This window comes from Miscanthus floridulus, chromosome 10, assembly GCF_019320115.1.
Source record: "Miscanthus floridulus cultivar M001 chromosome 10, ASM1932011v1, whole genome shotgun sequence".
Lineage (NCBI taxonomy): Eukaryota > Viridiplantae > Streptophyta > Magnoliopsida > Poales > Poaceae > Miscanthus > Miscanthus floridulus.
In genome coordinates, this window is record NC_089589.1 from 122,882,082 (window position 1) to 122,954,170 (window position 72,089).

General features: G+C 43.0%; 4 protein-coding genes and 1 long non-coding RNA gene across 7 annotated transcripts in view; 2 read left to right on the forward strand and 3 right to left on the reverse strand.

Moving 5' to 3' along the window:
* Nucleotides 1-5,658: 5,658 nt before the first annotated feature.
* On the forward strand, nucleotides 5,659-10,524 carry LOC136485563 (uncharacterized). Its single transcript, XR_010766478.1, has 5 exons — nucleotides 5,659-6,240; nucleotides 6,369-6,531; nucleotides 7,480-7,583; nucleotides 7,910-9,768; nucleotides 10,243-10,524. It is a non-coding gene; the product is annotated as an uncharacterized lncRNA (long non-coding RNA).
* Nucleotides 10,525-15,235: 4,711 nt separating this feature from the next.
* On the reverse strand, nucleotides 15,236-16,684 carry LOC136489486 (disease resistance protein RGA2-like). The gene has a single exon (XM_066486106.1). The coding sequence runs from the start codon at nucleotides 16,682-16,684 to the stop codon at nucleotides 15,236-15,238; it is 1,449 nt and encodes a 482-aa protein (XP_066342203.1).
* Nucleotides 16,685-50,352: 33,668 nt separating this feature from the next.
* On the reverse strand, nucleotides 50,353-55,431 carry LOC136485564 (uncharacterized). 3 transcript variants are annotated; one of them, XM_066482417.1, is made up of 4 exons: nucleotides 54,861-55,431; nucleotides 54,666-54,773; nucleotides 53,942-53,971; nucleotides 50,353-51,637 (listed from the first exon to the last, which is right to left on the reverse strand). In XM_066482417.1, exons 1-3 carry the CDS (start codon nucleotides 55,069-55,071, stop codon nucleotides 53,946-53,948), a joined length of 345 nt encoding a protein of 114 aa, XP_066338514.1. In that variant the 5' UTR covers nucleotides 55,072-55,431; the 3' UTR covers nucleotides 50,353-51,637; nucleotides 53,942-53,945. The 3 variants fall into 3 exon arrangements, with proteins under 3 accessions (XP_066338514.1, XP_066338513.1, XP_066338512.1); XM_066482416.1 differs by lacking the exon at nucleotides 50,353-51,637 and adding an exon at nucleotides 53,401-53,712; XM_066482415.1 differs by lacking the exon at nucleotides 50,353-51,637 and having other exon boundaries at nucleotides 53,401-53,971.
* A 6,707-nt stretch (nucleotides 55,432-62,138) lies between these two features.
* Nucleotides 62,139-63,531, reverse strand: LOC136489487 (uncharacterized). The gene is made up of 2 exons (XM_066486107.1): nucleotides 63,463-63,531; nucleotides 62,139-62,486 (listed from the first exon to the last, which is right to left on the reverse strand). The coding sequence occupies exons 1-2, from the start codon at nucleotides 63,529-63,531 to the stop codon at nucleotides 62,139-62,141; spliced, it is 417 nt and encodes a 138-aa protein (XP_066342204.1).
* Nucleotides 63,532-72,054: 8,523 nt separating this feature from the next.
* The window catches only part of LOC136485566 (DNA damage-repair/toleration protein DRT100-like), a 1,755-nt gene continuing 1,720 nt past the window's right edge, over nucleotides 72,055-72,089 (forward strand). The window contains exon 1 of the mRNA XM_066482418.1: nucleotides 72,055-72,089. This exon is cut by the window's right edge and continues 1,720 nt beyond it. The gene's annotated coding sequence lies outside the window, so the exon portion shown is untranslated.

Consider the following 72,089-nt stretch of genomic DNA (forward strand, 5'->3'; position numbering starts at 1 on the left):
CAGACTGAATCCACACTTCCTCCGTAATCATGGCGATGGCATCGTCGGAGCCGGTGGTCCAGGTGATCTGGCCGACGATGAACGTGAGGCCGTTCGGCGTAGCCATGGAGCCGGAGATGACGACCATCTTGTTTGCTTGGAGAGCAATCCGCACACCCCCTACCTGGCACGCCACTGTCGACGAAATATGGTCGGCAGTCTACCTAGGGGTATGCCCAAGGTAGTAGATTGTCGGCAGACAGATGCGCAAGCCACAAATAAGACGGTAACGCAAGACAGGCATGAGGTTTTATCCAGGTTCGGCCGCCAAGAAGGCGTAATACCTATGTCCTGTGTTTGATTAGTATTGCTGTATGTCAATGAGCGATGTTTTTTAGAGGGGTCCCCTGCCCGCCTTATACAGTCCGAGGGGCAGGGTTACAGATCTAGAAACTAATCCTAGCCAGTTACAATTGCCATATGTGGCTGGATAAGGATTCCTATTCTAACCGACCAGGATCCTGCTTGATCGCCAAATCCGCCTTGACTCCTTGCGCGGGACTCCAACCAGGTTGGCTGGGCCGCACGTCGTCTTTCGGATGGACCGGACCCATCGATCTGAGCCGGCCTAAGCTTAGCCGTAAGGGTATAGGGGTTAATACCCCCACAGTACCCTATACGCATGATATTACAATTAACTACTTTCTCGAGACACAAATTGTTAACTTTTGAGCACTTTTCATGATTTTATGTAGGTGTATAGCAAAATTTTGCGTTCTAAAAAGCAAATGGGATTATATAGGCTTCTTAGACCCCATGCGAGTCAATGAGAGAACATGTCTAGGCCTCTATGTATGTGACGTGGAAGACCGGAAATAGAGATTGATTGCTTTTTTCGATGAATTCACGATGAAGAAGAAAACCCACATACTTCTAGCCTATAACTGCGAGTATGTGTTCTCGGCTTTTAATTTTATGCTTCTTTTTTTGTTAAGATTATTCGATAATTAGGATTCTGTGATTGCAGCAACCATTTCGTCTTTATTTATGTTAATCTTGCTAAAAATCTGCTCGACGTGTGGGACTCAAAGAAAAAAACCATTTCATTATCTCAATGCACTGGTGGCAGTGCTGAATTAGTAAGCGATCCTAATAACTATTATTTTCTAATCACACATACCGCTTTCTAATGTTTCTCCTTTTAATGTTGCTCAGTGTCCGAAGAAGACAGATCGGTAGGACGCCGGTCCCATTCAAGGTTGTCGAAATGGAGGGGAAGTACCTATCACAGCTGACGGAAAACAATGAATGCGGGTTTTATGTAATGTGGGCAATGATTCGCTACATCGGTGAGAAATCAGAAGAAGCCGATAAGTTGGTGTGTATAATCCCTATTTCATTTATGTCTGTTAATAATTCAACAAAATGATTTATTGTTCCTCTAGACATGGAGATCGTCGCACTACAATCGAAGCTGGCAAAATTCATCTTAGCTGAGGTATTGTAAAAAGATGGAGTATTTTCCATTACGCAATCCGTGAAGTACAAGGACCAGTATAGCCCAGAGTGGCTCGCCAGATTATTGTAGGAAGTCCGAGAAGCATGTGTGAAGTCGAAGAACATTTCTTTTTTATTTTGAGGGATCGAGATGTGGATAAGAACATTTGAATTGTAATCGTAACATTTGTAATATTTAATATTGATGGACCTGTCGTCTACGTAGCGTATATAAAGCTAAATCTGATTTCACGAAAAAATATAAATTAAAATAAATTATAAAATAATAAAATACGAACGGGCCATCACCGCCGATTAGCAACAAATTGACAGTGTTGTCGTAACCATCACTGCCGGTTAGAAGCAAACCGACAGTGTTGTCTTGCTCAACACTGTCGGCTTGAACCATGAACCGACACTGATAGTTATAAGAACACTGTCGGTTTGATCCATGAACCGACATTGATATTTATTACAACACTGCCGATTTGATCCATGAACCGATAGTGTAGACTTGCTCAATACTGTTGGCTTGAGCCAAGAAACGACACACTTAAAGCAACCGTCACTGCCGGTTGGCACTACAAACCGGCAGTGTTGTTCAACTGGACACTGCTGGGTGGAGCCAGAAACTGACACTGTTTCCTGTAGATCAGTGTCAGTTTTTAAGGACCGGTAGTGTTGTCAACCCCCCATCACTGCCGGTATGCCACTGTCGGTTCAAAATCCGGTAGTGAAATGGGGTTTTGAACCGGCAGTGATGTCCAGATCTGGGGTAGTGATACCCTCCTTGCTTAGTGTGATGCTATCTTTTTCCATCTCTATTTCTTCACGTAGAAAATTTTGTGTAGAAGTATCAAGTATGTAGGTAAATATGGTTAACTTTCATCATAAGATGTAAGTCAAGGACTCAGTATGTCACCACGTACATGCTCAAATACTTAGGTTTATGCCTGACTGGCCACAGTAAATATCTGGGCACTGTGTATGTCACCACTGTGGGCACTGAAGGGTAATCCTTTTTTTTTCTATTTATATTTATTTTACCAGTTAAATGCTGGGCCACGCTAACTCTGGACCATCTCGAGAGAACGGATGCTGGGCCACGTCAAATCTGGGCCACCTCGAGTGAATGGACGCTGGGCCACGCCACGGACGCTCGACCAAATGGCAACGCCGTGGGCAGCAGTAATAAAAAAAAGTACGTCGGCTATACAATTATGTGTTTTATGTAATTTCAACATATGAATTTTCTTGCATCATAAGATTAAGATCCAACAGCATCCACCCTTCTTCTACCTTCAGCCTTCTTCTACCTTCAGACAATCACAAGATCATAGATCACAGATCACAAAAAACATTTTTTTTCTATGGAAGAACAAATCACAAATCCACCGCCGCCGCCGCAGGTCGTGGTCGCTGCAGGTAGCCGCTGCCGGCACCCAGGCTACTCGCCTCCGCCTTTGCCTCGCTCGACGCTCCTCCCAGGCTGCCAGCCGTCCGCTCGCCGGAGCCGCGTCCGCTCGTCGGAGCCGCATCCGCTTGCCCGCCACGTCCGCTTGTCGGAGCCGCGCCATGCTCGCCCGCCGCGTCCGCTCGCCCACGCTGCGCGTTCGCATGCCGGTATGCGCTCACCCAACGGCCGCCGCGCTCGCTCGCTCGCGTGCTGGTGCTAGTTCTCCGCTGCCGTGTGCGCGCCAGGCGCGGGCGCGGGCGCCGGGGCGAGCTCGCCGGTCACTGGCGCCGGTGCCGGTGGTCACCGGTGAGAAAGAGAGAGGGAGAGATAAAAAAATCTATTTATTTTTTTGTGCTAAAACACATATATGTTGTATAGCATTTCTGTAAAAGTATTACATTTAGTAATATAGAAGTAGCTCAACGGTAAAGCATGTTGCTAGTTTGTTGTTATAGGTGCTGTGTTCAATTCCCATGTGCTGTGGTTTTTTCCCATCCGTACCATATATATGCAGAATATTTTTAGTTTTGCCATATGCACTGTATACACGCAACAAAATAATAAAATTACTTAGTTCAAATAATTTACCAAATCGTCTTTTGGATTTGATTCTTTTTTAATCACATTTTTATTTTCTTTGCACTAAATATATGCTAGCAGGCCAATTGTTTTGGGCTAACTAGAGTATGACGAATTTAAAATCATAGACTGTGACAATCCGGATAAAACCGTCATGAGTTAACGGGTCGGGAATATCCAATGGTGCGCATCCATGACGGAAAATAAATTATCGTCATGGATTAGATCTGTCAGCGACGGTTCGTAAATCTGTCACCGAGAATCCGTCATGGATTAACAAGTTTCTTGTAGTGTTGTTTTTTCTTATACTAGCAAAACATGTAGGTGCGTTGTAACAAAACTATAGTTTATTATGCAACCGGCAGCGCAACAGAGCCGTGCCAGGCACAGTGGTTATGACGAGATGGCTTGAACCGACGATACGGCGGCCAAGGTAGCACGACTAGGCAGTCTAGGCTAATTGCGCGGCGACCACCATATGGACCTGACCAGCAATGTGAGGCAACACGGTGGGGTGGCACGGTGCCCTGTGCAAGCGCAGCTTTTGTGGTGGCTGATCGAGCATGACTCCTATGGTGATGTGGACATGGCCCAGCAGCCGCAGTTGAGCAAGTGAGCAACTTTGATGGTGCCCTTAGCGATCGAAAATAGTGGTGCGCATGCTGAAGGCCTGGTTGCGCTATCGGTGCACAAGGTCAGCGGTGGCCAGGAATAGCCAAAACTCGTTCTTGTTCTCGATTCTTATAAATACACCGATATATTTATTAGTTAAGGATAGAGGCATAAAAAATTGTAACAGAAAGTACTCCAAACCGATAGAATCTTAAAAAACAAAAAAAAAGAAAGTCAAAATGGAGGGCATCTGGAAGAAAAAACAACAAAAGAACCATATAAAGAAAGACACAAACGGAAGCTGGAAAAAACACACGTCCAATATTTTAGGTGCCTGAATTTTAAGATGATTTTAGGCAACGCTCTTGTACTACCAACATATCATATTTTTGTACTTGTCTAACTATAAAAATAATTATAAATTATTACACGGTCTTTGTGCTAATACATATCAGTTTTTATAAGGTTTGTGGTTTGTCTAGTGGGTTTTTTTATTCTCGAATCAAAAGGTATGTGGTTTGTCTAGCGAGTTTTTTTATTCTCGGAACAAAAAAATTATAGATTGTGTCTATAGAAATTGCAACGAACTAAAACTAAAATTTTAGTATAAAATATATGCAATAATCGTTAACTAAGCAAATCCCAGAAAAAACAAACGGAGTGGTTATCCGTGCATGACTCCTGTGGTGATGTGGACATAGTCCGACAGCTACAGTGAGCAACGTTAACGGTGCCCTTAGCGATCGAAAAGAGTGGTGCATATTTGATTGTCCACTGTTTTGGAGTTGATCGTTGGATTTGGCATATGGACTACACTCTGGCTTCGGTGTTCGACAATGCTTTATTCATCCAGAGCAACGACTGCATCGAGAAAAGCCACTACGAAAGAAAACAATGGAGGAATCTGGATAGAATATTGTACCTTGTTTATTTTAGATTTTTTCTTATATAATTTTGGGATGTACTATGTTGAGTTTTAATATAATTCCCTCTTACCTTAAAAAATGATGCGAGATGCAAATAAAATAGATCGTGCTTGATTTTTTAGCGTCTACTTAGAAATTTACAATATCTTTTGAGGTCTTTAGATATTTTGTTGTGGGTAGGTTGAATGAAATATTAAATCTAAATAGTAAAGAAATATGATCAACAAAACAGATTCTAACAAGGACGTGGCCTGCAAGTTGTGGGTGCAGTCGGTCTCCCAATGCCCAATAGACCCATCGGCTGGCCAACAGCCGATTGCAGTTAAGCCAGGACACAAGTTTTGCAATTTTACGAAAATAACACCTAGATCTATAATTATGTATTCTATCCTCCCTAATCTCCTACAACTAAAAAGAATAAAGCGTGGTCACTTATTGGTGCGACAATCCAACGTGGGTCCATCGTCCTGCCTGCTACGATCACGCGCCCCTCTGCTCCTACGCCTGTCTCTTGCGATCCCCTGCCCGTCCTATCCCTTTTCCTCTCCCTCTGATTTTCTTTCCATAACAAAACCACCCCACACCGACACCACAATCATCGCGAGACGCCAACGCCTTCTCCCCACCCCACTAGGACGCCATGATCGCTCAAGCCTTGCGGCGGGTGGTGTGAGGCCAAGGGCGGCACAGTTGGAGGGGCATCGCTGTGAAGGATCGGGTGGCGGCGACGATCCAGCGCCAAATGGGCGGCGGATGAGGTGCCAGGTGGCACCCGAGGTGATCCAGCCTCAAATGGCCGTGATCCCCCATGGCGGTGGCACCAGCAGTCGCGGTTGCGACGACGGCGGAGGACGAGGCTCGCTTGCTGCACCTGGAGGAGCAGGCGGAGCACGACGGCGAGGGCACGGAGTACCTCTACCGCTTGCGATCAACCAACGCCCCCTCCTGTCCATCGTATCCTTTTCGTCCTATTTTTCTTTCCGAAACAAACCACCCCACCTCGGTGCCACAATCATCGCCAGACGCCGTCGTGCTCGCTGGATCCCACGGGCCGCCGCCGCGTGCGCCGCTCCCCATCCCCGCACCCCGCAGCGGGATCCATGGCCCTCAGGCCATCTCTTCGAGAAGTAGGTCGTGCTCAAGCTACCGCTGACGGAGGGTTGCGGCAACAACAACTTCTACGGCGACGAGGTCAGTTTTGTGTGCCATGGCCTCAAATCCGTTGGTTTCCAGCGGTGAGGTCTCATTCCATCTCCTCAAAGTTCAGGGGCTGTAGTTCGATTTGTTCTGATTTTTCTCTTTGGATATCAATGGTCCAGAGACACGGTCAAGAACGAAGTCCGGTCCTGACTTCTTTGGTTGGCTAAATGATCTGGTGATCTACGAGGAGGCACAACTTCTCAAGTAAATACAATCTTCTATTAAGAGCACGACATGATGGCTCGGTGCTCCATACAATTACATTGGCAGACATCACTTTAGGTAAAGAGCTAGCTGTTCTCCCGTACATCCATATATCAAAGTCAATCTCTTATTATTGTATTGCAATATTCCCTCGAGAGGCACTTCGTCGGTGTCCCTTAATGTGTAGACCATTAGTAAAAAAAAAAATTGTCATTCTTAATTTCCTAGAGATGGTGGATATATACCCTTCCATGCAGTGTTCGCTCCAGAGGCACTTGATCGGCTTTAGCCAGGGTAGCATCTGTTTGAAAAGTTACAATGACAAGCTTCTGTGTTATCCGGCTTTCAGGGTTAGGTGTACACTTGATGTCTGTTTATGCTAGATTATCTTTCCAGTTGAACCCACAGTTCTGCACTTCTACTTTAAAAAAACATAATTTAATTCATACCATTTTAGCTTCATGGAATCGATATAGTTATTGCTGGTTATACCAAAAGAAAAGGTGATGCATGATCCCTGAAGACTAATGTAGTGGTACTACTCTGGTAGCATTCTACATGTCTGAGGGATATTGCGACTTCTACATTCATGTGATGTTTGTGATTTTTTGTGCACAGTTCTGAAAGAGAAGGAATGACTACTTGTCTCTAGGACAAAGAATATGAAATTGCAGATCAAGCAATGGTTTTTTTTTCTCAACATGTGAAATACTTGCATGTTAGCATCAGGGCTTGGGTTGGGAAATAACAGTTTGGTTTGGAAAATTAACTGGTTACAAATCAGGTTAGTACATTTTGTGGTGCCACTCTTTCCACTTGATAAAAGAAAGAACACGGCTGAGTTCCAAGCTGTAAGCCTCTAATAGTACTTTCCCCTAAAAAGCTTCGATATTTCATTTCCTTTCAGTATTTTGGTGCCATTTATGCGTTATTTTGTGTATATTTTAATTACATGCTGTAGGAATCATGAGTCAATCTATATCTATACTGTATTGCATTAATGATTCCGGACATTTGTTGCATCAGGTGTCAGCAGCTAAGTTCGTATATGGCTGTGCTATCGATGCCGCGATGTGGAATCCCAATTGCCTCTTCGATTCTCTTCAAGCCGGCGTCATGCTGCCAGAAAAGTAAGGAAAGCTCCTAGCATCACTACATGTCGTTAGAAGCCTCTGTGCACATAAAAAGAATGCCTACCCCTTTGAAAAATAATGTTTTCATATTGTCTGCATCTTTGTTCATGAACATTTATTGTTCAATACTTTTCTTGGAGTAATCAATGCAAAATTACCACTTATCATATTATGGTTGTGGCGTTTCCATCATTTTGTAGTTCTGTGTAGTACCTCAAACTCAGGCTTACATGCTTCATTTTCTTTTCTTTTAATTTCAAGTTAAGATATTCCAAGTACATGAGTTTTGTCCAATTGTTTGGAATTTTTATTTGGTTTTGCAGGAGCAGGTAAGCAGCTCTTTGTCGCAGCTCTGTCTGTAGGCAACAGGAACTTAATTAAGGCATAGCAACAGCAGTTCAGTCCAGTTTTTCTGTTTGAGGTTATGGCAGCATTGTATGACTGGTTTTAAGCATTCAAGCACGGATTTAGTATATTCACTTGTCTTTTTTGTGTTAGCGTAAACTACTTGATAAGCATCATATCTATTTCAGATACAAGATGGATGTCTGTGATTTAGTATAAATTTTATACTATCGCTTAAGTGGGTGTATGTGATTATAAGTCTTGTATATGTGACATTATCAATTTTGAAATATAATGTAACAGTTGGGACTCATTCATGGATGTGTTGCAATGAGATTTGGCTTTGTATGAGGACCGAACGGGGACTCGGTTGTCTAGCTCTGACTGGGGTTGATATGTCTTAACATTTTGTATAACTAGAGCAAAATTGCTTATGTAGAAAAAAAAATCTTAAGTAAATATTTGGATCTCAGCTGAATATTAAAGGGATTATTTGCCAAGAGACCTTTGGCCTTTGCAACAAATGGCTAGAGTACTATCTAATGTTCTGTGCAAAACTACTCTTAGATGATATATATTATGCTTTTGCTTAATACTGGCCATCCTTTTGCAAAACTACTGAATATGAAAGGGCCAGCATTTTCAAGAAACATATTGTCCTTTTGCTTAATCTGGATCGACGCTGATTTACATCATATTATTATGGGTGGCTTACGAGTCCTCTCTGGGGTCCAATTACTGCTTAAGTGCTAATAGTATCAGTTTCCTGAAAGAAAAGGAAAGGGCTATTAATTTCAAGCTCTTCTCATCCTGTTCTGTCATTCTCTTATGCCATTGTGAACATCACCTTTTTCATGTCCTAGCTGTGTAATGTTCTTGTGGTGAAATTATAAGTAGCATTATGTGCAAAATGTGTGTGCCTGATCCTATTTTGCAGGAATTATTCGGAAGACAAGGACAATCATGGAGTGTTTGCACCGGATTTGTGGGGATTGTATAGATAAATGGTTCCATATGTTATTTGTCTAATATGCCTTGCGCCAGTGTCATTTCTTAAAAAATGGAGTCCTAACCTGGTTGTATTAGCAAAACAATGAACTTTCAGTGCTCAGTTCAGTGTTATGAAAACAATGAACTTCCAGGTGGTCTGCTGCGTGCGCAATGCTCCAGACGCGTGGCGGTCCGCCCCCGCCCCCCTGTGCTCCAGTGACAGTAATGTGCTGTGCCCGCTCTCGACTCTCAAGCACTCATTGCCCTGTGTCTGTACTTTTCTTTCATAAAAAAGAACTTGGTGTGGATGTGTCAGTGCTTTGGATTGAGAGGTAAGCACCCGGGAAAGTATGGTAATTTGCATCTTTGATGTTTTATTTAATCCGTTACAATGGTCGTATCTTTGATCGCTAGATATTGCCCTTGAGTGAAGTGTTTTTATGCTCCTCTACTGTAATTGTAGTAGAACATCTCAAGGCACCTGCTCAAATGTTTTTTAGAACTTTTATAAGTTAAATGGTTTAGGGTTGGTTGGCATATATAAATTAATTGGTGATATGCACTGACTACGCCTAAAAAAATTGTTGTTTCTGTAGTTTCGGTACTCTCCTGTACTTAGGCTGCTACTTTTTTTTTTACAATTTCATTATTTTCATTCTGCTTATAACAACTAGATGTAGAATTGCCTTTTAATTGGAGTGCTGTGTTTTTCATGTTTCATTCGGCAAACAACTACACACTTGCTTCTGAGGAGAGACTTGGGCAGCTCATTCAGAAGTTGAAAAAGGAAGGTGTTAATCCTAATTAGTGGAGACTTGGAAATTTTCAGCTCATGTTATGCCCACAGGTATGGAGCATCTGTTCTTTACAACCTTGTTCTGCTGCTTCCAGTTTAGTGTCTTTTTCATGAATTATATCTATCTTTACAACCAAGCAGCCTAATTAATTTAAGACATGAATGATAAGAAATTGCTCCTAAGAAGTGACGCATCCTTAAATCATCCAATCAAATTGACTTGATTTAAGATAACATTGCAAGTTACTGTTGTATCATTTCTTTTTAGTGATCCATTGCATTTCGGATCGTTGAGCTATCTAGCGACAATAACGAACTATAACTTACACCGGCCCTCACGGTAGGTTGCTTGTTGTTGCTTCTCACACTGGACAAGAATAGCAGCTAGGTGGGAGTTCATTGGGGGAGCCTGATTCGACACATCGTGGAGACATTCGGCCAGGGGAGGATAGAGATTTAGATTTTATTTGTTTCGTAAGCTTTTCTGAAATAGATCTACATGTCCTCTGCTTGGTGGGGTTGTAGGTGAGGACGCACGCGATCCGGAAGGCGCACTAGAACATCGACGGTACCATCAAGGCCACCGACAGCATCCTTCCCAATGGCTAGCTGAACTTGTTGCATTGAGAATATAGTAATCTTCCAAGTTCTGCTGGCGATGAGGGAAAACTGACAAAGAATGTGTGTGTTGTGTGTGCTCGATATTTTCAGCTCCTCACTCGAATGCTCGCTCTGGTCGAGAATCATGAAGCCAAGGGTTACCAAACAGGCACTAATGTTATGTGTGATTATATTTTAAGGAATAAAAAAATGTGGAATTTGTTTTTATCTCTTGATTATAGCCAGATGCTTTCCCTCGTGTCTATCAGGTTCTAGCACATTGTTACGCTGGGAGAATTGGTGGCCTTGTATATTGTTTTGTTGTCAGTGTTTTTGTCATTTTGTTACGAATTTCTGAAATATGAATCGCTACCCTTATATATAAGTGGAGGAAGATTTATGCCATGGAAATCCAAAACAGCTATATAGAAGAAATTTTAAACAAAAGTGAATTTTATGAGATAACCAAAATGAAAATTTTATGAGTATAAAGCAAAAAAATCTTTCCTATGGATAGGAAAACACGTCGCTAATACGTATGTTACTCAGGTATTATTTTTTCCTCTTGCAACACGCGGGAATTTGAAATTATAGCGGTCAGAGCTTAAATTTCCTATAGGATAGGAAAACACGTCGCTTCCTTTACGTTTTCAAATCTTTGTCGGCAGTATTATCTATGTGACAGGCACTAATATTTACATATATATATATACTCGAACCTGTGTATAGGATGATATGAAGATACGGTGGAACTTATTCATGGATTTATTGATGCACGAAAGAAATGGATATCGAAGATTTCTTCTTGCCGATGTAAAACATTATATTAGCCGCATCACGAAAATGTCTATACAGTGGAGTTTGTGAGCCTACAACACCGCACTCTTCATGACTGTTAATTTCACAAACTTTGCTTTTTAGATTAATATCACTCTAACGTCGGTATTTAATTTCATAGTATTGTTATCTTATCGTGCGATCCGTACGTTTTTAGTATAAAAGTTTAGCTGTCCCATAGCGACGCTCGGGCATGCTACCTATACTATATGTTTTCATGACTTATGTACGCTGACTGTTTTTTTTTAGAAACATGTGTGATGACTGATGAGTCCCTGTCCGTGAGACCGAGATTTAACCCAAAAAGCAAAGAGACCAGCCGCACAAGATATCTCGTTCAGCGTTGGCGGCGAGAGTGGGCCCTGATCGAAGGTCTGTTGATTCTTCGGATGCCACCGTGCGGCCGAAAGCAACCCCTTGACCCCCTCCTTCCATCAATTACCCCCATCGTGTATTATGTGATTGTGAGATAATGCTCCCAGCCAACGAGGCGCGCGACTCCATCGCAACTTCGCAGGCAAGCAGACAAAAAGTCAACGGCGTTGCCGCGTGGCTGGCTGGCTCTCTCTCCCTCTCGCCTGCCTGCCCTCCACAGGAAGCAACAAAACATGACGTGCCTCTCTGATTTTGTTTGATTACCCGTTCTCGTGCCCTTGAACCTGGTTTCATCCGCTTGTTTTTTTATCCGGAACAATATTTTTCTCTCACGACATTTCATCTGGAACCGTGTTTTTCATCCACTTTCCTCCAAAATCATTCTCAAGCAGGCTGCTACACCCAGACCGACGGTTAGCTAATGGATGGGATTAGAGAATGAGATGCGGGTGACGGGTGTCCGCGCAGCTTCTGCTATGTGTTCTGTGCGGCGTTATCCAGACCGAAGCTTTGCCGCGGGTTAGAGCTTCAATTGCTGAACGTGACACTATTTAGGTTATTGGCTTAATAGCAGAGATAGAGTCAGATTCCAAACAACATGCTGTAACTAAACTTGTTTGGGGACCCCATATGGTATATGGGCCAAGCCACCTCCCAAAAGACGCCCAACTAGTGCTAGTTTAGTGGCATGTAATGGCCATCCCCAATAAGAAGGCCACTTGTTAGTATCCACTGCCTATATATAGGCCATGTTCGTTTGTCTGAATCTTAGCTGAAACTAGTTGAAAAACACTGTTCTGGCTGAATTGTTGTGAGAGTAAAACACTGTTCAGGTTGAAAAAATAAGCCGAATATGGGGTAAGCCAAATGGGGGCCATAGTGTCCAAGGGTATGAGGACAAGTGACTCTCACACCCACTCATTTGCTTGTCTCAAAACCCTATTGTGTCCCCTCTCCACCGCTGAGCTCTTTCTCCCTCTTGCCTGTTCACAGCCAAAGTTCCACGGAGCCTTCTCGGGAGAGCCTTCGCATGAAGCCTTTGCATGGGGGCCTCCACACGGAGCCTTCGCAGGCGAACCTCCGCACAGAACCTTCACCAAGGGACCTACACACAGAACCTCCGCTAGGGGACCTCCACATGGTGCCTTCGCCGAGGGATCCCTGATCCATAGGGAACCTTCACTGGGGGACCTCCGCACAGTAATTTCACTGAGGCACCTCCGCATGGTGCCTTCAACAAGGGACCTGCATTCATTGACAGACCTTCTCCAGCTAGCCATCACTGAGGAGCCTTCTCCTCTCTAACTTGTTTGTCACCATTCACTACCGGAAACATCAAATTTGCCGAGTGTTTTTGTGTTTGCCGAGTGTATTCTCTCGGGCACTCGGCAAACAAGTTCTTTGCCGAGTGCTACCATAAAAACACTCGGTAAAGAGGTGGTTTGCCGAATGTCAAAAAAAAACACTCGGCAAAGATGCAGTTTGCCGAATGTTTTTTTTACACTCGGCGAAGGAAAAAATATTTTTTCTAGGAAAGAAAGAGAAGAAAAAAATGAAAAAAAAATCTTTCCCGAGTGCCCAGATCTAGGACACTCGGCAAAGTAAAAAAATATTTTTTTCTAGGAAAGAAAGAGAAGAAAAAAAATGAAAAAAAAATTATTTGTCGAGTGCCCAAATCTAGGACATCGGCAAAGGAAAAAAATTCTGGGAAAGAAGGAGAAAAAAATGGAAAAAAGAACTTTGCCGAGTGTCCAGATCTGGGACACTCGGCAAATGACAAAAATCTTTTTTTAACCCCAGCGGCCGCGTCCGCACGCTCCCCTTCTCCCCACACCGCCTCCGCACGCCCCCTCACCTTCTCCGCGCATGGGCACGCGCCGCCCCCTCCCCGCGCACGCGCACGCGCCGCCCCCTCCTCCCTCTCGGCCCCGACGCGGCCCCGCCCTCCCCTCCTCCCTCGCCGGCGCGGCCCGCCCTCCCCTCCACCCTCACCGGCGCAGTCCGCCCTCTCCTCCTCCCTCGCCGGCGCACCTCCCTCCCTCCTCCACCGCCTCCACCAGATCTGGCCCCCGCGCGGGCAGATCTGGCGACGGTGGCGCACTGGGAGGCCAAATCCGGCCCCGACGCGGTCGCCCCCTCCTCTCCCTCTCTTCCCACCGCCAGGCACCCCTGCCCCTCCTCTCCCTCCTCTCTCTTCCCCTGACGACGGATCCGGCGTGGCCGCCCCCTCCTCTCTCTTCCCTGGCGGCGGATCCGGCGCGGCCGCCCCCTCCTCTCCCTCTCTTCCCACCGCCGGCGCCCCTCCCCCTCCTCTCCCTCCTCTCTCTTCCCCGGCGGCGGATCCAGCGTGGCCGTCCCCTCCTCTCTCTTCCCCGGCGGCGGATCCGGCGCGGCCGCCCCCACCTCTCCCTCTCTTCCCACCGCCGGCGCCCCTCCCCCTCCTCTCTCTTCCCCGGCGGCGGATCCGGCGCGGCCGCCCCCTCCTCTCCCTCTCTTCCCACCGCCGGCGCCCCTCCCCCTCCTCTCTCTTCCCCGGCGGCGGATCCAGCTCGGCCGCCCCTCCTCTCCCTCTCTTCCCCAGATGCGGCGGCCACGCCCTCCTCTCCCTCTCTTCCCCGGCGTGGCGGGCGGTGGCATGGTGGTGGTGGCCGGTGGTGGTGTGGTGGTGGTGGGCGGCGGTGGCGTGGTGGTGGTGGCCGGTGGTGGTTCGTGGCGGCGGCCATGAAGCCGGGGTGCGGAGGCGAGACGCAGGGGAAGGGCACCGCCGAGGAGACCGACGGCGGCAGGCGGAGACCGGCCGGTGGTGGCTTTTTGTATTTTTTGAAAAAAAATGTTTGTGGTGGCTTTTTTCGAAAAAAATGTTTGCCGAGTGTATTTTGGGCACTCGGCGAAGTCTTTGCCGAGTGTCCGATAAAAAACACTCGGCAAAGTCTGTTTGCCGATAAAAATTCACCGAGTGTCGTTTGCCGAGTGTTTTTTAGGCTTTGCCGAGTGCCAGGGGAACTCGGCAAATCTCCTGATTCCGTAGTGATTGTCCCAACAGATCTACTTCTTTCAAATCTACCATGCCCACTTCATTGGCCATCAGAACTAAAGATCCATTGTATGGTATGCCATTGAACTTTTTATTGCACAGAAACTGTTTTACAGGAGATGCCATCCACTAAGGCCTTGGTTGTTGAGCCAACATACCCAAAACATATCATGAGTATCCCCGATTCGGTTGCCAAGAGCCGAATGAATGATCAACATAATTGTCTACCTGTGCACACTTTTTGACTTTTTTTGGAGGTAGACATAGACACTTTTTTGACTTATGGCCCAACAGTACCACCAAAGGGTACAATAATTCTACTTGGTCCAACTTCTAGTCAAATTTACAACCGATAAATCAGATATGCCTGTTTATAATGCCGGCTTGATGTAAGGTTTACCACAATTGGATAGCACAGTTTTAGAAACTGGCTTAGGGGCGGTTTGCCTCAGTACCGTGTTTGACAAGAGACAATTGTGTTGGAAAAGAAATCTCCAATCAGCAATTTCTCTTGATTCTACATTTGTATATATAGTCTTATAAAGCACTATATATAGTTACTTGAAAAAAAATCAAGACATGTATTGTTTATATATATGTAACAAATAGATTCCCACTATGACATATATAGTATTTTGTTACTAGTCCGTCTGCATAACAAAATGCAACACACTAACTCAGTTCCTTCCTCTTCTTAGAGCACCTTTTCCCCTTCTGCACACACTTTGAATCAAGAATCTCACAGCTGGCTATGTAGCTGTAATATGGCGGTAAGTGTGATGTCCACCAGAGAACCTCAAATTTCCCTTTTGGTGCAATTCTTCCATACATTACTTCATCAATAGTTATTTTTGGAACCTCTTCATGGCCAGACCTGACTACGTGGTGTCTGGCAACTTGGACATACTGATAGATATTTGATATTCTACAGAGATTGTAGTGTCTATTTTCCACTCTTGTATTATTTGGACCATTACTGCTTGGAACTAAGTTTTCCTCCCAATTTCGTCTAACACAAGCAAGAATCGTGCGCCAGTGCTGTGTGCTAACATTAGATCTTAGAAGGGCAGCGATATTTTTTGAATTTGCAAGAGACCCTGTGAAGTCCCCAAATAAAGCATCTTGGCAATAGTACTCCTCAAATATTTCCAAAGCTAACGATGCAAGCTTGGGTTGGTCTTCAGCATATGAGCTTCCAAACAAAAGCACCTTGAAGAAGTACCAACATGCTTCTCGACACAAAAAATCCAACCTTATAGGTTCCGTCGTTCCAAAGTTTGTTACTTTCTCTGATCTACTTGTTACTATAATTTTACTGCCACTGGGAAGGCAACTTTGAGAGGCGGATAACAGCCTTCTCCAAGCTCCCTCTTCAACATCCCCATCTAGCTCGATTATAACCAGCAGTTTTCCATCATTCTGGCTGCTATTTTTGTATTTGATTATTCCTCCATCCATATCGTTCAGGGTGTGTTGTTTTTCTTCGATGAACTTGTTTCCACTGAAAAAGACAATCTGAGAAAAGTGATTTCGCACCCTTATGTCATAGCAAACATGCTCAACTAGTGTGCTCTTTCCAACTCTTCCTTGCCCAATGATTGGCAAGACACCCACTCTAAATGATTCACCAAGAGGCTCCTTCTGCAGTAAAAAATAGATGGTTCGTTCCATTTCTGCCTGGCGGCCAAACATGCGTTTCTCAAGTAACAGATGCATGCTATATGGTTGGCGGAACATTGGTGGGTAGTTGTTCAGAAAAGCTACAAACTCATACATATCAGTCACCATGTTCTGCACACTATCAAGTGTCAGTTTTAACTCCTTTTTGCCTTGTATACTATTAACATCAGAGGGAGGAAAACGCCGCTTGCCTGTATTGGATATAGAACATGCCAAGGAAAAGTTTTGATGAGCGTTCACCTTTGCTTCTTGGTCGTCAAGGTACTTGAAATTGTCAAGCACGTAGTAGCCTTTGTACATCTCTTTCCGCAGCATTTTGAGTTGTTGAAGCATTCCGTTGTTTGTGATGAACCTCCCCTCGGCTTCCTCAACGGTGATCGCAACCCGGAGCAGCGCCTTCTCTAGTTTCTGCAGTCTCTCCTCCTTGGACACCCTGGACATGGTCGGGTATTTGTTGATCAAGAACGATAGGCATCTGCTGAAGACCTCACCTACAGCAGCAGAAAATAGCGCCTCCATTTTTGGAGCCCTCCTAGCTAACAGGATATATAGGGTTGCAGCTGAACTGGGAAGGGAGATGCACAATGCTTTAGTGTTTTATCAAAGAATACTATTACCATTCTTGTGTGCCACACTGCTAGCTTTATAGCCATGGAGAGGTGTAGTCAAATATACAAGGACATGGCCCTACAATTATTATTATTATTATTATTATTATTATTATTATTATTATTATTATTATTATTATTATACGAAAGAAAGCAATGTAAACCAAACGAATAGTGTGGATATGTACAATGAATGTGGCAACTGTACGTGCGGTTGTGACATGTGAAAACAGTGACAGAAGCGTCAATGCCATAGAGATGGCTGCTAGGACCGAAAATGCAGAGTCAAAGGAGGCTCCTGTACGTGCGGTTGTGACATGTGAAAACAGTGACAGAAGCGTCAATGCCATAGAGATGACTGCTAGGACCGAAAATGTGTGACATGTGAAAACAGTGACAGAAGCGTCACAATGCCATAGAGATGGCTGCTAGGACCGAAAATAATGTGTGACATGTGAAAACAGTGACAGAAGCGTCAATGCCATAGAGATCGCTGCTAGGACCGAAAATGCAGAGTCAAAGGAGGCTCCGTTAATAGCCTGGCCGGTTCCATTGACTGAGGCCTTGTTTAGATTCATGACCTAAAGTTTTAGGGACGTCATATGGGATATCGTATAGGGTGTTCGGATACTAATAAAAAAATAAATTACAGAATTCCTCTGGTAAACCGTGAGACGAATTTATTAAGCCTAATTAATCCGTCATTAGCACATGTGTTACTGTAGTACTTTATTATCAAATCATGGACTAATTAGGCTTAAAAGATTGGGGTAATTCCCTGTGTGCCATTAAAAAAGATCGCTAATGCTATATGTGTCCATGGAAAAAGTTCAGCGGTCTTCAGCACCACTACTCCAACTTTTTTGTGTCCTCCATGTCACTTCCGTCAGTTTGGGCTCTAACACCGTCAAACTGCAGGTGTGAAAAAACGAAAATACCCTTAAGTTTAAATATGTTATTATTTTTTTGAGCATCTTAACGACTTCAAATGAAAAAACTCAAAACTAGAAAGTTGTAGATCTCGTCGAGATCTATAATTTTCATATAAAAATTATTTTCATTTAATTCCGCAAAAAAATATGATTTGATATGATTAATATATCTTAGAAAAATCTATATTTAATACTATATGCATGTGTCCAAACATTTGATGTGATAGGGTGTAAAGTTTTAGGCGGAGGATCTAAACAAGGTCTAAAGGAGTTGCTGACGCTTAGCATTATTGACAGGGTGAAAGCTCTAGTTTGGTTTTGGTTAATTGATAAAACCCTAAGTGCTAACCTAGTTTATCAAAGTGATTGTGAGATAGGTAGCACTACTCTAAGTGGTGAAACAAATGAAGACCATGACATGATGATGATGGTGATGGCATGGTGATGATCAAGTGCTTGGACTTGAAAATAAGAAAGAGAAAAACAAAACGCTCAAGGCAAAGGTATAAATAGTAGGAGTCATTTTATTTCAGTAATCAAGACACTTAGCGAGTGTGATCACATTTAGGTTAGATAGCCGTACTATTAAGAGGGGTGAAACTCGTATTGAAATACGGTTATCAAAGTGCCACTAGATGCTCTAACACATTGCATATGCATTTAGGATCTAGTGGAGTGCTAACACCCTTGAAAATGTTTATGAAAATATGCTAACACATGCGCACAAGGTGATATACTTGGTGGTTGGCACATTTGAGCAAGGGTTATGAACTTCACCGGCGGAGTGTCCGCCCGTAGAGTGCGGACAGTCCAAACGGTGCCATCGGCGCCCTATACAGAAAAGACAGGGGTTTACAGAGTGACCGGACGCTGGTGGTGCAGTTGATCGGACGCTTCATGGTCCTGAGTCCGGTCAGTGCTGACGCTACGCTGACGGAGGCCGCCACAGAGGAAACGTTGAGTGACCGGACGCTAGGTGTGTCCGGTCGAGCATGACCGGACATGTCCCGGTCGTGAAAATTGCAGTTGGAACCTTACGGAAACGACCGCGACGCTTCAGACAGGGTCCGATCAATTTCTAACTGGGCGTACGGTCATACACTTGACCGTTGAACATCGCGACGACTCGGCTTTGGAAGACTGATGCACAGTGGCGCACAGTCGCACGACAAGACGCTGAGGTGAGGTCGGTGAAGCTGAATCTGACACGGCATGACATCGCAAAGGGTTGCAAGCCACCTATCCAACAATTCTAGTTGCAATGAATACTTAAGCACACAAACTTGCTATGTAATTACTCACTAAGAGCTCTCAATCTTGCTACTCTAAAGAGCTCAACTAGATGAATGTAAATAATAAAGCAAGCTCTCAATTCTAATTACACTAAAGAGCTTGTATCAACTAGTTTGCAAGAATGTAAATGAGTGAGTAGAGTGATTATACCAACGTATAGGGGATGAACCAATCACAAGATAAATATATAGCCAATCACCGGGAGAATGCCAAAGAAGAGAGACAATCGATTTTCTCCCGAGGTTCACGTGCTTGCCAACACGCTACGTCCCCGTTGTGTCGACCAACACTTGGTGGTTCGGCGGCTAAGAGGTGTTTCACATACCTCGTCTACACGATTGGACACCGCAAGAACCGACCCACAAGTGAGGTAACTCAATGACACGAGCAATTTACTAGAGTTACCTTTCGGCGCACCGCCGGGGAAGGTACAACTTCCCTCACAATCACTGGAGACGGCCACGAACAATCACCAACTCATGCCGATCCTCCACCGCTGCTCCAACCGTCTAGGTGGTGGCAACCACCAAGAGTAACAAGCGAAACCCACAGCGCAACACGAATACCAAGTGCCTCTAGATGCAATCACTCAAGCAATGCACTTGGATTCTCTCCCAATCTCACAAAGATGATGAATCAATGATGGAGATGAGTGGGAGGACTTTGGCTAAGCTCACAAGGTTGCTATGTCAATGAAAATGTGCAAGAGTTACTCCCTTGAGCCGGCCATGAGGCTATAAATAGAGCTCCCATCAAATAGAGCCGTTATACCCCTTCACTGGGCAAAACGCGCTCTGACCGGACGCTCCGGTCATACTGACCGGACGCTGGCCCTCAGCGTCCGATCGCCCGATGGACGCCACGCGTCACCAACTTCAAACGCTGTTCGTCATATTTCAACGGCTACGAAGCTGACCGGACGCTCTAGTAAAACTGATCGGACGCTAAAGCCCCAGCGTCCGGTCGTTTCCAGTAAGCTCTCCGAGGCGTAATTCTTCGACCGGACGCGTCCGGTCCACCTTGACCGGACAAAGACCAGCGTCCGGTGCTCAACTCTAGCCACTGTGCCATCTGACAGCTCGACCGGATGCAGCCTTTCAGCGTCCGGTCGCTAAGTGACCCAGCGTCCGGTTAGTAGACCAACGCCAGCATCATTTCGACCAACTCCATTTCAACTCTAACTTCTTCACCCTTGCTCAAATGTGCCAACCACAAGAATTTGCATTCGGCGCAATAGAAAATAGGCATTTCATTTTCCCCAAACCCATCTCAACCCTGCAAACACCACCTCCTTTGTAGATGTGCCAACACCACCAAGTGTATCACCTTGTGCACAAGTGTTAGCATATTTTCACAAACATTTTCAAGGGTGTTAGCACTCCACTAGATCCTAAATGCATATGTAATGAGTTAGAGCATCTAGTGGCACTTTGATAACGCATTTACAGTAGGATGCTATCTTCCTAAAGTGATCACCTCACTTGACTGATTAAAAAAAGGTCCTACTTTATACTTTGCCTGCGTTTTTCTCTTTCTTCTTTTCCAAGTTTAAGCATTTGACCATCACCATTGTCATGATCTTCGCCATTGCTTCATCACTTGGAGTAGTGCTACCTATCTCATAATCATCTTGATACACTAGGTTAGCACTTAGGGTTTCATCAATTAACCAAAACCAAACTAGAGCTTTCAGAGGTCCAACGTCCGGTCAATCTGACTGGAGCGTTCGGTCAGCCCGTGTTCAGTGCAGTGAGGAGCCCAATGGCTCTATTTCATGGGGGCTTCTATTTAAGCCCCATGGCAGGCTCAAGCTCACTCTTTTGGCTATTTGCATTGACTTAGCAATCTTGTGAGCTTAGCCAAAGCCCTCCCACTCATCTCCATTATTGATTCATCATCTTTGTGAGATTGGGAGAGAATCCAAGTGCATTGCTTGAGTGATTGCATCTAGAGGCACTTGGTATTCGTGTTTTGCTACGGATTTCACTTGTTGCTCTTGGTGGTGGCCACCACCTAGATGGCTTGGTGCAGCGGTGGAGGATTAGCACGAGTTGGTGATTGTTCGTGGCCATCTCCAGTGATTGTGAGGGGATTTGTACCTTTCCTGGTGGAGCGCTGAAAGGTAACTCTAGTGGATTGCTCATGTCATTGAGTTATCTCACTTGTGGGTAGGTTCTTGTGGTGTCCAATCATGTGGACGAGGTTTGTGCAACACCTCTTAGCCACCGAACCACCAAGTGTTGGTCGACACAACGGGGACATAGCGTGTTGGCAAGCACGTGAACCTCGGGAGAAAATTGATTGTCTCTTGCCATTTGGTATTCTCCCAGTGATTAATTTAATATTCACCTTGTGATTGGTTCGCTCCTCTATACGGCGGTATAATCACCCTACCCACTCTTTTATATCCTTGCAAACTAGTTGTGGCAAGCTCTTTAGTGTAATTAGAATTGAGAGCTTGATTTATTATTTAAGTTCATCTAGTGGAGCTCTTTAGTGTAGCAAGATTGAGAGTTCTTAGTGAGTAGTATCATAGCAAGTTATGTGTCTAGTAATCATTGCAACTAGAATTGTTGGATAGGTGGCTTGCAACCCTCGTAGAGCTAGAGCAAGTTTGCATTTCGCTATTTGTCTTACTAATCAAATTGCTCTAGTTGATTTGTAGAATTTTAAATAGGCTATTCACCCCCCCCTCTAGCCATATTAGGACCTTTCACAGGGGTATGACTTCAAAGTACTTTGAACATAGCCACATATCTAAGAGGCACGGATGCATGTTCCCATACGCAATTTGATAAATAAATGCTCCAAGCCGCAAAGGCTGACATTTGTTCACTCCACTAGAACCCTTATCATAACTGATTTTAATGGCCATCTAGATCTCTTTTCATCTATTCTGAAAGGAATCTTGATGTCGCTTAGGAGGCCTAGAGAGGGGTGAATAGGCCTGTAAAAATTTCAACTCGAAACTCTATTAGAACAGATGGCGGCACTGCCAGCCTTATAGGACTGGCACTGTCGCTCTTCAAAAATAAAGCAGACAGCGTTGAGATTTCACATATAGTAACCTGACCCTCTCAGCTGCTCAATCCTACAAATTCAACTCGAAACTCTGTTAGAATAGAGGGCGGCACTGCCGGCCTTATAGGGCAGGCACTACCGCTCTTCAAAAATAAAGCAGATAGTGCTTGAGATTTCACAGATAGTAACCTGACCCTCTCAACTGCTCAATCCTGCAACAGAAAGACAAAATCCAGTTCGAAGACTGGATACCACAGAAATCTCACACAAGAGAGGATCGCGCTACCAAACCCTAACAATCAGCTAGCAAAGAGCTGAACCAGCAAGAATACAAAGTGAAGCACGCGAGACACAAAATTTATCCCTGTGGTTCAGCTCGCCACCAAGGCTTGCCTAAGTCCACATTGTTGAGGCATCCACAAAAGGATTGGCTTGCCACCAAGACTTGCATTGCCCTCGTTCTCAAATCAAGAGAATGAACTCTTGAAGTGAGGGGTAATTTCTTAGCTGCTAGGATGTGGTTACAAACCTCCCAAGGCTGCCACACGAGTTGGCAAGCACAAGGGCGACGCCTAGCCTGGCTAGGAGCAAGCTCCAAGAGTAACAAACCCTAGAAACCACTGGCCTAAACAGTGAACCAAATGCTCTTAGACTTTGGGAATCAGTGGATCTGCTCTCCAATCGAGTTTTGCTGCCTTTTCTCTCAAGTTTTGATGGTGGAAATCAAGGATTGCTTGGGAGCTTGAAGGAGCAATAATGGAGGAGACATAGGTGAGCTTTGGTCTATTCAGTTTCGAACTGAACCATTGGAGAAGAAGCCTCTATGTTGTGGGCCGGCCCAAATGGTATTTATACCTCTTGGGTCCCAACGGTCATTTATGGACGGCACTGCCGTCTCATAGGGCGGCACTGCCGCCCTAGCCAAAACAAGTAGAATCTAGAGATTTTTGGCTGGTTGCTTTGGCTGGGTAAGAGGATATAGATCTGTAGTTTTGAGCATCTGGTTACACAGTTGACCAACTGTACTAGAATCCCTCTTTATAGTACGGCTTTTCCTAAACTCAAATTCAAAGCATAAAAGAATATAAATGCCTTTGAGCTGGTTGCCACTTCATTTGGTAATTGAGGACTTCTATTGTTGAATATGTTTTCCTCATTCTCATTATACCTTGATTATGTGACCTGAACCATTTCCATACATATGAGTTCACCTTAATGGCTTCAAGTCACTTCCACTAATGATTTAATCTTGAACACAATATGACTCCTCATAGCTTGAATAGTACCTCGACTCAATGCAAGTACTCTCTTCTTCACCTTAGCTATGGTACCTCGGTCGCCAAGCCATCGCTTGCCCTTCACCTTCGCTTAGTACCTCGAAGCCCTTTCCTTGCTATCTTCACCCTATAAGCCATATTTAAGTCATATTATATTAAGCATCCATTGAAAACCATTTCTTCAATATTTTGATCCTTGCTTGAATATTTTCTAGATATGAATGTTGAGATCAATCAAGCTTCAGTTTGTCTCACATAGAGACATACATGGATCAACATCAATATGGTCAAGCTAATTCACGATTCCTTATTCCCTTCTCATTTTGACTTGACATTCCAATTGATCTTTCATATATTCATCCATGTAAGCAAACCAATGTAGAGACTGACTTATATCCACTATACATTGTCATTTACCAAATATGTTTGCTTTCATATGATGCTATGATATCCCACAACATAGAAGCCATTTCATTGATTCCATTTGCATTGTTGTCTTTTGCTTGAAATAGATTTCTTCCATAAACTTCCAATACAGCAATACACGGTTTGGCATTCACTTTAACATAATATGGCATATCATCAAGTTTGCCTACTAGTTGAACCTTGTATATACTTGTTAATACACAACCCACAAGTATATGCAATAGACTCAATTTCCTGTTCAACACTTAGCAAGCTTATTAGACCTTTAATTGTGTTGTCATTCAATTTACCAAAACCCACTAAAGGGCTAGATGCACTTACAATCTCTCCCTTTTTGGTGATTGATGACAACACAACTAAAGCTTACAAGAGATTGATAAACATTAAAATTTTGAATCCTATTATATAGTGAGCTCACCCTAAATGTGTGCATTGAAGGAATTCAAATTTTGGCCTCAAATGCCAAATGCGCATATTTAAGATGAAGTGTGGGAACTCTCCTATATCTTAGCATCCATGGGGTGCAAGATGTAACATGATAACTGTGATGCTCATGACAGTTCATGTACTCAAAGATTGCTGACCAGCAGAGGGCGGCACTGCCGCACCAGAGAGCGGCACTACTGCACCTGCCTGACCAGCACAGGAGAAAACAAGCATCACTCAAGGCATGAATGCCACACACTAGCATAAATGGTCTTTATCAAGAGCATCAATTTAAACTATCCTTGCACACACCACAATAATCAAGAGCATCAATTTAAACTATCCTTGCACACACCACAATAATATTTTTTTAAACCTTATATGTATGCCTCTCCTTTACCCCGTTTTCATCCTCATATCAATCTCTCTCCCCTTACATTCTCCCCTAATATTTCTCCCCCTTTGGCATTAATCTCCAAAAAGGATCTCTCCACCAAAAGAAAGAAATGATGGTCGACAAATGAGGGCAAGAGAGGTAAAAGTTTAGCATATGGAATTTCTCACCTATTTTCTACCAAACAAAGTATGCAACTTTTAGATCAAGATTCTTGAGAGGTTAGCATTTTTGGCTCATACCTCACTTAGATGATAGTATAACATGAGACAAACTCATGCCATAACCACAAGAGGTATCAACCAAATATCTAAAGAATTCTCTAATCGCCACCACAAGAACAAACTTATGGTGTGACTCAAAAATTGCATACACGTGCACACACTAGCATGTAAAGGCCTAGATGCACAAAGGTAATACATGAGTTCATGGAGCAATATACCTTTGTTCTAAGCCTCATAATCTCCACTATGAAGATGATTTCAATACTTGAATTTAGTGCTTTGATGGGACTAGTACTTCTTTATGCAAGATAATTTCATTTGTGCCCATCTCTCATCATCATCATCTTCAAGGAGAGATCATAAACTTGTGCTTGATATCAATTGAAAGTCCATTGCTAGCTCCTGTTGTCATATTGAGATATCAGCTGAAGACATATTTTTTGATATACCAAGTTAAAGATTATCAATCAATACCAATTGAAATATGATCTTCATAATTTTGACACCAATTGAGAGAGCCTTCACAAGGCTTTGTAATGTTTTGGTCATCAGTAGCTAGCCCAGGGGCCGTGGGATGAGTATATATACACCCAAAACCAAAACTAGCTATTGGAGTTCAAAAACTAGCCATCAAGACCTGTACAGGTGCGGCATTGCCGCCCTTATGCGTGGCACTGCCACAGCTCTCAGAAATAGCACAGGTCACCTCACGGAAAACGCCATATCTCTTTACTCCGAACTCCGTTTTTAGTGATCTTGGACTTTCTAGAAAGCTTGTTTCGAGAGATATCCAGCCCAACCAAGAGAAATCCCAAAGATCAACAAGTGCGAGTGTTGTTCTATTGAAAGGATCTTCACTAGTTGATGCCAATTAAAATGAATGCCCGTATCTCATAATGTCACCTAGGAAATGCTCATAAAGACAAGAGATAGTATTAAATTGCACAAGAGAATTTCACAACTAGTGATCATTTTAGATGTGGAAGGCATGTAGATCACTAATTGCAAAACCTTATAACATAGAATAAATTCCCCTTTTTTGATAGTGCATACATATACATGTGGAAGGCAAGAACATGGGCACTTTTGGTCAACTAAGTTTAAACAAAGGAATTTAAGCTATATTATGGAGAGTAGCTACTTAAGAGATAAAAATACAATCCAAATAAATATGAGAGGTAACCAATTTGGATTGAGTCAATGTAGCATACTCATGAGAGACTCATTCTCAGCAAGAGACTACACAAATTCACTTGAAGAAAAGATTAGTCTTAAAAGACACAAGGCATAGGATGGGCTCCCCCTTAATATATGCATCAAGTGCTTGAATTACTTGTGAAATGCACTAGAATCGGTTTAAGAGTCGAGGGAAGTTCATCCTATATCTTGGTCAAGGCATGATAAATTTGCAATAATTGAAATTATGCCAAGGAAACATACCACCACCAAGGTAGATAGATCACCACATAAATTTTCATCGATATGACCATCATAGGTGAGACTTCAATGATTTGGATGACTATAGTTCTCACTTGATAAATGTGGTAAAAGTGAGCTCTTGTGATCATCCAAGATCCATATTAGTTTCCTAGTTCTTTCTTTACCTAGAGCAACTCACACAGAGAGCAAAGGTAAAATTCATGAAATTTGCAAGCTATGAACTAGGAGTTACCACTCTTTGTTGATAAGATCCTGGGAGATCAATGGGATGGATCATAGGTACTTGATGAGCACTTAGAGAGGAGAAATAGCCATGAAAGCCCACTCTTCAATTATTTTCTCCATCTCATCTAAATCTAGGTCCATTTAAAGGATTAGGACATTCAACATTTAAACCAGGAGCACTTGGTTTATAAAGACCGAGACCTCCTAGAATAATTGTGAAACACCTAGAGAATCCAAAGGAACTACCCATCCTCTTTTTTCATGTGTGGGACTGCATATCAAACACTTGAAAAAAACCAATAATCCCACAAGATATAGGCTAAGCTCCCCTAAATTTGTGCATACAAGAGTACACAAAGTTCACTTAAGCACATTAACAATATGAGGTCAAGGGAGTGACTTGCACTATACTTCAACTAATTTGAACTCCTTGAAACTGCTTGCAATTCAATAGTCTCAGCTGATTATTTCTTGTTCCAACTAGTTGCAATCACTTGCTGCTACTTGTACTATGATTGCAACTTATTTGGACCCTTGTGTGAGTTCTTTTCTTTCATTGAAACTCCTTTAGACCAAATTTATATTTCTCATATTTACCGATTCTTCATGACCAACTCGAGAGCTAACTCAATCTTGTTGCCACAATGCAATCCAATTCTATTAGTCAGTTTTCAGATTCTGTCATCCTCAGAAAGGAAAAAGAAATTCATATCTCTCAGACCACTAGCCCAATATGCATGAAATTTAGTAGAGATCTTCATCTATGAGTCCTCTAACTTCTCCCTAAAATTTAGCTCATTTGAACTCCATTTGGTCTGTGAAAATAATTTCTACCAGAACTGCTCAAATCTGAAACTGCACTGGTAAAGCTGACAGAAACTAACTCAAAACTAATTTTCCTCAAAACCAATCGTCATACCAATTGTACAGCAACAAGTACTAGATGTGTATGGCTTGCTCACAAAGTTTTAGGTCAATTTATCAGTATTTGAATCTCCAAATCTATGCTTGAAGGCAGTCAACTCAGATTTACAATTTTCTTGACAGATTTGATGATCGATGATTCTTCTTCTTTTCCTATCCAATCTTTGAGGTGATTTCAGTTGAGAATACATACAAGATGTTATATCCATTCAGTCCTCTCATCAACACTTATAATCTTGTGAATTCTTCATGTATAGCTTATCCAAATCAACCTCAAACTTGATTCAAGCGAAACTGAAACTTTTGATCTAAATGGCCTTTAGCAGCAACATCTTTCTTTAGGTGAAGAATAACCTTTAAGCTTGTGAATTAAATTGGCACAACATCTTCTTATTGATTTTCTATGAATAAGCTCAATCACAAGAAGACATTAGTAACACAAGCACTAGTTTTCCATTTAGTAACCATTTATATGTGGATGACAAGTGGGTTACCAAAATAGAGAAACCTCATAACATGGACTAAATCTCCCTTGATGCCTCATGCACATTCTTTTGAGTGGAATGAAAATGTAAATGTGCAAGGTTGGTCATTTAAGTCCAAAGGGCAGATTTAAGCCATATTATGGTGAGTGGCTAACATAGACAAATCTAATCCAAATTAGCTAGAGAGAAAATACATCACATGGTTTTGGATTGATAGCCTTCATATAATAGCACACCCTATTTGAGAAACACATTCTCATTTAGTGAGACTACATAAATCACTTAGAGAGAAAGATTAGTCTCACAACTCTAGCCATATATTAAAATCTTCTTTTATAAGTGCTCTAAGTATTTGAATTTCTCACATAGCACTTTATTTATTTAAGAACTTGAGATTTTCACTCTATGTCTAGGTCATAGGCAACAATAGTGTAATCAATTTGAACTATGCCAAGAGATACTCACAACCATTATAACATGTAGATGCCCATAAGATGAGAATGAGAATTTGGCAATCTAACATATGATAAGATTCCATCAAGTAGGAAGTTCTTGACTTGAGCTTGATTCTTTATTCTTGGCCATTTTGAAATCTACTTGTATCCTCCAATGTGTACCAAGATTCCAAATCCATCAAACCAACTCATAATGTGCACGAACATAAACTTGCTTCATCTTGTTTTTCTTGGTTTGAAGTCCACAAAGGAAAGTCAAGTCATCTATGTTGCTTGGTGTGGATGATCAATTCAGTTTTGATCATATTTCTATTCTATGACCAGGCAACCAATGAATATCTCAAGTGCTTCTATTATCCTAAGTGGCTACACAAGATACAAAGGAGTTTAGTTTCAAATAAATTGCACTTGAGATTTAGATGTTACCACCCTTCTTGATTGTAATGGATGAGGTGATCTTTTCATCTTCATCTTGCACATATGAAGGTTGTAGATTTGTCCATGAACTAGAGTAGGAGTCAGCTGCTCCAATGTAGGAGGGACGGCACTACCACCCTTGGGTGTGGCACTGCCGCCCTGCTGATTTGCAGCAGGGGTGTGCTGCACCTCTGCATCAGAGTTGTCAGCGGAATTTGGTACAAGCAGCAACTTGAGGAGCTTCTACTTTTGTAGCATGTACTTCTTGTGGTCTTATATCATCAATGGCCATTTTCTTGATTGCCCCACAAGGTGATTCCTCATTACCTACAACATGAATAAGATCTTGCTCTACTAGAGAGCCATTAAAAGCATCATATGGAAAATGATTCATTAAGACTTTGTCACACCCAATTTTAAGGATAAAATTGAATGCACTAACTCATGTGTGCCCAGAGATCAGTCACACACACAAGCTGATAAATTATAAAAGAGTATCATCACAGTGTATCTTACATCATGATAATAACATAACTTAGTCTTACACATCACAGCAGAAAATAAAAGATAACTCTCTCTCGTAGAACACCATCACAGGGAAGGTCAACTGGTTGACCACAAGCCTAATAATCCTCAGGAAACTCCTCATACACGTTGTCATCTATTACCCATCTGGGATTTTTATCCAAATATAGAAAGTAAACAAGTGTAAGTACATCCCGTACTCAACAAGATAACATGGGGTTCATGAGGCTCAAAAAGGATGACACTGGTTTACTGCTGTTAGCACTTTTAGTAAGTCAAGATTTTATCATCAGTGATTGTCAAGTTATGCTTAAGCTCCCATTTAAACCCACTTAATCAATATCAGCATTATTTGGATCATATCATCATAAACCATCATAAATGAACAACAATGAGTAACCAATTATTCTGTGAGTATTCCGGGCCGCTCGTGACCGTGAGCACGGCTGTTATAACAGTTTGTAACCCTCTGCATAGGTGGTGCACATTCACCACGAGTCATGATTCCCATATGCCCGGGTTAATTACTCCCATGTCACTGCCAAGGTGAGCGGGCAGGATACACTATGAAGCCATTTCATAGGTTTCTCTAACAAGTTAGGGCCGCTAGATTTCCTCGGCAGGCAGATGTAGGAACCCTCCTTTCCTATGGCACATATCCATCGCGGCTATACACATAGGAACAGAGGCAGTCCTATACCCAACGTGGCAAGCCCCTCTTGCGCCATAAAGGTAACCTCTAACAAGCTAGAAAAGGTCCTATTACTGAGCTAAAGTCAGGAGCCATATGACTCTCACGGTTGCACTATCGGTCTCAGCTTTTGCCGACAGATAAGTCCTTATGCAGGGCCGGGAGCAACATGATCAAAAGTCTTTTGCTCCTTCGCCCTATGGATCAGATGTTATAAAGCATGGTTTACCTTTAGTTCCATAGAACCATTAACCAATGTATAGATCATGTTCAGTTAGAGCACTAGCAATCTACCAAAATGCAATTAACCCAAAGGAGTCAAGGGAACATGGCATCAAATAACTAGGATGTCCTTAAGGTTATCAAATTTAGACACATGCACATGAGTAAATGATTAAAGTGAATAGGACATCAAGGTAGGCCCATGCTATACTTGCCTTGGTTCACAAACTCCTGCTGATCCTGCTAGTCGTCGAAGAACTCTTGGTCTCCAACGTTCTCCTCACCGTCTGAACACGACCAACACTGGCAACACACAACATTCCAGGAACATTCATGCAAAGCAAATAATCCTACAGTTAGAACTAGTACACCAATAGTATAGAAAATAAGATAAAATGTTTATGAAAAGAATCTACGTCTCGCTACTGATCACGTCAACGCGAAGTTCACGAAAATCGGAGCTAAAATGCGAAAGTTATGAATTAAACGGGTTTTCCTATAGCACTTTATTTAATTAATCCTAACCATGAAATTTAAAAGTTGTAAACTTGATTAACGGTGATACTAACACGTAGATTATGAAATTACGAAGCTAACAAAATTTGAACGGGTCAATTCGGAGCTAAAACGAAGTTTTTATGAGCAAAATAAATCTAGTGGCATTTCTATAAATACTGAAAACGTATTTTGGACTAAAACAGTGCACTTTACGTTTTCAAAACGAGAAAGCGTACTCTTGAAACTACGCTAGGGATGGCGGGTTCAATTCATCCGAAACCGAGGGACTCTTAAGCAAAACTGCCAGGGTGAAAGGGTATCGGCCATTCTGGGCCATCGATCAATCAAGGGACGGCCTGGATTGGAGAAGGGAAGAGAGAGAGGGAGAAGCCGGCCGGAACAGTGGCCTGACGGCGGCGCTGCCATGGCCGACGTCAAGGACCTCACCGGCGCACGGGAAACAAGGCCTAGAAGCCTCAGTTTTCGCATCCAAAACACCGAGGGATAGAGGGGGTGAAGGAGACCTTGGCTAGGCCGAGAATGGGGCCGGTGGAGGCGGTTGGCGCGGTGGTCGCCATGGCCGACGGCCGAAGCACACGGGCGCACGTGGCAAAGGCTCTAGAAGCCTCAAAACTTGAATTAAATGGCATGGGGAGATATAGGGAAACAAGGCAGAGCTCACCGCAACTTCAATCGAGGACGAACGCGGCTCGGGGATGGCGGTTCGCGCGGAGGGGCAGACGGTGGATCCCGACGATCCTCGGCGTGGTGGTTTTCGGCATCCACGGCTCGTGCGAGTGCGAAATGGGAGTGGGATAGGCAGCAGGGGTGCGCGCATGGTCACGTCACCCTTTTTGTAGAGGCCGGGCGTAGGGCGACACGCCCACGATGCCAGGAGAGGGCGGCGGTTGCGGCTCGCACGACGGTTGCGGAAGGAAGGAGACGGGGCTGACAGGTAGGGCCACGTGGTCAGCGGCTGGGCGTGGGACGCAGGCGTGTGGCAGCGGTTAGGCGCGCGATGCTGGGCCAGCGCGTTGGCTGGGCCGTGCAGTTGCGGCCGAGCTAGGCCGGGAGAGCGATGGCAGTTGCCTGGCCGAGCTGGGCCAGCCCAAGAAAGGGAAGAGGGGGGAAAAGCGAGCGGGCCGCGTGGAATGAAAGGACCTGCTGGGCCGAAACTGAGGAGGGAGGGAAGGGAAAGGAAATTTCTTTTTCTTTTTATTTTCTAGAGTTTTTCAAAAGTATTTTTCAAATGGATTTGAATTCTTGTTTTCAAATTTGGTCAAACCAATCATCCCAAGAATGAATATGCAGCAGCATGTATGCATCAAGAGGTTACTAACCTTATAATTGATTTTAATTCCATAAAACTATTATTTCCCTAGGTTCAATGCTCACAAAAATTGATTAAATAAATCAATTTGGCTATTTTAAAAAAATGAAAATTTTCTAGGGTGTGACAATTCTATCCCCCATAAGATGAATCTCGTCCTCGAGATTCGGATGATTGCTTACTCAAACAGTTGGGGATAAGACTTTCTCAGATCCTCTTCTCTTTCCCAAGTAGCTTCATCCTCTGTATACCGATTCCACTGCACCTTGCATATCTTTATAGTTCGGCTTCTTGTAACTCTTTCGATAGTTTCCAAGATCTTTATCGGATACTCTTCATATGTAAGATCTTCCTTAACAGCAAGCTCTTCCAAAGGAATCTGCTCTTCTGGCACCCTCAAACACTTTTTCAATTGAGAAACATGGAACACATCATGCACACCTGACAAACTTTCAGGCAGTTCCAATTGATAGGCTACTTCTCCACGTCTCTCTAGGATCTTAAAAGGTCCTATATACCTTGGTGCCAACTTTTCCTTCATATTGAATCTTTTCACACTTCTCATTGGTGACACCTTCAAATACACATAATCTCCAACTTCAAAAGTCAGCTCTCTTCTGCGAGTATCAGTGTAACTCTTCTGTCGGCACTAAGCCACTCTTAAGTTGTCTCTAATCATTCTCACTTGTTCTTCCCGTGTCTCTAAGGACATCGGGTCCAAACACTTGAGTTTCACCAGTCTGATTCCAGAACAAAGGCATTCTACATTTACGTCCATACAATGCCTCAAAAGGTGCCATCTTGAGACTCTTCTGGTAACTGTTGTTGTACGAGAACTCTGCGTATGGCAGACTCTTATCCCAACAATTACCATACTATAGTGCACAAGCTCTCAACATATCTTCCAAAATTTGGTTGATCCTTTAGTCTGTCCATCAATTTGTGGATGGTAAGCAGAACTAAAATTCAACTTTGTCCCCAAAGATCTATGTACTTTATGCCAGAATTGCGATGTAAATTAAGTGCCTCTATCCGACACAATTTTCTTGGGAACATCATGTAAACACACTATTCTTTCCATATACAACTCTGCTAGCCTTGCACCCGTATAGGTAGTCTTGACTGGTAAAAAATGAGCAACCTTGGTGAGTCGATCTACTATTACCCAAATTGAATCATAACATCTTTGAGTGCGGGGCAAACCTACGATAAAATCCATACCAACTTCTTCCCATTTCCATTCATGAATCTTCATTGGTTGTAACAACCCTACAGGTCTTTGATGCTCAGCTTTCACTCTTTGACAAGTGTCACACAAAGCCACATACTCTACCACATCTCTCTTCAAACCATACCACCAATACTTCTCCTTGAGATCCAAATACATCTTTGTACTTCCAGGATGTATAGAATAAGTAGACTCATGGGCCTCTTGCAGAATTGCATCATGGATAGCCTTCACTTCAGGTACACATGTCCTTTTTCCGAACCAAAGAGTACCATTCTCATCCATCCTGAATCCTGATGCCTTTCCAAGCACTACATTCTCTGCTATCTCTTTTAGTTTTTCATCCTCTAATTGACCTTTGCGTATCTCTTGCTCCAATGTAGACTCTATCACCAATTCTATTGCATTAGTGACAAAACTCAAGTTGAGATGCTCCATTTCAGCACACAACTCTGCGGACATAAATGTCATCCCAAGTCCATTAGCATAACTCTTCCTGCTAAGTGCATCAGCTACAACATTTGCTTTTCCCGGATGATAATGCACTTCCAAGTCATAGTCTTTAATCAATTCTAACCAACGACGTTGTCTCAGATTCAGATCTGACTGGGTAAAGATATACTTTAAACTCTTATGATCTGTATAGATATCACTCTTATGCCCAATCAGATAATGTCTCTAGATTTTCAAAGCTTGTACCATAGCTACCAATTCCAAGTCATGAGTAGGGTAATTCAACTCATGCTTCCTCAATTGTCTAGATGCATATGCCACCACTCTTCCTTCTTGCATAAGCACATATCCAAGGCCCAAACGGGATGCATCACAATATATAGAGAAGTTCTTGCTTAAGTCGGGCAAAATCAATACTGAAGTTGTAGTCAATCTCTTCTTTAGCCCATCAAAGTTTGCCTGGCATTTATCCGACCATACATACTTAGCATTCTTTTCCAACAATGTTGTCATAGGCTTAGCAAGTTTGAAAAACCTTCAATGAATCTCCTGTAATATCCAGCCAATCCCAAAAAGCTACGAATCTCACTTACATTGGTTGGTGGTTTCCAATTCAATACATCTTGCACTTTGCCTGGATCCACTGCTATTCCACCATTGGAGACAACATGACCCAGAAAAGAGACATTCTTCAACCAAAACTCACACTTGCTCCGCTTAGCGTACAACTTATGTTCTCTAAGCTTTTGCAAGACCAACCTTATATGTTCAGCATGTTCTTCTTCAGTCTTGGAGAATATCAGTATGTCATCTATGAATACCACCACAAATTTATCCACAAAGATCACAGGTGCCCCCCATGGGAAAGAACTGGGGCGTATGAAACCTTTTTCTTGCAACACTTTTAGTTGTTTCTTAAGCTCTTCTAATTCATTAACCCCCATTCTATATGAACATTTAGCTATTGGTGCAGTTCTAGGTAATAATTCAATAATGAATTTAATGTCACGGTCAGGTGGCATACCTGGCAAGTCATCGGAAAAAACATCCAGAAATACCTCCACAACATGATCTTGTTCATTGGCATCACCATCCAACTGATTTATAGTGGCTGTTGGCTGAGCATGCACTATCACTTCTACACGGATTCTATCTCTATTGGGTGATGTCACAATAATAGATTTCTACTGACACTGAATCACTGCCCGGTGTTGTTTCATCCAATCCATTCTCAGAATAAGATCAATTCCTGCTGTTCTCAACACAATAGGTTTCACTTTGAAGTCTACCCCCCTGAAGGAAATGCTAGTTGAGGGACTCCAATATGAAGCAGGGCATACTACCTCCTGGTGAATTTACTAGTATAGGGTTTTTCATGGCACACAAAGGTATGCTATGCATTCTAACAAAAGCTTGGGAAATAAATGAATACGAAGCACCGAAATCAAAAAGTACTGTAGCAGAGATAGAGTTGACGCTGAACGTACCCAACATGACCTCAGGCAGTCTCCTGAGCTGCATCAGATGACACATAGTTCACTTTAGTAGTGTGAGGTGGTCGAGCAGTTGAACTTCTGATTGCCATTCTGATTCTAAGGAGCTTGCTGGTCCTGCTTCTTAGGACACTGATGAGCATAGTGGCCCTACTTCTCCGCAGCGATAGCAGGCGTTGGGATTGTTGGGTGCACCACTCTTCACAGGAGCATTGTTGGGCACTCCCTGGCGTGTTGCCAAGTTGCTGGTCTGTTGTGGGGACGTTGATTTCCAAACTATTGCTGATACTGAGGGCGTTGCTGGAACTGACTGCACTGAGGATACTAACCATGATTTCCCTGATTAGATGGTCCTTGATTCCTCTGCTGAAAACCCTGCTGGAGATAAGCATGTGGGCATGTGTTGCTTCCAGAAGCTTTCCCTTGAAGCCTCCTCTTCTTAGCTTCCATCTCTTTGCGCTTATCGTCAATCACAATAGCGCGGTTCACCAAAGACTACAAGTTAGGGTAGGTGTTGGACATCAGCTGAAGCTGCAGTCCATCATAGAGTCCCTTAAGGAAATGGCGTTGCTTATTCTTGTTATCCACTACATCATTTGGAGCATAGCGTGATAGTTGTGCGAACTTATCACGATACTCCGCCATAGTCATGGATCCTTGCTTAAGGGATCTGAATTCCTCTTGCTTCAATTCCACCAGTCCATTGGGGATATCATATGACCGGAAGTTGTCCTTGAATTCCTGCCAGGTGATAGCAGGAGCGTTGTTGGGGCGTCCATACTGAAAAGAATCCCACCAATCCTGAGCTGCTCCCTAGAGTTGACCAGAAGCATACAACACCTTCTCAAGATCATTGCATTGTGCTATGTTAAGTTGCTTCTCCACAGCACGCAACCAATCATCTGCCTCCATAGGGTCTGAGGCATGGGTGAACACCGGTGGGTGACCCTTCATAAACTCTCCACACTTATCTCTGACCTGAACAGGCGGTGGTACTCTTGCAGGCTCGTTATCCAAGCGTTGCATCATGGCTTGAATCAACTGCGCTTGCATTCTCATCAACTGTTCCATAGTCACTTGTGGCGGTGGTGGTGGATTAATGAGAGCATCATGTCCACGACCATGGCCTCTGCCTCTTCCACCTCTTGCGGCCATCTGCTTTCCAACAAATGCGCAAAATTTTAGAGATTTTCCAAATTATAGAGAGCTTATAAAAGATAAGAAACAATGCTGAAATTTTTCTAGACAAGATTCATATACAGCAGTTCAGTAAATCTATCATAACTCGAGTTTCAGAGATCCAACAGAGGTGTACCAAGAATGGTTGGAAAGCATAGGAGATCAGCTACAACTTTTATTTAGACCACTTTTATAGATTCTGGCATACACATGGTCAAAAATAGAGCTAAACCGAATCTGTTCTAGGTTCCAGTCTGTGTAGGAACATCAACTTGTGACAACTAGATCTCACAAACCTGAACAGCTTTTGATGTGATTCCAGAGACATTTGAAATATACAGAAGTCTAGTTATCTCCACAAAAATTTCAGAATTTTTGACAGCCCTAGATTTTGAGATACAAAATAAAGAACACAGGCTGCTCCAGAAAACAGCACAGCAGAGATAAGATAAACCAAACCATCTGCTTTAAGATTTCATCTAAACTTAAGATTCCAACCTAAGGAAGTTGTGGACATGCCCACAAAATTCCAGCAAACAACCAAACTCCAAATCAACCAAGTTCATAAATTAAAACATCTAATCATCAAAGTTCACAAGACCAACAAGTCTAAACATGACTCACGAACTAACAACGTTGTAATCTTAAACAAGACACCTAACACCTATAGGGCGGTGTCAATCATGGTGAACGACCGGCGCTTCTTCTTGTAGATCAGTGGCTGCCCAAGTTAAGCACGTAGTTCATCAACTTGCATCTGGAGGTGTCTCTCGGCCCTCTGTGATGCACGCAGCTCTCCCTTGACTTCTTCATCCACCCCCTGCATGGCTATGAACATGCTGCACTGTTGCTTCTAGAGTTGGGTCACTCTCGGGTGGTGCCAAGACCAACCAAACACCCTCATGATCATTGTGAGGAAGGAACCTGAAACTGATCCTCCCTCATGGCCTCAAAACGACGACCATGGTAGTAGATGTAGGCGTCTTGCGCTGCATCTTCCATGCCATCCAATGCATGGGCCCTCCTGGCAGTGGCACGGTGGATAGTCTCCACCTCATGTCCATTCTTAATGTCATTCCAAGTAGTGACAACCAGCTCTACCTTCCAAAAGGTTGCCTCCAAAGGATGCTGGTACTCTGCACAATGATAGCTGATGGAGGCATGCAGATCAGGGATAGTAGTCATCCAGCACATGGGTGAGGAGGGTGTGGTAGTAGGCCGTCTCCGGGGCTGGCTTGAAGTAGTACTTGCACATCTAGCCTATCTCCTCATCCACCTCAAGGACAGCTGGGGATGGCACTGGTATAGGTGAAGTAGCTGATGACTCCTCAGGGGTAGCTACAGTAGGATAGGCAGGTGCAACAGCTGGAGTAGGAGCAGGTGCAGGTGTCGGGGTAGCCATCTCTTCATCATCGGAGATGATCATAATCTCCTTCTCCGCCTGTGGAGCACGAGGGGGTGAACATGGCGCGGTAGCCTACAGTGCTGAGACAGGCGGTCTTTGGGTTACTGAGACATCTATAGATTTAGAGTAAGATGAAATTAGAATCAATAATTTTATATAATAGATTTAGGTATGAAAAGTATAAATGTTTTAATAAAATAACAAGAATAAGACAGTAAGCATGAAACCAGAGGAGCAAAGATGCTAAAACGACCATTTCTAACTAGGCTTGCGTCCTAACAGTCAACACGGCTCTGATATTAATTTGTGACACCCAATTTTAAGGATAAAATTGAATGCACTAACTCATGTATGCCTAGGGATCAGTCACACACACAAGCTGACAAATTATAAAAGAGTATCACCACAGTATATCTTACATCACGATAATAACATAACTTAGTCTTACACACCACATCGGAAAATAAAAGATAACTCTCTCGTGGAACACCATCACAGGGAAGGTCAACTGGTTGACCACAAACCTAATAATCCTCAGGAAACTCCTCATACACGTCGTCATCCGTTACCCATCCAGGATTTTTATCCAAATATAGAAAGTAAACAAGCGTAAGTACATCTCGTACTCAATAAGATAACATGTGGTTCATGAGGCTCAAAAAGGATAACACTGGTTTACTGCTGTTCGCACTTTTAGTAGGTCAAGATTTTATCATCAGTGATTATCAAGTTATGCTTAAGCTCCCATTTAAACCCACTTAATCAGATATCAGCATCATTTGGATCATATCATCATAAACCATCATAAATGAACAACAATGAGTAACCAATTATTCTGTGAGTTTTCCGGGCCGCTCGTGACCGTGAGCATGGCTTGTTATAACAGTTTGTAACCTCTCTGCAGAGGTGGTGCACAGTTCACCGTGAGTCATGATTCCCATATGCCCGGGTTAATTACTCCCATGTCACTGCCAAGGTGAGCAGGGCAGGGTATACTATGAAGCCACTTCATAGGTTTCTCTAACACGTTAGAGGCCGCTAGGTTTCCTCGGCAGGTAGATGTAGGAAACCCCTCTTTCCTATGGCACATATCCATCGCGGCTATACACATAGGAACAGAGGACAGTCCTATACCCAACGTGGCAAGCCCCTCTTGCGCCATAAAGATAACCTCTAATAAGCTAGAAAAGGTCCTATTACTGAGCTACAGTCAGAGCCATATGACTCTCACGGTTGCACTATCAGTCCCTAGCTTTTGCCGAGAGATAAGTCCTTAAGCAACATGATCAAAAGTCTTTTGCTCCTTCAGCCCTATGGATCAGATGTTATAAAGCATGTTTTACCTTTAGTTCCATAGAACCATTAACCAATGTATAGATCATGTTCAGTTAGAGCACTAGCAATCTACCCAAATGCAATTAACCCAAAGGAGTCAAGAGAACATGGCATCAAATAACTAGGATGTCCTTAAGGTTATCAATTTAGACACATACACCTGAGTAAATGATTAAAGTGAATAGAACATCAAGGTAGGCCCATGCTATACTTGCCTTAGGTTCACAAACTCCTGCTGATCCTACTGGTCGTCGAAGAACTCTTGGTCTCCAACGTTCTCCTCACTGTCTGAACATGACCAACACGGAAACACACAACATTCCAGGAACATTCAGGCAAAGCAAACAATCCTACAGTTAGAACAATACACCAACAGTATAGAAAACAAGATAAAATGTTTATGAAAAGAATCTACGTCTCGCTATGATCACGTCAACGCGAAGTTCACGAAAATCGAAGCTAAAACGCGAAAGTTAGGAATTAAACGGGCTTTCCTATAGCACTTTATTTAATTAATCCTAACCATGAAATTTTAAAGTTACAAACTTGATTAACAGTGATACTAACATGTAGATTATGAAATTACGAAGCTAACGAAATTTGAACGGGTCAATTCTGGGCCATCGATCAATCAAGGGACGGCCTGGATTCGCACTGCCATGGCCGACGACAAGGACCTCACCGGCGCACGGGAAATAAGGCCTAGAAGCCTCGATTTTCGCATCTGAGAACACTGAGGGATAGAGGGGGTGAAGGAGACCTCGGCCAGGCCGAGAATGGGGCCGGTGGACGCTGGTTGGCACGGTGGTCGCCATGGCCTGGCGGCCGAAGCACACGGGCGCATGCGGCAAAGGCTCTAGAAGCCTCAAAACTCGAATTAAATGGCATGGGGAGATATAGGGAAACAAGGCGAAGCTCACCGCGACTTCAATCAGGGACGAAACGCGGCTCGGGGACGGCGGTTCGCACGGAGTGGCGGACGGCGGATCTCGGCGATCCTCGGCGCGGCGGATTTTCGGCGTCCACTGGCTCGTGCGAGTGCGAAATGGGAGCGGGGATAGGCAGCAGGGGTGCGCGCGGGGTCACTGTGCACCCTTTTTGTAGAGGCCGGGCGTGGGGCGACTGCGCCCACGATGCTAGGAGTGGGCGATGGTTGCGGCTCGCGCGACGGTTGCGGAAGGAAGGAGACAGGCGCCCGACTAGGTGGGGCCAGGCGGATCACTGGCTGGGCGCGGGGCGCAGGCACGCAGGCAATGGTTAGGCGAGCTGGTGCTAGGCCGGCGCGTTGGCTTGGGCCATGCAGTTGCGGCCGAGCTGGGCCGAGAGAGCGACGGCGGTTGCCTGGCCGAGCTAGGCCAGCCCAAGAAAGGGAAGAGGGGGAAAAGCGAGCGGGCCGCGGGGAAGAAAGGGCCTACGGGCCGAAACTGAGGAAGGGAGGGAAGGGAAAGGAAATTTCTTTTTCTTTTTATTTTCTAGAGTTTTACAAAAGTATTTTTCAAATGGATTTGAATTCTTGTTTTCAAATTTGGTCAAACCAATCATCCCAAGAATGAATATGCAGCAGCATGTATGCATCAAGAGGTTACTACCTTATAATTGATTTTAATTCCATAAAACTATTATTTCCCTAGGTTCAATGCTCACAAAAATTGCTTAAATAAATCAATTTGGCTATTTTAAAAAAATGAAATTTTCTAGGGTGTGACAGACTTGAAGTACTCTAGCCACTCTTAATAATTCACAAACACAAATATATTTGTGAACTACTAGAGACTACACACGTCAAGTGGCTAGCTAGCAAGGGTTAGGTACTAGTTACCGAGGTGAATATGAAGTTTGAAGTATTTCCAATTGATCATCTTTGGGTCAACCATATAAGAATATGCAATGTGAATTGATTGATAGCTTGAGTGAATATTTTCAATCAACTTGCTCAAGCACCCCGAAGCTTCATATCACCTTCAAGTACCTACAACACTTACTAAGCTTAATTTGGTACCCAAACTATGTTGGGTCCATTATGGTTAGTCACAAGAGACTTAAGCACCCTAAATGGCCTATGTGCTAGCACATGGTGAACCAATCACCTTTCTAGCACAAGTGTCATTTTTGGGCCTCCTAAACATATTTAAATCAATTGACAAGTTGAGCTTAGAAGTGTTACCCATGGGACAATCCTTACTTAAATGTCCCTTTCCTTTGCAAGTGTAGCATAGACGGTTCTTGTTCTTTCTAGCCTTCTCTTCTTGCACTTTGCTTGCTACCTTGCTAATGAACCTCTTTGTTGATGATGACAAGCCTTCACTTTTCTTATTAGGACATGAGCCAATTTCATGTCCCTTCTCATGACAACCATAACACTTCCTCTTGCTTCTTGTCTGGTTCTTTGGAAGTGTGGCTTGATCATCAACCTTGTTGGAACACATAAAAGCATTGTGTCGCATGTTGGAGAACTTGACATGAGACAACTTCTTCTCTTGGATCTTGCTCATGCCCTTCTCTTCTTTCTTCAAGGGGCAATCTCTGACATGATGACCAGTCTTTCTTGCACTTGAAGCAAGTGATGAGAGTCTTCTTTGATTGATGTTGCACCTTGATGGTCCTTGGGAACTTTCCTATTCTGTCCAGGTGCGGCACTATCGCCCTTAGGGTGTGGCACTGCCGCCGTCTGTGCAGCTGGCTGAAACTACTGCATTCTGGACAGATTGCACTTCTTTAAGTATCCCCTTCACTTTGCCATTGTTGGACTTGTAACCCTTTTGATAAGGCTTGATGCATACATCGGTTGATCCCTTCTCAAGCTTCTTCACCATGTCTTCATGGTTATCTTGAGAAGGTTGAGCATTGCACTTGCCCATTCCATTGAATCAAGTCCCTTTTTAGCATTTCAACTTCTTCCTTGAGCTGTTCATTTTCTTTTGCAATGGAATCATCACAAGTTTCTACAATTACATGCTCAATGGAAGGTTGGCTTGCTTGAGAGCAACACTTGTTAGCACATGATAAAATAGATGAACCTTGTATATATGTGCATTTGTGAGTGTGAGGTTGGTATAATTTTACCGTTGTTACCACAATCTCATGAGCAACTTCTAGCATGAGATGAGACTCCATAAGCTTCTCATGAGAGCACAGAAGCCCATCATGACTTTCTTGCAAAGTCTCATTTTTGCTAGTAAGCTTTTTCCAACTTATCTTTGAGCATATAATTCTGATCTTCTAATTGAGCAACATAAGATAGAGAGTTAATAGTATGAGTTTGCTCAATTAACAAGTTTTCATACCTTTGGACCAAGCTAGCATGAGAGCACTTAAGCTTTTCATGATTTTTGGTCAACTTCTCCTAGCATTTGATCTTTTCAACTGAGAAGCTCTTCTTGCTTGTAGAGATCTTCTTCTTGCTCTTGAATCTTCTCTATGAACTTGATCACTATCAACTTGTCTTTCTTGCTTAGACGTGCAAGGTGTTGATTGATCTCATCATCATCACTACCATTGTCACTCTCACTCTCACTCTCACTTGCCACTTTCTTCTCTTTCTTTGCCTATGAGACCGATATGTGAAGTGGTATAGAGAGTTGAGCTTCTTGGTAAGGTGGATTCATCATTTGGCTTCCACCGATCATAAGCTTCTTCTTCCTTCAAAATGTTAGTCTCATAAGAACTAAAGAAAGTAGGAAGTACCACATGTAAAAATATTGTTCTCACCAACTATTTCATTACCATCCAATAAGTCATATGTTGGCGAGGAAGTGGATGTGGTATGATCAAATAGGCTTTTGAGAGAATCACTTGAGGCTCATCATTTGTCGATAAAGTTGAGGATTCCTCAAGTGGGTTTTCCAATGAGAGGTTGCTCTCTTCACATTTGGAGTTTCCATACATTTTCATAAGCGTGGTCCAAATGATATGAGCATCACCAAGTGGTTTACCATCTCCAAATATGATAGCACAAGTACATCTTCACTAAAAGCACTAAATAAGACATTAGCAGCTTGAGCATTGAGTTATAAGCATTTCACTTCCTCTCTAGATAGGTAGATCAAATCATCATGAGGAGGTGAAATGTTCATATCTACAATCTGCTCTATTTGAGGGCCCATGGTCCTAAAAACATCAAGCACGCTAGCAGACTAAGATGTATAATTTAAGACATCTAAAAGTAAAAGTTCTAGAGATACCTCATCACTTGTCGACATTGTTCTCTCAAGGTGGTTAAACCCGAAATTGAGAGCCAAGCTCTGATACCAACTGAAAGAACCTTGATGTCGCTTAGGAGGCCTAGAGGGGGGGTGAATAGGCCTATAAAAATTCAACTCGAAACTCTGTTAGAATAGAGGGCGGCACTGCCGGCCTTATAGGGTGGCACTACCGCTCTTCAAAAATAAAGCAGACAGCGTTGAGATTTCACAGATAGTAACCTGACCCTCTCAGCTGCTCAATCCTATAAATTCAACTCGAAACTCAGTTAGAACAGAGGGCAGCACTGCCAGCCTTATAGGGCGGCACTGCCGCTCTTCAAAAATAAAGCAGATAGTGTTGAGATTACACAAATAGTAACCTGACCCTCTCAACTGCTCAATCCTGCAATAGAAAAACAAAATCCAGTTCGAAGACTGGATACCACAGAAATCTCACATAAGAGAGGATCGAACTACCAAACCCTAACAATCAGCTAGTAAAGAGCTGAACCAGCAAGAATACAAAGTGAAGCACGCGAGACAAAATTTATCCCATGGTTCAGCTCGCCACCAAGGCTTACCTAAGTCCACGTTGTTGAGGCATCCACAAAAAGATTGGCTTGCCACCAAGGCTTGCCTTGCCCTCGTTCTCAAATCAAGAGAATAAACTCTTGAAGTGAGGGGTAATTTCTTAGCTGTAGGATATGGTTACAAACCTCCCAAGGTTGCCATAGAAGTTGGCAAGCACAAGGACGACGCCTAGCCGGCTAGAAGCAAGCTCTAAGAGTAACAAACCCTAGAACCACCGGCCAAACGTGAACCAAATGCTCTTAGACTTTGGGAATCAGTGGATCTGCTCTCCAATCGAATTTTGCTGCCTTTTCTCTCAAGTTTTGATGATGGAAATCAAGGATTGCTTAGGAGCTTGAAGGAGCAACAATGGAGGAGAGAGAGGTGAGCTTTGGTCTGTTCAGTTTCGAATTGAACCATTGGAGAAGAAGCCTCTATGTTGTGGGCCGGCCCAAATAGTATTTATACCTTGTGGGTCCCAACGGTCATTTATGGGCGACACTGCCGCCCTCATAGGGTGGCACTACCGCCCTAGCCAATACAGGTAGAATCTGGAGATTTTTGGCTGGCTGCTTTGGCTGGGTAAGAGGATATAGATCTGTAGTTTTGAGCATCTGGTTACACAGTTGACCAACTGTACTAGAATCCCTCTTTATAGTACGGCTTTTCCTTAAACTCAAATTCAAAGCATAAAAGAATATAAATGCCTTTGAGCTGGTTGCCGCTTCATTTGGTAATTGAGGACTTCTATTATCGAATATGTTTTTCCTCATTCTCATTATACCTTGATTATGTGACTTGAAACCATTTTCATACATATGAGTTCACCTTCATGGCTTCAAATCACTTCCACTAATGATTTGATCCTCAACACAATATGACTCCTCATAGCTTGAATAGTACCTCGACTCAATGCAAGTACTCTCTTCTTCACCTTAGCTATGGTACCTCGATCGCCAAGACATCGCTTGCCCTTCACCTCCGCTTAGTACCTCAAAGCCCTTTCCTTGCTATCTTCACCCTATCAAGCCATACTTAAGTTACATTATATTAAGCATCCATTGAAAACCATTTCTTCAATATTTTGATCCGTGCTTGAATATTTTCTAGATATGAATGTTGAGATCAATTAAGCTTCAGTTTGTCTCACATAGAGACATACATGGATCAACATCAATATGGTCAAGCTAATTCACGATTCCTTATTCCCTTCTCATTTTGACTTGACATTCCAATTGATATTTCATATATTCATCCATCTAAGCAAACTAATATAGAGACCGACTTATATCCACTATACATTGTTATTTACCAAATATGTTTGCTTTCACATGATGCTATGATATCCCACAACATAGAAGTCATTTCATTGATTCCATTTGCTATTGTTGTCTTTTGCTTGAACTAGATTTCTTCCATAAACTTCCAATACAACAATACATGGTTTGGCATTCACTTTAACACAATATGGCATATCATCAAGTTTGCCTACTAGTTGAACCTTGTATATACTTGTTAATACACAACCCACAAGTATATGCAATAGACTCAATTTCCTATTCAACACTTAGCAAGCTTATTAGACCTTTAATTGTGTTGTCATTCAGTTTACCAAAACCCACTAAAGGGCTAGATGCACTTACATATTCAATGTCTTGAAATATATCGAAGATTTCACATTACATGACTAGGTCTCGGTCTTTAGAAGTCCATTACGCGCCAATCTTTAAAAGTTTGTCGACGACTTAAACATTAGGGGAGAAACTCTATCTCGAATTTGATATGATTTCCCCCCATATATGCAGGATTGAATTTCTTCTAGTATCATCCTTTCGTTTTGACTAGTGCGCTAGGTCTGTCCAAGTTCATGTCATCATCAAGCATTTGTCAGAAATAGTCATATGGTATCACACCAAAATTTTGAAATAATACATGAACCATGTGTACGAGATTATTAGAATTCGCGGAATAGTCAATATATTATAGAGTCTTTTGGGTGGACTTATATATGAAAGAGACGGTGACGGCGCCTAACAGGAGGTGAATTATCTTCTTGAAGAACTAAGGCCAAATTTAGTTATAAAAACCTACAAAGGTTCAATTACATGTGCATTAAGTTTTTTCTAAGTGTTGTTATATCTAACATCAACAGAGACCCTAGTTCCAATCCTAAGCATGGATATGATCCCGTTTTTCTAGGCAATTGATACCCCCTCAATGTTCCATTACAAATATTCCACACTTGATTGTTAGATAATTAGGCATTTTCATGATCAATTTAATCCAGAAATAAAACATCAGCAGGTTCGTGATGGCATATATGTGTATGTGTATATCACTAACAAACGCTACAGCATGCAAGTATAACATACCGATCGATACAGTAAGTACGCACAGTACGGTAATCAAAGAATTAAGAGTGTACCCAGCGGAGGGTCCCATGCTGAGGGCATCGGAGGCTCCATTCGCACCAGACATAGTGCGTTGCTCGAAGTCGTGGATCACAGTCGATGTAGGAAGGTGTTCGCAGTTCAGTCCCACGAACGGCCACCAGTAAAAAAGACACCTTGTTGTTCCGCGAGCGATCACCGGAAAGAAGACGTCTGCGACGTGGACAAGTAGTCGTGAAATCGCTCTCCAAAAACCTAATCGCCGCACACCCCGTGCAAGGTTCGCAGGCGGATGAGGGTTCCGGAGGCACCTGCTCTCCCATTGCTCCGTGCGCGCAGAGGTATGGGACAGGGAAAAACCAAAGGACAGTTGAGATGTGGTCTCTCGAAAGTGAAGGGGAGATTGGACTAACGGAGGACTTCTACTTTTATGCCTGCGGCGGGAAGGGAGAAAGCCAGCCGAGGAACTCAGGAGACGGAGACACGAAGAGACGATAACTGGCGCAATCAACTTGCCTCCGCCATAAAAGAGAGAAACTCCTGTAATTATGTGGATTAAGTGGCAAAACCTGGCCACGCCCGCCCGCCTGCTCGCTAGCCACCTGCTTGCCTACCACGCCCATGCCCACGGCCTTGGCCCGGCCCACGCCCAGCCCTCAGCCCGGCCCGGCCCGGCCAACGGTGGCGCGCGTGGCACTCATGTGTCCTTTTCTCAGCTTCTTAATTAAGATGGATAATTTCCAACCAAATAAGCTGAGTCAACGTTCAGTCAAAATCTCATACGGTATTAAACCATACAACGCTTAATGTTACGGACCATAGAGTTTTATTGATTTATTAAATATTATATGGACCAAGCCCATAATATATCCAACAATCCCCACCAAACTCTAGGGTTTATAACAAAGTAGTCTCAGAACCACATTTCTTTTATATACCAGTGTTTCGATGGAGACTGTTAAGTTGAAGCATCCTATCTAGAGCAATAGTTTCACTCAGTCACAACTTAAATAATGAACTAAGCCTTGAATTGATAGTTTTATGTGAGGTGAATGTCACTTAAAGTCCATAGCTGATACTAGGCTATAAAAGGCATCCCCTCTATTTGAAGCATATAAGTCATACTCTAGTGCCTTTCATGAGTATTTAGAGATCATCCCAAATCTCATAAACTGTGACCAGCAGTCTGACTCATATAGGTGTGTTCCTCAAAAGATGTTCTGTAGGACATATTTGCTTTAGCAAGCCACTTGGAACACATTAAGGTAAAAACCAACCTGCCTTACAGAAAGGAAAGATGTGCATCAGAAATGAGTCTTACTAAGGATCTTTTCTCACTAATTTACTACTAGCTTATTTCACCATCCTACTTCACGGGATCTCCGATCACATAGAAAAGGTTACCACTATAGTAAATTTCATGTGGGTCTTAAACCCATCTCTCTCGATGCACTTTCTATCACATTGCGTGACAGACCCTTAGTGAATTGATCTGACAGATTGTTAGACGTGTGAACATAGCCCAACTGCTATTACTCCTAGAGTTTCTCAATTTTCTGATAAATTTTAGTCGTCTCTTATCTTAACATGCCTTATGGACTTCATGTTATCCTTTAAACTGTTAACCTTCGTAATCACAGTCTGGTTATCAGCAGTTCATAGAAATAAGCCGGTATGGGTTTTTCAACAACCGGTAAATCTATAAGGAAGATCACGAAGCCACTCAGCCTCAGAGCCAGCGATATCTAATATTGTGAGTTCTGCTTCCATTGTAGACTTCGTTAAGATAGTCTGCTTCGCAAGACTTCATAGGAAACAGCACCACCTCTAAGCGAAAACACATATCCACTTGTGGCATAAAGCTCATCAGCATCAGAGATCCAGTTGGCATCACAATAGCCTTCTAGCACCTTTGGGTAGTCCGGTATAACGAATACCATAGCTCATAGTGCCTTTTAGATAGCGTATCACTCTCTCAAAAGCACGCCAGTGATCATCTCCTGGGTTTGACATAAACCGGCTTAGCTTGCACACAACAAATGAGATGTCAGGCCTTGTTGCACTAGCAAGATACATGAGCGAACCAATGATCTGAAAATATCTCAATTGATCCCTTGTTATTCTCTTATTTTTTCCTCAATAGCACACTAGGGTCATAAGGTGTAGGAGCAGGTTCACAGTCATTAAATCTAAAGTGACTCAGCATCATTTTCCACATAGTGAGATTGTAACAGAGTTACCCCTACCATCACCTTCTCTCATAAGCTTGATATTAAAAATAACATCAGCTTCTCCCAAATCTTTCATTTCAAAATTATTAGATAAAAATTCATTCACCTCCTCAATCACTTTGAGGCTGGATCCAAAGATCAGTACGTCATCAACATATAAGCACAAAATAACTCCTTCACCCCTACCATACCGATAGTACACACATTTGTCAGCTTCATTCACAACAAAGCCAGCAGATGTTAGAGTTCTGTTGAACTTCTCATGCCACCACTGCTTAGGAGCTTATTTTAGGACCATATAATGACTTTAATAATTTACACACCTTGTCCTTCTTGACCATTTGCTACAAACCCTATCCTGACTGATCCATATAGATCTCCTCCTCTAACTCTCCATTTAGGAAAGTTGTCTTAACGTCCATTTGATGAACGATAAGACCATAAGAGGCTGCCAGGGAAAGCAAAACTCGAATTATAGTCAATCGGGCAACCGGTGAATAAGTATCAAAGAAATCATCACCTTCCTTTTGAGTATAACCCTTAGCCACAAGTCTTGCCTTGTATCTCTCGATAGTACCATTAGGCCTAAGCTTTTTCTTGAACACTCATTTGCACCCTATAGGCTTGCACCCACAAGGAACGATTAACTATTTCACAAGTTCCATTAGACATAATAGAATCCATCTCACTCATACTGCTTCCTTCCATAAGTCAGCATCAGAAGAGTAATACGCATCTTCAATGATCGTTGGTGTGTCATCCACTAAGGTACACAATATAGTCATCACCAAAAGACTTTGTAGTCCTCTGTCTCTTACTTTTTTTAGTGACTAGTTTCATCCTCCTTAGGATTTTGCATATAGGATTCCTCAATTTATTGTATCGGAGTAAAATTTTCATGCTCATGGAGAATTATAAATTCATGACCTAGTCGTGCTAGGTGCATTTTTCATGGGAAATTCATTCTCAAAAAATATAGTGTTTCTAGATTTCATGATTATATCAATAGCCATCTCAAGGAACACTAAAATTGATAATTAAAAATCTATAACCCACACTAGTGAATAGCATAACCAAGAAAAACATAATCAACAGTCTTTAGGTCCAAGCTTTAGCTTTTTGTCCTTTGCCAAACAACCCCAAGTTCGCAGGATAAGAGAGATTTAATATCTTCTTCTCCCATTCCTCGAATGGTGTAATTTCTTTGTTCTTTGTGGGCACCCTATTCAGGACATGACACGCAGTCAATATAGCCTCACCCCACCATTCCTTAGATAGTCCCGCAATCTCTAACATGACATTAACCAAATCAGTTAGAGTGCTGGTTCTTCTCTCTATAATTCCATTGGACTGTGGTGAGTATAGGTGGCGTCCTCTCATGAATAATTCCATACCCCGCACAAAACTCAAAAAATTCATTTAAGAAATATTCTCCCCGCGATCGAACCGCAAACGTTTGAATTTTCTTCTCAAGTTTATTTTCTACCTCAGTTTTATATACTTTAAAATAATACAACGCTTCATCTTTAGTTTTTAATAAATACACGTAGCAAAATCTAGTATAATCATCTATAAATAGTCATGAAGTATCGTTTATCGCCTTTAGTCAATTCGTCATTCATTTCGCATAAATCAGAATGAACGAGTTCTAATGGTGCCAAGTTCCTCGCCTCAGCAGCCTTCTGAGGCTTGCGCGGTTGCTTCGATTGCACACACACCTAGCACTTAGAATCTTTGACTAAGTTAAATTTCAGGATTAAATTCAGATTTACAAGCCGCGTGAGACAGCCAAAATTAATGTGACAAAATCGTGAATGCCATATTCTTCGACTCATCCAAAACATTAACATTGTTTACTACTTTATTACACACATCATCAAGCAAAGATAAGCGGAACAAGCCTCCACAATCATAACATTTTCCAACAAATGTTCCATGTCTCGACACAACACACTTATTGGACTCAAGCACAATTTTAAAGACATCGCGATACATTTGAGAACCGCTAACAAGATTCTTCTTGATAGAGGGGACATTGCTGCATGTTCTTTAATAGCACCGTCTTTCCCGAGGTAAACTTCAGAACGATCGTACCAACACCAAGAACACGCGTATGCGAACCGTTTCCCATCAGCAAGGCTCCAGTTCCGCCTGGCCTGATAAGAAGTAAACAAATAAACATCAGCACACACATGAATATTAGCACCGCTATCCATCCACCACTTAGGTGAAAGACAAACTGAAAGAACCAAAGGTAAAGAGTTACCATACCAAGATATTTCTCCTCCAGTCTCGCTAATCACCACTGTTTGCTGATTTCTTTTCTTGCTTATATTTGCGGTCTAGGCATGCAGTTGCCCAATGCTCATCACTCCCACAAACAAAGCAACCACCACCTTTCTTGTTGTTTTTCTTCTTAAACTCAGCAGTTTGCTTAGGCTTTGTATTGTTGTTCTCTTGCATGTTCCTCTTCTTTTTATTATGGGATACAAATGAGTTTTTCTTCTGCACCATATTGGCAGCGGAAGACTCAACTCCTTTTCCATAGGTTGTCTTTTGCTCTCGCCCTCTTCTCAACATCAAGAAATCCAATAAGCTCAACTACACTAAACTCTTGTCTCTTGTGTTTTAGAGAAGTAGCAAAATCCCTCCACGAAGGTGGCAGCTTAGCAATTATACCGCCTGCCACAAACTTGTCGGGCAACAAACATGGAAAATATTCTAGTTCCTTTGCTAGCGCCTGTATCTCATGAGCCTGTTCCACTACAGAATGGTTTTCAACTATTTTATAGTCATACAGCTGCTCCATAAGGTACAGTTTACTACCAGCATCAGAAACTCCAAACTTTACCTCAAAAGCATCCCATACTTCTTTGCCTGATATGCAAGATATGTAGTTTTTCTTATATTTACTATGCAGTGCACTAATGACAACACCTCGAAACAGGTTATCAGCAGCCAAGAACTTTTGCTCCTCCTCAGGAGTAAATTGTTCAGGCTTCCCCCGTACGGCGTGATAGCAGTTCATAGCAGTCAACCACAACACCATCTTGAGACGCCATATCATGAAATTCTTGCCATCAAAGATATTCGGCTTCAAAGCAGCAGCAAAACCACTGACAAAAAATTGTCTAACATTAGATTTTTGGATTGTTAGATAATTAGGCATTTTCATGGTCAATTTAATCCAAAAATAAAATATCAGCAGGTTCGTGACGACATATATGTGTATGTGTATATCACTAACAAACGCTATAGCATAAGTATGACATACCGATCGATACAGTAAGTACGCAAAGTACGGTAATCAGAGAGTTAAGAGTGTATCCAGTGGAGGGTCCTGTGCTGAGGGCATCGAAGGCTCTATTCGCATCAGACATAGTGCGTTGCTCGAAGTCGTGGATCACAGTCGATGCAGGAAGGTGTTCGCAGTGCAGTCCCACGAACGGGCACCAGAAAGAAGACACATTGCTATTCCGTGAGCGATCACCAGGAAGAAGACGCATGCGACGTGGACGAGCAGTCGCGGAATCGCTCCCCAAAAACCTAATCGCCGCACACCCCGTGCAAGGTTCATAGGTGGATGAGGGTTCCAGAGGCACCTGCTCTCCAGTTGCTCCGTGCGCGTAGAGGTACGGGACAAGGAAAAACCAAAGGGCAGTTGAGATGTGGTCTCTCAGAAGCGAAGGAGAGATTGGACTAACGGAGGACTTCTACTTTTATGCTTGCGCGGGGACAGAGAAAGCCAGCCGAGGAACTTAAGAGACGGAGACACGAAGAGACGGTAACGGGAGCAATCAACTCGTCTCCACCATAAAAGAGAGAAACTCCTATAATTATGTGGACTAAGTGGCAATACCTGACCACGCCCGCCCGTCCGCTCGGCTGCCTGCCTGGCCTAGCCGACGACGGCGGCACGCATGGCACTCCTGTGTCCTCAGCTTCTCAATTAAGATGGATAATTTCCAACCAAATAAGCTGAGTCGCGTTCAGTCAAAATCACATACGGTATTAAACCATACAACGCTTAATGTTACGAACCATAGAATTTTATTTGATTTATTAAATATTATATGGGCCAAGCCCATAATATATCCAACATTGATTAGAGTTACTCATGACAAAGAATGTGTTACTCATGATAAAAAATCGAGGAGAGAATGACCAACAGATCTAAGTGTATTAAGAAGTAAATGGAACAAATCATACATGGTCAGGAAATGTGGGAGGTGAAGGTCAAGTAGAGAAGGAAATAGATTTAAGCATCTCAACCCTAAGAGATACTACATAGCATCCACAAAAACGCATTTAGCAAGTCTGACTAAACAAGTACTCAATTGCAACCAACACTACCGAAAACAGTGACTTTTCTCGGCAAAGACCAAAAAATACTCGGCAAAGGCTTTACCGAGTGTAACACTCGTCAAACAGCACACGTCAGCTACAGTATCAGGCAAACAGCTATTTACCGAGTGTTTTTTATCAGCGCACTCAGGCAAATGGTTTGCTGAGTGTCGAATTTGATACTCGGCAAAAAGTGGTTTGCCGAGTGTTTTTCCAAAATACACTCGACAAAGGATTATTGTTTGCCGAGTGTTTTTGGGAATTACACTCGGCAAACCTATTTTCCAAAGAAAAAATTCTTAGCATACCATTATTGTTTGCCGAGTGTTTTTGGGAATTACACTCGGCAAACCTATTTTCCAAAGAAAAAAAATAATTTTTTTCTCAGCATATTTCAGTTTAATAGCTGCCATACAAAACACTCTTAGTACACCATATCTGCAAGCACATCATGCTCCTGGCAACATAATTCTCATAATAACCACATGGACGTAGAAATGAAGATGACAAATTTAAGAGACTAATGACAGGTATAAGTTCACGAAGACATGAAAATAAATCAGTAATCAGTAATTACATAGTACTGTATGTCGGTAATTACAAGAAATGTAGACAAACAGATGCTTTGTAGGAGTTTATCTTAAGTTTACATCAAAATGCTAAAAAAATGCTTATCACCTAAAATTAACTTGATTCTCTAAAGACCATGAACAGCCCTAAGTAATATAAAACATCGCTAAAGTACAATTAAATATGAGATTGCATGAACACTATCTGTATCTGGATATGAACACTATCTGCATGGAACATCACTACAGCTCTAAATTTCAGATTGCATGAACAATATCTGCATATGAGATGTGCCAATTTTCAGTAAAGGAAGGGCAATTAGAGAGGACGTATTCTAGCAGTCAGTTTCTGTATCAAGAATATTTGTACTTTGATCCAAACATAAACTAAACAGGGCTCACCACAAGGCCACAAAATATTTTTAGTCATATAAGTTGAATCAGAAAATGTAGGACTCAGCACAAGGGTAAAAATATTTGTAGTTAAGCAGAAATTAGTTAGTTTACCTCGTCAGCATTGATATCTGAGAACAGAACCTGAAAAGCGCAAACCATGTTATGAGTATTATGCACGATGGGCAATTTACTTTGGTAAAAGTACATATGACAAAGGGCTATGCAAGCTCTGAGAGCTCAGACAAGACAGATATCCATTACAGTGAAAAATAGACAAGGACAGAAAACCAAAATAAAACATGTCTATTTTCAGAGTTTGGAGCATGCAAATTTCAGTAGCACAATGTATTTGTTTCAATAACATAACGACTCCCCAATTTACTCAAGTAAACATAACCCATGCATATGCATAATTACAATATAGTTGATATGTCCAAAAAAACTTTCAGATAACTAGGAATTGGCAACTCTAACTTCCTAACAGTAGCAATTCATTTGAAATCATGCAATTCATTCTACTCATACCGACCCAAATTCAGCAGCTGTTGTAAACTCAGCAATCAATATGCAAAGACAGGTTCTACTATAAATCTAAAACTGTTGACCTTCTCCTATGAATCTAACAAACAATGCAAAGCTGAAACTGAATTGAGCTGCTGTACTGCTACTCGCCACAATCCAACATCTCTGAAAAGAGAACCATTGTTCCGTTTGCCGTCTCTGCAGGTTCACTGGAATACTACTATACTAGTGATGTTCTTGGATATAAGTATTTGACTATTACGGTCATAACATGAACTACTGGATCTCCTAAAAACAAACAGCAGCACAATACCTCCCCCTAAGCTGCAGCCCCTATCGACCTTTCCATGTGCAGTCTGGAGTGACGTTCCCTTTCTCGAGCAGCTCCAGGGTTCCAGACGATTTACCTTCCTAGCCAAACCTAGAGCAGAGAAGAGCAGGCTGTGATCTATGGGAACACAGGAAGGGGAAGAAATCAAATTAGACCTAGAAGCAAACATCTTGTCACCAGCTTGCCGCAGATTCGCCACCGGCAGTGGAGGACTTCGTTGCGGGTTCCTCAAACTGTCCACACGAGCTCTTGCAGCTGTGGATCTGCGGTCACAGGATCTCCTCCGGCAGCAGATCTCAGGTGGGAGAGGAGGGAAGGGAGGGCGGCGGCGACCTCGGGGAGAGCGGCAGCACAGCGGCGCCCCCTGCAGCATCATCGAGGGCAGCATCGCGGCCCCCACCGCCCCACCGCCGCTCGCCTTGGCCTTCTATGCAGGTCCTCCCCCAGCGTGGCGGTGTCCGGGAGTGAGAGCCAGTGCACGAAGATGCGGTCGAGGACGCCGCGCAGCGTGGGCTCCCCCGGCGGTAGCTGCAGGAGGTCCACCTGCAGTGGCAGCACGCTCACCTGTGAGAGCAGGGAGCTGGAGCCCGCGCGCAGGAGGGGCGCACCCCGACGTGGCTGCCCTGTCCCGTAGGCTGAGGCCGCCCGAGCCGCCGCCGTTGGGGTTGCCAGAGGACGAGCGCGTGGATCTAAGATGGGAGGGGGAAGTGTGGTGCGGGAGAGGAGAGAAGCTGCCGTGGGCGGCGACAGTAAGGCTCTTTTTTGGCATGGCTCACTCTGGGTGGAGCTGCTCCACTCCAGAACTCCAGGTGGAGCCAGTACTAGGTGGAGTCGGAGCTCTAGGTGGAGCCAGCTCTAGGTGGAGTCGGAGCTGTAAAAGAGGTGCTCCAAAACTCCACCTCTATTTGCACTACAGCTCCGTGGAGTTGGCAGCTCCATGGAGTTTTGGAGTTGTTGTGTTTGGCTGGAAAATTGGCTGGAGTTGTTGGAGTTCAGCTCCAGAGCCATGCCAAACAGGCCCTAAGCCCGAGTTTGTCGAGTGTTCAGATCTAACACACAAACAAAAGAGTGTGTTCAGGATTTTTTTTTCTCTTTTAACGGAGGGACATGTGGCGCGATGTTTGCCGAATGCCGTAATTTGCCGAGTGTTTTTCTCATATTTGCCGAGTACCGGAGTTTGCCGAGTGTTTTTCAGTAGAATTGCCGAGTGTCAGAATCTTTACCGAGTGTTTTTAGTTTGACACTCGGTAAAGAGATGTTTTGCCGAGTGTCCTATAAAATACACTCGGCAAAGAATACGACACTCGACAAAGCCTTCGATTCTGGTAGTGCAAGTACATATTCGAAGGCCAAAAGAAACAACGGGACATGGATATATTCATTCTTGGACAAGGTAGTCTTCAAATTCTCAAGAGACAGCCCTAGACCGCGTCTTTAGAAACTTGGTGCCAATGTCGTGAATGATGCCTGATCCGATTACCAAAGCATGTGGCATTGTGGGATTAGCAGGAAGTGCTTCATAAGTACGGAATATAGCCCCTACACCATATGTTCCTCCAAAATCTCATCGGCAAACTAGCTAGTACAGTGAAGCCAAATGATGTTCATATCAACCACTAGAACATAGAAGCAATATATATAGTGGGGATCAGATAGCCTTAAAGAGGATTGGTTTAACATGTATAACCATGAATTCGGAGGCTCGTAGGCTTTGGTTATCTTTTCTCGTTGGTCATGCATTTCTCCGTGGATTCGAAATGGTTCTTGTGATCTGGAAGAAAGTACATGGGGCAGTAGGGTTGCCCGAATTTTTTATTTTTTAGCTATTTTTTAATTTTTTTTTACAAATATGCCTCTGAAGTTAAGATTTTAAAATCTAGACCATTAGCTCGGGGTCTTGGACTCGACGCAGACTTGGCGGTGACTTGGCAGACAGCTTGGCGCCGTAAATGTTGGCGTCGAGCTCTACGCCATTGATGTTGGCGCCGAGCATACAGTTCTAGGCCTCGAGCGTCGTGCACTCGTGCTGCCATTCACCACAGTGCAGCGTGGAGTGTAGATGCTGGTAGCCTGAAAAGGGTCACGTCTCCTAGCTATTGACAATGCGTGCACAGTGAGGCACGGAGACTTGCCCGCGCTGCACGGCATGTGGAAATCACATCCGCTAGCGAATTGGTTGGAGCTAGCTAGCCTACCGGTACGATGTGATTGATTGGCTTCGGCATTTGTAAGTTTCTTTGTTTCCATTCCTACTCGCTCGGTTGCATTAAAAGTCTCGTTTTTTACTTTCAGGTTTACTGTTTATCTTATTTAATTTTTTATATAAATAATAAAATAAATAAATCATTATTAAAGTATCTTCAATGATAAAATAAATCATAACAAAATAAACAATATTTATAAAAATTTTGAATAAAACAAACTGAACTCTAAAAGTAAAAAACGACACTTTCAATTCGATGGAGCGAGTAGCATCGTATGGCAGGCCCAATAGACAGTACTACGTATCATTAGCAGTAACCTAGTACTACTCTCAATAGTGTTACGACCTTGACATAAACTGCAACAGTTTAGAACTGTTTCCACGTATACTCTACCCGTCCACAAATCAAGTTTACAGTGAATATTATTCACATGTATATGTTTAAATTATTTTTTTCATAACGAATCTAATAATATTTATTTTATATTATTTTTGTATAAATTTGGTTAAATTTCAAAGTACATAGTAGACACAACATAAGAAATAATTAATTACTGTGATAGCTTGCATGTAATGACGTGATATCATGTACTTGTAAAGATTATTTCTTTCCATTGATTTAATACTACTCCTGTGAAGTGGCTGCTTTAGCTATCGAAGTATGATACTGTAGATCGGTTTAGTGCTTCACAATGGCAATACTTTTTTTTTTTTGCGAAAGATCACAATGGCAATACTATCGTACTTTCCATTCTAAATTATAAGATGTTTAGCTTTTCTAGATATATATAATTTTTATTATATATTTAGATATACACTATGTTTAGATATGTAATAATTGTTATGATTTATTTTATCATTGGAGATACTTTAATAATAATTTATTTATTTTATTATTTGTATAAAAAATTAAATAAGATAAACAGTAAGCCTGAAAGTAAAAAAACGAGACTTTTAATGCAACGGAGTAGGAAGGGAAACAAAGAACCTGACAGATGCTGAAGCCGATCGATCATATCGTACCGGTAGGCTAGCTAGCTCCAACCAATTCGCTAGCTGACGTGATTTCCACGTGACGTGGAGCGTGGGCAAGTCTCCGTGCCTGACCGTGCACGTATTACCAGTAGCTAGGCGACGTGATCCTTTTCAGGCTACTAGCATCTGCACTCCACGCTGTATGGTGGTGAATGGCAGCACGAGTGCACAGCGCTCGAGGCCTAGAACTGCATGCTCGGCGCCAGCATCTACGGCGCCAGGTTCTATGGCGCCGAGCTATCTGCCAAGTCACCGTCACGTCTACGTCGAGCTCAAGACCTCGGCGCCAGTAACGATGGCGCCGAGCAGTGTAAGCGCCGAGCTAAGGATCTAGATTTTAAAATCTTACCTTCAGAGGCATATTTATAAAAAAAATTCAAAAAAAGGGTTAAAAATAAAAAAAAATATGTAGGATTGCATGGGCCATTAAGTTATACCCGTAACACAAGGCTGCTACAGTGATTCTAATCAAACCATATATAGACAAAGGCTGAGTATACTTTTGATGCACAAACGAAGAAATGAGTTGCACATTGCAACTTCTCTTTGCTTTTTTTAAGATCGAGAGATGCAGTTGCATGCAGACTAGTTGAAGCGGAAGCCGGCAGGAGAGCCCAAAAGCCACAACCCCTGTTTGTCCCGAACCCTGCTGGCTATTAACGTTATTTTGCATTCTGAAACAGGCTCGGCAGGTCAAAGTAACAACAATCCAATATAAAACAAAACATGCCAGCGTTGAGTTCAGCTGCTGCTGCTTTTGCACTGCCCACGCATACAAAAACAACGCAAATGCTTGCACACAGTCGTCAGTTACGTCCGGACGCGTGCCTTCCTGGGCCTACGCAGCAGACAGGACCAATAGCATCACTAAGCCCTTGTTTAGTTTCAAAAAAAATTCCCAAAAATGCTACAGTACCTATCACATCGAATCTTACGATACGTGCATGGAGCATTAAATGTAGACGAAAAAAAACTAATTGCACAGTTTTGTTAGAAATTGCGAGACGAACGTTTTGAGCCTAATTAGTCCATGATTGAACACTAATTGCCAAATAAAAACGAAAGCGCTACAGTGGCCCAAATTCTAAAATTCAGCCAACTAAACACGCGCTAAGTGTCTTCCATCTCTTAAAATTTCCCCACTCGTCGCATCAGTGTTGCGGCGTCACCACGCAAACGCCCGCCCCACTCCGCCCCTGCCACGCCCCCTTCCCCTACTGTGCGCCCGTCCCCCACTGCACCGCACCCCATAGCCTGCTGCGCCGCGCCCCAGCTCCTGCAAGCGGACAGCGCTGGACGACTGCAGCCGAGCAGCAGCAGCGTTGGAGAAGCCGCTCCGACAGGCACAAGCCTGGGCAGCAAGTAGGCGAGGGTGAATCGTCGGAGGAGTGATAGTCCAACATCCTGCAACGAAGGTGTATGCTGGGCTGACGTCCCCAGACCCAAGCTTGCTGGCTACCACAGTTCGCCCGGTAGGACGTGGCCGCTGCGTTCTAGACATATGTTTCAACTGTTTGATTTGGATATTGCAAAAGTACTCAAATATTGCATATGTTGCGATGACAATATAGGCATGTTGCAAGCGTATATTTTTAAGTGTTTTAGATCTTTAGATGTTTGTATGTTTCAAGTGTTTCATCCGGATGTTGCAAAAGTAGATCTGGGTGTTGCATATATATGCATGTTGCAAGCCTATGTTTCAAGTGTTTTAGGTGTTTCAGACGTATGTTGTTAATGTTTGATCTGAAAGTCTCAAAAGTATATCTTGGTGTTACACATGCTGCAAATGGCTATACACGCATATTTCAATCGCAAGTTTCAAGTGTTTCATCTGCTTTCAGACGTATGTTGATGTGTTTATCTGGATGTTTTAAAAGTAGATCGGGTGTTGCACATGCTGCAATGGCACCGGTGGCTGGCGAACAGCAGCCTGCAGTAGGACTTTGCCTCCTACCTCGTGCCTTCCTCGCGCGATGCGCCTCGCCTTCTCCTCTCATCTCCCTTCCCTCCCTTCTCTTCCCTTCATCTTGCCGTCGCAGTAAGAGCTCAGCAGACGACATATATTATTATTTTATCTTATCATGTTATCTCCTATCTCCTATATCTAAATAAGACATCCCCATTAGCATATTTCACATGCTAACATAACACCATCGGTCATTCCTCGCAGCAACTCTCAGGCGCACCGCCCGCGACACTTGCTTCCACCGCGCTCGCCCACGACGCTCGCCTCCACCCCGTCCATTGCGGCCTTCCTCCAACTGAGGGGCGCCACGCCTCATCCGCTGCGGCCTTTCTCCAGCGCAGGGTGCTGCGCCGCAGGCACCACACCCGCCCGCCCACCGTGGCCTTCTCAAGCATGGGGTCGCTCACCGCGGGCACCCCACCCGCCCACCTGCTGCACCCCCCAACTCCATGCCGGCGTCGATCTCTGCTCCGGCATCAAGCTCTATGTGCCAACCTGCCTCCATTTGTCCAAAAAACATGTAGATGTTGCACTGAACACACATGTTGCAAGCGTATGTTTCAAGTGTTTCGGATGTTTTAGAGGTATGTTGCAAGTATTTTATATTGATGTTGTAAAACTAGATCGGGATGTTGCACACATTGCAAATGGCTATATAAGTATGTTTCAAATGTATGTTCCGAATGTTTCATCTGTTTCTGACATATGGTGCAAAGAAACAGATGAACCATTCGGAGCATACATTTGAAACATACTTATATATATGCAAGTGTTTCAGGTATTTTGATACGTATGTTGCAAGTGTCTCATCTAGATGTTTGTATATGTTTGCAATGGCTACACACGCATTTTTAAGTTTTCTGGTGTTTTATAAGTGTTTCAGACGTATGTTGGAAGTGTTTCAGCTGTTTCAAACATATGTTGTAAGTGTTTCATCTAAATGTTGCAAAAGTAGACCGGGTATTACAGGACCCACCTGCCGCAGCCGCTTGTTATAGCTGCTAGGACGCCGCCATGGGTCACCATTCGGGCACCTGAGTCTGGCACGCACATCCGCATCGCGGCATTGCATGTAGTGCAGCGTCCCGCGTGAAGGACCAGAGGTGTCTAATATTTTGGAGCGGCTCCGAATGTCCGGGTGCTAGTAACGCCCAGTAAAAAAACCCTAAACTCCCTCGTTCACCTCATATTCTCTGCGGCGCCTCCACAACTCTTCACCCCTCTTGGGCTCTCTCATCTCCCTACCTCAGTCGTGGTGCCGAATCAACAGCGGTCGCCCTTAAGGCCTGTCTCAGGATCCGAGGCCGGCAGCGTCTTCCTCAAGGCCCAGCATGGTGGCTCCTTGCTCAAGGCCGAGGACAGCAGCTCCGTGGATGCCGTTCTAAGCAGGCCACGAGCTCTAGATCCCGACGCTAGTGTCTTAAACTCCAGGCGCTCCGGCACACTCCCCCCTCGTCCCTTCGTGCTCCATGGCATTCTTCCCCCTCGGGAATTCCTTCCATCGCGACAGTCTTGTACGGATCCAGCCAGATCCGTGCTCGATGGCCATGCAGCAGACTACAGGTACTCGCCCCTCGTTCTCCATCTCTCTCACGCTCTTCTAGTTAGGATGGTGTACAAGGCAGCGGCTCTTGATCCAGTGTGGCTCCAATGAGTTGGAGCAGTGGAATGTAGGACCACGGGCACTGGCATCAACTGGAACGACCGCAGGCTCTGAATCTGGTGTGTCAGAGGAGGACCTTGATTCGGCTAGATCCGGCCAAGGGTGGCGCTAAGAAGAGAGGCCCAGCCTCGATTTGCCAAAGATGGAAGAGGATGGCAGCTCGGACCTCCACGATGGGTTCAGCAGCAGACTCGGCAGTGGGCTCCGCTTCGACCACGCTAGGACTTTTTGGGCACTACCCCCGCCTCTGAAAACTATTTGTCTAGTAGTGTAGACCATCTCCAAAAGGTATGTTTAGAGAGATCTACTTGCTTAAATTAAAGGGGACGTCTCCAACAAAAACCTAGATGCTTGTGCTATACATGGCTTCGTACAACTGACAAGGGACCAGCAGCATATAGAAACTACGATAAGGATTCAGAAACACTGACCAGGTTCTTGGACATTACCGGCTACCAGAACCAGCGATTAGCAACCTCACACGGAATTAAACGTAACTATATCTTATATTGCTAAAAAATAAACTTTAGGAAACTAAGCTATTCATGACTCGAACCCACACTGCACCTCACCAATCAAGGCAACAAACTAAAGCAGCTGACATGGAGCCGAGGGGAGCAATATCATGGCGCCGGCGCCACGCATTGTGTATCCGCCGGTGACCTCAGCCGCTTGTGACGGAGATAAGGCAGCCAAAGCTTCCATAGCAGATGCAGCCTCAGCTAATGCAGCCGCGTCAGCTAATGCGGCCACAGCCGCTTTCGCTGCCTCTGCCGCCTTGGCTGCCTCTTCTTCATCTCCTATTTTTCCTATATAAATCACAGCTGAAGATGCCTGCTTAGTAGATGCATTCAGAGTTGTCGCAGCCTCTGCCGACGCAGCCGCTGCCTTTGCTACCGCAGCCTTGGACGCCGATACAGGCAGCCTCTGCCTGTGCTATTGGTGCCATGCATAGTAGATGCATTCCCAGCGGCAGCCTCTGCCGACGCAGCCGCTGCCTGTGCTGATGCAGCCTGGGCCGATAGAACAGCTGCCTTCGCCGCAGCCACAGCCTCAGCCGCCGAAAGAGGTCAACCTCTTCTGCTTCGTGGATGGAAGAGCCAAAACGGGAAGAAGAACATGGTGAGCGAGGCAGCCGATGACGAGTTGACGACGACGGGCAGGACCGCGTTGAGGTGCTTGTCAATTTTTGTGGTACGCCGTATACGTACGTAGATAGAACGACCATAAACAGCCGGGCTGCACTGCACCCACGTGTGTCTATATATATATATATATATATATATATATATATATATATATAGGGAGAGGCTATTCAATAGCCGGCTACAAAATAAGTTATTCTGTAGCCACCTCCATTTACTATAATTTTATATACTAATTTACCATAATGTCAATATATATTTACGATAGTTGGGTTACTATAACACATGGGAATATTTACCATAACATTATATTAAACCACTTAGTAAGGAGTTACTATAATCTCATAAATTAACATAGTAATTATCATAACTCAAAGTGGCTACAGAATAAGTTATTCTGTAGCCAGCTATAGGATAGTAGTTCTATATATATATATATATATATATATATATATATGTATATATATGTATGTATGTATGTATTATACCTTATCTATACCTAATACTAAAAATTAAGGCAAAATTTTATGTAATTTTTTTTCTTTCAACTCCGATCTCTATTCAGATTCTGGTTTTTTTGCTCTGTAATCCTCTTTTCAAAGTCCTGTTCAGTATGGATGTAATCCCTATCTTCTATACGCCATATCGTCGGACGGATCGCCCCGCTCGCCCCACGCGTCTTGAACTGAAAAAAAAAAGAAAGAAATCGAATAGGAAAAAACGGATCAAAGAAAGTATGGTAGACGAAACAAGCTGCGTTCTATAACCGCGGCCATGGAACGCAGCTTCGCGCGGAAAACATCAACATGCACGGACTCTGCGGCGGACTGCGCCATCTCCACCAGTGAGCCGCGGGGGTTAGCACCCTATACCGGAGGAGTCGGACACTGACCCCGGGATGACCACCCCGCTGGACGAGTCGGACACTAGGATGACCGTGAGCGAGCTCCGTGCCGGCGCATGCCGCCGGAAGACGAGAGCCGCACGCAGCCGGGGGAGATGAGAGCCAGAGCATGCGGCTGAGAAACGAGCGCACGGGATCTAGGTAAGAAGATAGAAATCACGCTTCTTCTCCCAAACGCAGGACCGAGAAGTTTCTTCGCCATTGATGCGTGTGAAGACGTGGTTTCAAATTTAGACTCGGTTTCTATGATTTTTCTCTGTCTCTTCAATAACTACTTTGTCACGTCAGCAAAAACCTTTTGGTGGCAATACAATTAATGCTCATAGAAACTATGATATTTTCTGTATTGGAAGTGCCCTAATATGTCTAACTAACGTACGCAATCTGATTTTAAAGCGTATTAGAACAAATGACACAAGATATAAATGTCGTTGCAACGCACGGGTACGTTTACTAGTAATACTTAAATGGCAAAATTTCAGCCAAAATTTTCGTCTGGATAAAATTTTCATCTGGCCTCTCCCTACTTCCGTAACAATCTCCACTCAGAAAAAAAAACTAAAATTTTCTCCAGTCACCCAAAGGAAAGACCAGGAGAGATCAGAGAACCGAATCAAGACATCACGATTTAGATCGAAACCAAACAGAGTACAATACGGTCCCCAAAAGAAAGACTAGGAGAGATCATAGAACCGAATCAAGACATCACGATTTAGATCGAGACCAAATAGAGTACAATACCAAATCAGACCAAATAGAGTACAATACCAAATCAAGACCATCATATATACTCCAGATCGAGACCAAATACATAGCACCGAGGCCACCAACCATGTAGCGAGAAAAATTGAGCACAAACGCCCAGGGCCTCACCCGACGTCGCCCAATCACCAAGGGAGCGCACCAGTACGCCCTGCCGTTGTCGGTCTCCTCACAACCTGGTTGCTGCGTCTCCATGCCCGCTGCTCACCAAGATCTGGACGGCCTCCTCGTCGTGGTGCACGCAGCCGCTGCCCGCGCCGCCGAGCAGCTCCGGAACATGGCGTGGGGGCGGCCAAACTCTGCGTCGGTACTCCACTACACCCCTTGCGCTGAAAAGTCATGCATGCATGCATGGTCAAACTTCACTCGGTGTTTGAGCTGCGTAGTCATATTGGGTGGGGCCATGGCCAAATCGGCCAATCGAGCATGACCGGCGAGCGACGGTGCTGCCAAATTGATGAAGAAGCCGGTCATGGCGGGCAGGGCCGCAGGGAGTGGCTAGCAGAGGCTGGATGCTTGTGCTCAGCACGTGCGCTCGTTCTCGTTCTCGTTCTCGTTCCGTCGTGGAGACGAACGACCGTCCGCTAGCGTTGGAGGACAGCAGCCAGCACTTCCAGCAGGTCTGGAGGTATTAGGATTGACCAACGAAAATCCTACAACCACTGTTGACTATCGGTGCTTAGGCCTTGACGCCAGGTATAAGTTGTTTAGGCATTTAGATAGTGGCCCTAGGCATAGAAATTGACCAGCTCCACCACTGTTGATGAGTTTCAATATTTAGAAACGACACCAATTGATTAATCAAAATGTTGCAACAGAAATATCAACGAAATTATGTTCTGAAGTCCGTGTTGATGTCTAGAACACTTCACTTAGGGGGTTTTTGGATCATGAGCTAATAATTAGCCCATGTGTTTTATACCAAATGTGGGTTAATTCTGAGCTAATGAGGGCTAATGGGTGCTTTGAATCCGTTAGCCCTTACTAGCCTACAATTAGCTCATGTTTAATCCATTTGCACAAGGTGGACTAATTTACAGTGCCTACAATTATTTTGTACAAACATAATTGTTAGATTGCGCATTGTGTATGGTGAAGAGTGAGGAAACTGAACATTTTAAGTACAAGTTTAAATTGGTTCTTACAGACAGGATACGTACCTCTGTAAAGCACGGGCGCCGCGCTGGCGTGAGGAGGGCATTGAACATTCAACTGCACATGCATGCCCTGAACTGTATCGTTCCCTTATTCAATGCCTTCATCACTTGATGATCTTAAAGCTGGCAACATTATTAACCGCGGTTGTGCCTTCATGACAATCATTGTACAAGGAGTGATGAAGCTTCTCGTGCCAGAGCAATAGAATCACAAAACACAACAGTTAAATCATGTACTGGCTTAATTACTATGGCCAAGAATGATAAGATTACTTCACCTGAATCCCATCTTAATTCTTACTGCATTAAACCAAAAGTCTTGTTTTGCCACCCACCATGATGTGAGTGTGACTGCACCTATGAAAACTGTCTGTAACAATTGATAGAGGCTTCATTCCTTGTGCAACATGTATTATTAAGGGCAGTCCCGGTGCTAGAAATTATAAGTAGTTTTTATATCTATTAATTTTCATAGACACTACATATATAAACCATGGTCCCAAAGGATAGTTTATACAGAACAATTTTTTATCTAATCACATACATTCTTTCTCCATTATCGACCAATCACATCCATTCACGTCTTGGTTCTCGTGTAGACATGGTTTTTGGGTTGTTTGAAGTAAAAAAAAATTAAACTTTGTTGCACGTGTTGGGTTTGGATACATAACTGTTATACTAATGGATTTGTATCCAAAAATAGTTTCACAGTAAAATATTTTTACCCTCTATTACAAGATATTGTAACAAAAATAACTGCCCAAAGTTGTATTTCGTAAACCATTTGTCAATTAGCGAAACAACAACTATTTGTGGTTCGAGGGGGCAATATATTGTTTTTACACAATCACAAACAAAACAGTGAAACGATATTGTACGTAGGAATAGGTCACTACATCCTTTTTTTGGGAAAAACATGCATGCTACTACATCTGAATCACAGCTTACTAACTGAACATCAGTTTTGTTTGCAACCACAAACCTTCATGGACGCAGAGCATTGAAACAATGAAAATTTCCTCGCAAAATCATATGAATAAACAGAACACGCGGTAGCAATTTTCAACAATTAGTATTACAAAATTAAACCAAAAATCTACATTTTAGGCACTTTCGTTTTTATTAGGAAAAAAACAAGGCAACTGCTCCGGTTCCAAAAAAAAAAAAAGGCAAGAGAGAAGAAAACAAGACAAGTGCTCAGCTTTGTTCAACTAAGGGGATACTATATGTTTAGAATTTACATACAAATTAGCTAATGAGGCACCAGAGAACATCACACAGGACAGAAAAGCCTGGATTCTATGGCGCTAGATATTGTTCGTTGGTTTTTCACTTGGTTTGAAGCTGGCAAACATTGGGCACGGCCGTTGTGCTGTTTAAGACGTACGTACACACTTTTATGTGTCATCGTACCCGGAGTAATGAAGATCGTCTTGTCCCATACCATCCCAAACACAACAATCAAATCCATGCCCTACCAGATTAAGTCCCTGTTTAGATCCCACCCAAAAACCAAAAATTTTCAAGATTCCCCATCATATCAAATCTTACGGCACATGCATGGAGCATTAAATGTAGGTAAAAAGAATAACTAATTGCACAGTTTGCCTGTAATTAGCGAGACGAATCTTTTAAGCCTAAATAGTCCATAATTGGACAATTTTTATCAAATACAAACGAAAATGCTACAGTAGCCAAAAGCCAAAAAATTTCGAAACTAAACGCGCCCTAATTATTGCAACAATATATAGTTTTACGTACAGCACATTAAACCAACAGCTGTAATATTTACTTGGTACCCACCATCGTGCATGTATATATAACATTCTCGTCGTATAGTGCTAAGTCAAACACTTAGTAGCATCAAAGTAACCACCAAAATGTCGATGGTGTTTCACTTTTCACCTCAGAAAACACCTCACGAGGTCTGCGCTTGTGGTAGGTGCCCGGGTGCAGCCGGATTACTTTAAAAACTTTAATACATACTAGCTGACTGAGACGGCAGTAGTAGTGGCATGAATGCGCAGATTTGGTTCGGTTGTGTTTGGTTGGCGCCACTGCACACACATTCAATTCAATGGCCATGGCCAGCCAGCGCGGCTCCATCGCCCTCGTCTTCTTCCGCTCCATGATTGTGTTCGTGCGTGTGCTCACGGCCAAGCCACAGCCACAGCCCACAGAGCTAGCGAGGTTTCAGTTTCAGAGAACCACCATGTCCTTGTTTAGTTCTACCCTCACTTCCAAAAAGTTGCTACAGTATCTGTCACATCGAATGTTTATGGCCCGTACATGGAGCATTAAATGTAGACGAAAAGAAAAATTAATTGCACAGTTTGGTAGGAAATTGCGAGACGAACGTTTTAAGCCTAATTAGTCCATGTTTGAACACTATTTACCAAATAAAAACAAACATGCTACAGTAACCCAAAATCCAAATTCCTACGACTAAACACAGCCCATCTATAGGGACTTGGGAGCTAGTAGCAGCAAACAAAGCTGTAGATGTTGAGCTGCAGAGATCAGAGAGCTCAATAGAAGTACTCCGTTAAGGTGCTGTCAGTGTGCTGTGTGCCCGCCCCTCGTAACCTACCTTCCAGAAAAGAATTAATATAACAAAATAGTAGTGCTATACTAGCACAAACAAGGAGGCCGATAGATCTAGCACCAGTGTCCAACCTGCGGTGTCCAACCCCTGCGTGGCCTGGTTTAAATCCAGGTGTTTTAGGGTGTCACATCGAGTATAGGGTTCGGATACTAATAAAAAAATAAATTATAGAATTCACGAGACGAATTTATTAAGTCTAATTAACCTATTATTAGTGCATGTGGTACTGTAGCACCATATTATTAAATCATGGACTAATAAGGCTTAAAAGATTCGTCTCGCAAATTAGTCACAAAACTGTACAATTAGTTATTTTTTAGTCTATTTTTAATACTCCGTACATGTGTCTATACATTCGATGTATAGGATAGAGAGTAAACTTTAAAGGAGTAACTAAATCGGTAGGAGCCAACATTTACAGTCCATAACTAGTAGTAGCAACATTTAGGGGGTGTTTGGTTCCTTAGTGGAAAATTTTAGTCTCTGTCCCATTGGATGTTTGGACACATGCATGAAGTATTAAATATAGACGAAAAAAATAACTAATTACACAGATTGTGGCTAATTTGCGAGACGATTTTTTTAAGCCTAATTAGTCCATGATTTGACAATGTGTTGCTACAGTAAATATGTGCTAATGGCGGATTAATTAGGCTTAATAAATTCATCTCGTAAATTAGTCTCCATCTATGTAATTAGTTTTATAATTAACTCATATTTAGTTCTCCTAAATAGCATCCGAACATCCGATATGACATAGACTAAAATTTAGTCCATAGAACCAAACACCCCTTACAGTGCAAACCCACCCGTCCATCACCATGAAACGACGACCGGCGATGAATGAGACCGTTGTCCAAACGAGAGAATAGTATAGCTCCCCTGCTGGAGCTACTATGTTAGATTGATGACGGCAGAGCTTCAAAAATCACAACTGAAAATACATGGTCTCTATACTCCCTCTGTGTTTTTACGTGTCGTATTAGTGTTTGTCCTAAGTCAAGCATTTCTATTTTTAACCACCATTTTTTTTAAAACATGTACCTTATAAGATTTATGTTTTAAGATTCATTATAAAAACATACTTTCATAATATACTGTCCACGTGTTCTGAAAGACTGAAACTATATGGATTTCTTTCAAAAAATAACAAAATTAGAAGTGTAACTTGAAACAAACATAACACCAAAGTTGGAACAAAGGGAGTACTCCCTCTTGCCCAAAAACAAAAAAATTCTCGAGAAGTCATAAACAACTAAATTATATAAAACAATATCAATATCGTATCCATAAATAGATTTATTATAAAAAAAATATTTCATAATTAATCTAGCAAAATATCGTATTTAATCAAATTTAAAATGGTTTAACTTCTCAAGTGGCGATGCTTTCATAGGACTTTCACTCTTTTCTTTCCAGGACCCATGGAGTTTACTATTGGAGAAGTTTCGCATGGGTTCAGAGCAGGTCCAACGTGTATTATAGGGTGTTTGGTTTGAGAAATGATCTAGCCCACATCATCTAGTTATTCATAATTTTTTGTTTGGTTTGTAAAATGGAATGGGCTGATGCATCATCACCTCATTCCTCACAAGCTAATAATAATAATAATAATAATAATAATAATAATAATAATAATAATAATAATAATAATAATAATAATAATAATAATAATAATAATAATAATAATAATAATAATAATAATAATAATAATAATAATAATAATAATAATAATAATAATAATAATAATAATAATAATAATAATAATAATAATAATAATAATAATAATAATAATAATAATAATAATAATAATAATAATAATAATAATAATAATAATAATAATAATAATAATAATAATAATAATAATAATAATAATAATAATTAATACTAGTATAAGGGATGAAGTTATTCCATCAAATTTGAGAAATTGACTCACGATGCACCACCACATCTAGGATAGAGCAATTCCTCGAACAAACATCCTATTAGTGTATACTAAGCACTTGTGTGGCTTATTTAGACATCGGTATAAAGAATTAACCAAAAAAAAACACTTTTGGCATGATCGTCATTGGAATAACGAGAAGCGGACGGATAAAGTTATTCGTCATCATAATATTTCATTGTTGAATACTAACTCCGTCCGTAATATGATACGTGCCGATCAAAGGAATTCAAGTTTGACCAAATTTAAAGCAAATATTATTAACATTTTTGTCTCAAATAAATTTATTATAAAGATATATTCTATGGCTAGTCTAATGGTACTTACTTTATACCATAAATGTTTGTACTTTTTTTTATATAAATTTAGTTAAAATTGAAACGGTTTGACTCGTCGAAAAACGAGAATTAAATATGGGATTTGATGACATGGCTTAGAATAAACGCTAAACTTGCTCTCGTAGGCAGCGCCCATGCTGAAATACCCCCGTAGTGCCGGAAAGGTGCGCGAGACGACGGGACATTTGGACAAAGATGGCGGTCATGCCCTAGACCAACTTTTTGTCCCCTGCCTCCTCCTTCCTGATGCCTGCCTTGCCTCCCTCAGCATCTACGAGTCGTGGTACTGTAGTAGTATAGGGCAAAACAAAGCACAACACGACAAAGGGCAGCGGAATGAAAGCACGCTATACACAAAAAAATCATCAGCCAGGCGTGGCGCGTGGAGATTCGTGCTCGCGCACGGGCTGTGACCGCCCTTGACCAGCTGGCTGCTGCTGCCTCTGTTTCTGCGCTGCGCTGCACCGGTAGTCCGGTCCGATACTGTACACAAAACCGGGGGTGTTTAGTTATCCCAAACTTCTGAATTTGGCACTATGTAAAAAGAAGATTCCCCGTCACATCAAACTTACGGTACATACATGAAGTACTAAATATAGACGAAATCAAAAACTAATTGCACAATTTGATTGTACTTTGCGAGACAAATATTTTAAACCTAATTAATTAATGGTTGGACAATTATTACCAAATACAAACAAAATACTACAATACACTACAGTCCATTTGACGGCGCCAATTCCGGCCAACTAAACAAGCGCTGGGTAGTAAAAGCGCCACCGCCGCAGCAGCCTCGGGGCCCTACTGCGCTGGCAACAGCGGGAGGAGGGCTGCGTCGTCTCGTCCGTGTGTGCTCAACGTCGTACCTGTTATATTGAATCTTGCGATACGTGTCTAGATAAAAAAAAATTAATTACATAGTTTAGTTAAAAATTACAGGATAAATATTTTGAACCTAATTAGTCCATGATTGAACACTAATGACTAAATAAAAACAAAAGTAGTACGGTCCCAAAATTTCCAACTTTCCACCCAGCCGTAGCCCTTGTTTAGTTCGCGAAATTTGGAATTTAGGGTTATTGTAGCACCTTCGTTTTTATTTGGCAAATAGTGTTTAAACATTGACTAATTAGGCTTAAAACGTTCGTCTTCCCACCAAACTTTGCAATTAGTTTTTTTTTTTCATCTACCTTTAATGCTTCATGCACGGGCCGCAAACATTCGATGTGACAGATACTGTAACAAGGCGGTAGTGTAGTACTGTACTGTACTGTACGCGCCAGCCCAGCGTGCACCTTCTGCCAACGCGGCGACACGGGGAGCGAGGACTTGCTGTCCCCACGCGCACGGCCCCCTCTCTCTGTCACGTGGGGTAGGGGTACAGACGTGCGGGCCCGCACGACGCCTTCCAACTCCTCTGCTCCTCGCCATGGAACCCACCTGCAAGAGACAGAGACGGGGCCGACGTGGCTCGCACGAAAGGGCCACCTGGGGGGCTTCCTCCGCAAGCCCCGCACGGCGGTGACAATGACAAACGCCACCACGCCACACAGTGACCTCCTGCTCCGTCTCCACCCCGCACGGCTTCCGATGCACGGCCTCGCCCAGCGATGCCTGACGCTGCCATGTGGGACGCGGGGTAGCCGGGACCCGGACGTCTGTGAGAGCCCCCTTCGCGTAGCG

Bases quoted from the DNA above. Each gene is read 5' to 3' on its own strand.
- LOC136489486 (XM_066486106.1), bottom strand. From the start codon at position 16,684: ATGTCCAGGGTGTCCAAGGAGGAGAGACTGCAGAAACTAGAGAAGGCG.
- LOC136489487 (XM_066486107.1), bottom strand. From the start codon at position 63,531: ATGGCGCAGTCCGCCGCAGAGTCCGTGCATGTTGATGTTTTCCGCGCG. The intron at 62,487-63,462 runs GTTATAGAACGC...TGGCACCAATAG, and splicing joins AGCTGCGTTCCATGGCCGCG to CACAGGCAGAGGCTGCCTGT.
- LOC136485564 (XM_066482417.1), bottom strand. From the start codon at position 55,071: ATGCTGCCCTCGATGATGCTGCAGGGGGCGCCGCTGTGCTGCCGCTCT. The intron at 54,774-54,860 runs GTGACAAGATGT...TCTCTGCTCTAG, and splicing joins GGCGAATCTGCGGCAAGCTG to GTTTGGCTAGGAAGGTAAAT. The intron at 53,972-54,665 runs GTATTGTGCTGC...TGCGCTTTTCAG, and splicing joins GGGCTGCAGCTTAGGGGGAG to GTTCTGTTCTCAGATATCAA.